Source organism: Zea mays, chromosome 5, assembly GCF_902167145.1.
Source record: "Zea mays cultivar B73 chromosome 5, Zm-B73-REFERENCE-NAM-5.0, whole genome shotgun sequence".
NCBI lineage: Eukaryota > Viridiplantae > Streptophyta > Magnoliopsida > Poales > Poaceae > Zea > Zea mays.
In genome coordinates, this window is record NC_050100.1 from 55,175,934 (window position 1) to 55,247,214 (window position 71,281).

Below are 71,281 nucleotides of genomic sequence, written 5' to 3' on the forward strand. Positions count from 1 at the left end.
GAGTTTGGTGCACAGGTACCATCTGTAGGGGATGAAAATTATGATGAAGATGAAGTAGCCCAAATCGAGCACTTCAACTCCCAAGCCACAACCATACTCCTCGCCTATCTAAGTAGAGAGGAATATAACAAGGTGCAAGGGTTGAAGAATGCGAAAGAGATTTGGGATCTACTCAAGACCGCGCACGAGGGTGATGAACTCACCAAGATCACCAAGCGGGAAACGATCGAGGGGGAGCTCGGTCGCTTCCGTCTTCGCCAAGGGGAGGAGCCACAAGATATGTACAACCGGCTCAAAACCTTGGTGAACCAAGTGCGCAACCTCGGGAGCAAGAAATGGGATGACCACGAGGTGGTTAAGGTTATTCTAAGATCTCTCATCTTCCTTAACCCCACTCAAGTTCAATTAATTCGTGGTAATCCTAGATATACACTAATGACCCCCAAGGAAGTTATCAGGAATTTTGTGAGTTTTGAATGTATGATCAAGGGCTCAAAGATCAATGAGCTTGATGATCCCTCCACATCCGAAGCACAACCGGTGGCATTCAAGGCGATGGAGGAGAAGAAGGAAGAGTCTACACCAAGTAGACAACCAATCGACGCTTCAAAGCTCGACAACGAGGAGACGACTTTAATCATCAAAAGCTTTCGCCAAATCCTCAAGCAACGGAAGGGGAAGGATTACAAATCCCGTTCCAAGAAGGTTTGCTACAAGTGTGGTAAGCCCGGTCACTTTATAGCTAAATGTCCATTATCAAGTGACAGTGACAGGGATAACGACAAGAAGGGCAAGAGGAGAGAAAAGAAGAGGTACCACAAGAAGAGGGGCGGCGATGCCCACGTGTGCCGCGAATGGGACTCCGACGAGAGCTCCACCGACTCCTCCGACGACGAGGACGCCGCCAACATCGCCGTCATCAAGGGACTTCTCTTCCCCAACGTCGGCCACAAGTGCCTCATGGCAAAGGACGGCAAAAGAAAAAAGGTTAAATCAAAATCCTCCACTAAATATGAATCTTCTAGTGATGATAATGCTAGTGATGAGGAAGATAATTTGCGTACCCTTTTTGCCAACCTTAACATGGAACAAAAGGAAAAATTAAATGAATTAATTAGTGCTATTCATGAAAAGGATGACCTTTTGGATTCCCAAGAGGACTTCCTAATTAAGGAAAATAAGAAACATGTTAAGGTTAAAAATGCTTATGCTCTAGAGGTAGAAAAATGTGAGAAATTAACTAGTGAGCTAAGCACATGCCATGACACTATTGCCAACCTTAGAAATGAAAATGATAATTTGTTAGCTAAGGTTGATTCTCATGTTTGCAATGTTTCAACTTCCAATTCTAGAGATAATAATGATGATTTACTTGCTAGGATTGAAGAATTGAACATTTCACTTGCTAGCCTTAGAAATGAAAATAAAAAATTGCTTGCTAAGGCTAAAGATTTTGATGTTTGCAATGCTACTATTTCAGACCTTAGAACTAAGAATGATATATTACATGCTAAGGTTATAGAATTAAAATCTTGCAAACCCTCTACATCTATCGTTGAGCATGTATCTATTTGTACTAGATGTAGAGACGTTGATATTAATGCTATTCATGATCACATGTCTTTAATTAAACAACAAAATGATCACATAGCAAAATTAGATGCTAAAATTGCCGAGCATAACTTAGAGAATGAAAAATTTAAATTTGCTCGTAGTATGCTTTACAATGGGAGACACCCTGGCATCAAGGATGGCATTGGCTTCCAAAGGGGAGACAATGTCAAACTTAATGCCCCTCCTAAAAGATTGTCCAATTTTGTAAAGGGCAAGGCTCCCATGCCTCAGGATAACGAGGGTTACATTTTGTACCCTGCCGGTTATCCTGAGAGCAAGATTAGGAGAATTCACTCTAGGAAGTCTCACTCTGGCCCAAATCATGCTTTTATGTGTAAGGGTGAGACATCTAGCTCTAGGCAACCAACCCGTGCTAAGTTGCCTAAGAAGAGAACTCATAATGCATCAAATGATCATGATATTTCATTCAAAACTTTTGATGCATCATATGTTTTAACTAACAAATCCGGCAAGGTAGTTGCCAAGTTTGTTGGGGGCAAACACAAGGGCTCCAAGACTTGTGTTTGGGTACCCAAAGTTCTTGTTTCTAATGCCAAAGGACCCAAAACCGTTTGGGTACCTAAAGTCAAGAACTAAACTTGTTTTGTAGGTTTATGCATCCGGGGGCTCAAGTTGGATACTCGACAGTGGGTGCACAAACCACATGACAGGGGAGAAGAAGATGTTCTCCTCCTACGAGAAAAACCAAGATCCCCAACGAGCTATTACATTCGGGGATGGAAATCAAGGTTTGGTCAAAGGTCTTGGTAAAATAGCTATATCTCCTGACCATTCTATTTCCAATGTTTTTCTTGTAGATTCTTTAGATTACAATTTGCTTTCTGTATCTCAATTATGCAAAATGGGCTACAACTATCTCTTTACTGATGTAGGTGTCACTGTCTTTAGAAGAAGTGATGATTCAATAGCATTTAAGGGTGTGTTAGAGGGTCAGCTATACTTAGTAGATTTTGATAGAGCTGAACTCGACACATGCTTAATTGCTAAGACTAACATGGGTTGGCTCTGGCACCGCCGACTAGCCCATGTTGGGATGAAGAATCTTCATAAGCTTCTAAAGGGAGAGCACATTTTAGGACTAACCAATGTTCATTTTGAGAAAGACAGGGTTTGTAGCGCATGCCAAGCAGGAAAGCAAGTTGGTGCCCATCATCCACACAAGAACATCATGACGACCGATAGGCCGCTTGAGCTACTCCACATGGATCTATTCGGCCCGATTGCTTACATAAGCATCGGCGGAAGTAAGTATTGTCTTGTAATAGTGGATGATTATTCTCGCTTCACTTGGGTATTCTTTTTGCAGGAAAAATCTCAAACCCAAGAGACCTTAAAGGGATTCTTGAGACGGGCTCAAAATGAGTTCGGCTTAAGGATCAAGAAAATAAGAAGCGACAACAGGACGAAGTTCAAGAACTCACAAATCGAAGGCTTCCTTGAGGAGGAGGGCATCAAGCATGAGTTCTCTTCTCCCTACACGCCACAACAAAATGGTGTAGTGGAGAGGAAGAATCGAACTTTATTGGACATGGCAAGGACCATGCTTGATGAGTACAAGACTTCGGATCGGTTTTGGGTCGAGGCGGTCAACACCGCCTGCTACGCCATCAACCGGTTGTATCTACACCGAATCCTCAAGAAGACATCCTATGAACTCCTAACCGGTAAAAAGCCCAATATTTCATATTTTAGAGTTTTTGGTAGCAAATGCTTTATTCTTATCAAAAGAGGTAGAAAATCTAAATTTGCTCCTAAAACTGTAGAAGGCTTTTTACTAGGATATGATTCAAACACAAGGGCATATAGAGTCTTTAACAAGTCCTCAGGACAAGTTGAAGTTTCTTGTGACGTTGTGTTTGATGAGACTAACGGCTCTCAAGTAGAGCAAGTTGATCTTGATGAGATAGGTATTGAAGAGGCTCTGTGCATCGCGCTAAGGAACATGTCCATTGGGGATGTGTGTCCTAAGGAATCCGAAGAGCCTCCAAATGCACAAGATCAACCATCCTCCTCCACGCAAGCATCTCCACCAACTCAAAATGAGGATGAGACTCAAAATGATGAAGAAGAAAGAGATGAGCCACCTCAAGATGACGACAATGATCAAGGGGGAGATGCAAATGATCAAGACAAGGAGGATGAAGAACCAAGACCGCCACACCCAAGAGTCCACCAAGCAATCCAATGAGATCACCCCGTCGACACCATCCTCGGCAACATTCATAAGGGGGTAACTACTAGATCTCGTGTTGCACATTTTTGTGAGCATTACTCTTTTGTTTCCTCTATTGAGCCACACAGGGTAGAGGAAGCACTCCAAGATTCGGATTGGGTGGTGGCGATGCAAGAGGAGCTCAACAACTTCACTAGGAATGAGGTATGGCATTTAGTTCCACGTCCTAACCAAAATGTTGTAGGAACCAAATGGGTCTTCCGCAACAAGCAATATGAGCATGGTGTGGTGACAAGGAACAAAGCTCGACTTGTGGCCAAGGGATACTCCCAAGTTGAAGGTTTGGATTTCGGTGAAACCTATGCACCCGTAGCTAGGCTTGAGTCAATTCGCATATTATTAGCCTATGCTACTTACCATGGCTTTAAGCTTTACCAAATGGACGTGAAGAGTGCCTTCCTCAATGGACCAATCAAGGAAGAGGTCTATGTTGAGCAACCTCCCGGCTTTGAAGACAGTGAGTATCCTAATCATGTCTATAAGCTCTCTAAGGCGCTTTATGGGCTCAAGCAAGCCCCAAGAGCATGGTATGAATGCCTTAGAGACTTCCTTATTGCAAATGGCTTCAAAGTCGGAAAAGCCGATCCTACTTTATTCACTAAAACTCTTAACAATGATTTGTTTGTATGCCAAATTTATGTTGATGATATTATATTTGGGTCTACTAACGAATCTACATGTGAAGAATTTAGTAGGATCATGACACATAAATTCGAGATGTCTATGATGGGGGAGTTGAAGTATTTTCTAGGATTCCAAGTCAAGCAACTCCAAGAAGGCACCTTCATTAGCCAAACGAAGTATACTCAAGACATTCTAACCATGTTTGGAATGAAGGATGCCAAGCCCATCAAGACACCCATGGGAACCAATGGGCATCTCGACCTCGACACGGGAGGTAAATCCGTCGATCAAAAGGTATACCGGTCGATGATAGGTTCATTACTCTATTTATGTGCCTCTCGACCGGACATTATGCTTTCCGTTTGCATGTGTGCAAGATTCCAATCTGACCCTAAGGAATCTCACCTTACGGTCGTAAAACGAATCTTGAGATATTTGGCTTATACTCCTAAGTTTGGGCTTTGGTACCCTCAGGGATCCACATTTGATTTGATTGGTTATTCGGATGCCGATTGGGCGGGGTGTAAGATTAATAGAAAGAGCACATCGGGGACTTGCCAGTTCTTGGGAAGATCCTTGGTGTCTTGGGCTTCGAAGAAGCAAAATTCCGTAGCTCTTTCTACCGCCGAAGCCGAGTACATTGCCGCAGGCCATTGTTGCGCGCAATTGCTTTGGATGAGGCAAACCCTGCGGGACTACGGTTACAAATTAACCAAAGTCCCTTTGCTATGTGATAATGAGAGTGCAATCAAGATGGCGGATAATCCCGTCGAGCATAGCCGCACTAAACACATAGCCATTCGGTATCATTTTTTAAGGGATCACCAACAAAAGGGAGATATCGAGATTTCTTACATTAATACTAAAGATCAATTAGCCGATATCTTTACCAAGCCTCTTGATGACCAAACTTTTAGCAAACTTAGGCATGAGCTCAATATTCTTGATTCGCGCAATTTCTTTTGCTAAATTGCACACATAGCTCATTTGTATACCTTTGATCATGTCTCTTTCATATGCTATGACTAATGTGTTTTTCAAGTCTATTTCAAACCAAGTCATAGGTATATTGAAAGGGAATTGGAGTCTTCGGTGAAGATAAAGGCTTCCACTCCGTAACTCATCCTTCGCCGTCACTCCAAGCAACTCTCCATTTCTGGGGGAGAAAGCATGAGCACCAAGCAAAAGGACTTCGTCTTTGGTACAATCTTCACTCATTTATTCATGACCAAAGGGGAAGAAAGTACTTCGAGAGCTCTAATGATTCCGTTTTTGGCGATTCATGCCAAAGGGGGAGGAAGTATGAGCCCAAAGCAAAAGGACCGCACCACCACCAATTTCAAAAACTTAGTTTTTCAAAGAGTACTTTCAATTGGTCTCCTATTGTGTTCAAAAGGGGGAGAAAGTAGCATTTCAAAAATGATATATCAAAACCCTCTTGAACACTAAGAGGAGGATCTCATTTAGGGGGAGTTTTGTTTAGTCAAAGGAAGAGCATTTGAAACAGGGGGAGAAAATTTCAAATCTTGAAAATGCTTTGCAAAATCCTATTCATTTACCTTTGACTATTTGCAAAAGAACTTTGAAAAGCATTTACAAAATAGTTTGCAAAAACAAAACATGGTGCAAGCGTGGTCCAAAATGTTAAAAATAAAGAAACAATCCATGCATATCTTGTAAGTATTTATATTGGCTCAATTCCAAGCAACCTTTGCACTTACCTTATGCAAACTAGTTCAATTATGCACTTCTATATTTGCTTTGGTTTGTGTTGGCATCAATCACCAAAAAGGGGGAGATTGAAAGGGAATTAGGCTTACACCTAGTCCCTAATTAATTTTGCTGGTTGAATTGGCCAACACAAATAATTGGACTAACTAGTTTGCTCTAGATTATATGTTCTACAGGTGCCAAAGGTTCATCTACAACTATACTAAATCGACTGTCCGGAATACCGTAGATTATTCCGGACAGGAGAAGCTTTTTGGAAAAACAGGCCAAGCGCGGACCGTCCGGGCCCTTGCGGCGGACCGTCCGCAACACCAGGATGACCCTCGGACAGAACCAATGCAAAAATCCAAGTCTGCACTACGGACCGTCCGGAGGAAAAGCAAGGACCATCCGTGACCTCGCGCGGACCGTCCGGGCTCAGGCGTGGACCGTCCGGTAGGTGAGGAACCGAAAAACCCGAAGGAGACGGGTTCGGAAAAATGAATTATAGCGTCCTCGCGAACCGTCCGGGGTGCACGACCGGACCATCCGCAACTGGCTTTATCTGACATCTGACGACGCATTAAATGCAATATAGCCGTTGATATAGCCGTTACTGCTGACCGTTGCGTTTTCAGCCGTTGATCTACAGGCGCGGACCGTCCGCGGTCGGCAGAATGGAGCAACGGCTAGGAAGTGGTTGGTGGCTATAAATACAACCCCAACCACCTCCATTCACAAAAAAAACCCAAGCAATCCAACCTTCAACATTCAATACAAGAGCTAGCAATCCATTCCAAGACACATTCAAAGCCTCCATCTCTCCAAGTTTCACAATTGAGAAAAGAGATCATTAGTGATTAGTGACTTGGGAGAGATAGTGATTCGTGTGTTATTTGTCGCTCTTGTCGCTTGGCTTTTGCAATCATGCTTTCTTTCTCATTCTTTCTTGCGATAAAACTCACTTGTAATTGAGGCAAGAGACACCAATCTTGTGGTGGTCCTTGTGGGAACTTTGTGTTCCAAGTGATTGAGAAGAAAAGCTCACTCGGTCCGAGGGACCGTTTGAGAGAGGGAAAGGGTTGAAAGAGACCTGGTCTTTGTGACCACCTCAACGGGGAGTAGGTTTGCGAGAACCGAACCTCGGTAAAACAAATCCACGTGTCACACTCCTTATTCGCCTGTGATTTGTTTTCCACCCTCTCTCGCGAACTCGTTTATATTTCTAACGCTAACCCGGCTTGTAGTTGTGATTATTTTTTAGAATTTTAGTTTCGCCCTATTCACCCCCCTCTAGGCGACTATCAGGAAGGATGACACCACAGTTACCGGATGAGACTCGAAGTAGTGTCGCAACTTCCGTCGTGTCAGGATCACCGTGTACAACAGCTTCTGAACTTGTGGGTAGCGGATCTTGGTTTCGGACAGTACCTCGCTGACGAAGTAGACAGGACTCTGAACGGGCAATGCATGCCCCTCTTCTTGCCTCTCGACCACAATCGCGGCGCTAACCACATGAGTGGTCGCGGCGACGTAGGCCAAGAGGGCTTCTCCGGCAGCTAGGGGCACCAAGATAGGCGCCTTCGTGAGGAGCGCCTTCAGGTTCCCGAGGGCTTCCTCCGCCTCAGGGGTCCAAGCGAAGCACTCGGCCTTCCTTAAGAGGCGGTACAGAGGTAGACCTCTTTCGCCGAGGCGTGAGATGAAGCGGCTTAGAGCCGCGAGACATCCCATGACCCTCTGTACGCCTTTCACGTCCTTGATGGGCCCCATGCTGGTGATGGCTGCGATCTTCTCCGGGTTGGCTTCGATGCCCCGCTCGGAGACGATGAACCCCAAGAGCATGCCTCGGGGCACCCCGAAGACACACTTCTCAGGATTGAGCTTGACGCCTTTCGCCTTGAGACATCGGAATGTCACTTCAAGGTCGGAAAGGAGGTCAGAGGCTTTCCTCGTCTTGACTACGATGTCATCGACGTAGGCCTCGACCGTGCGGCCAATGTGTTCGCCGAACACATGGTTCATGCACCGCTGGTACGTCGCGCCCGCATTCCTCAAGCCGAACAGCATGGTGACATAGCAGTACATGCCGAAGGGTGTGATGAAAGAAGTCGCGAGCTGGTCGGACTCTTTCATCCTGATTTGGTGATACCCTGAGTAGGCATCGAGGAAAGACAGGGTTTCGCACCCAGCAGTGGAATCCACGATTTGATCGATGCGAGGCAGAGGGTAGGGAACCTTCGGACATGCTTTGTTGAGACCAGTGTAGTCTACACACATCCACCATTTCCCCCCTTTCTTTCTCACAAGCACAGGGTTGGCAAGCCATTCGGGATGGAATACCTCTTTGATGAACCCTGCCGCCATTAGCTTGTGGATCTCCTCGCCTATGGATCTGCGCTTCTCCTCGTCGAATCGGCGCAGAGGCTGCTTGACGGGTCGGGCTCCGGCTCGGATGTCCAGCGAGTGCTCGGCGACATCCCTCGGTATGCCGGGCATGTCCGAGGGACTCCACGCGAAGACGTCGGCGTTCGCATGGAGAAAGTCGACGAGCACTGCATCCTATTTGGGATCGAGCTCGGAGCCGATCCGGACTTGCTTGGAGGCGTCACTGCTGGGATCGAGGGGGACGGACTTAACCGTCTCCGCCGGCTCGAAGTTGCCGGCATGACGCTTCACATCTGGCACCTCCTTAGAGAGGTTCTCCAGGTCGGCAATGAGGGCCTCGGACTCGGCGAGGGCCTCGGCGTACTCCACGCACTCCACGTCGCATTCGAACGCGTGTTTGTACGTGGGGCCGACGGTGATGACCCCGTTGGGGCCCGACATCTTGAGCTTCAGGTAGGTGTAGTTGGGGACGGCCATGAACTTCGCGTATCATGGCCTCCCCAGTACCGCGTGGTAGGTTCCTCGGAACCCGACCACCTCGAACGTCAGGGTCTCCCTTCGGAAGTTGGAGGGTGTTCCGAAGCAGACGGGAAGGTCGAGTTGTCCGAGGGGCTGGACGCGCTTCCCGGGGATGATCCCGTGGAAAGGCGCAGTGCCTGCCCGGACCGAGGACAGATCGACACGCAGGAGCCCGAGGGTCTCGGCGTAGATGATGTTGAGGCTGCTGCCTCCGTCCATGAGGACCTTGGTGAGCCTGACGTCGCCGATGACGGGGTCGACGACGAGTGGGTATTTCCCCGGGCTCGGCACGTGGTCGGGGTAGTCGGCTTGGTCGAAGGTGATGGGCTTGTCGGACCAGTCAAAGTAGACTGGTGCCGCCACCTTCACCGAACAGACCTCCCGACGCTCTTGCTTGCGGTGCTGAGCCGAGGCATTCGTCGCTTGCCCATCGTAGATCATGAAGCAGTCGCGGACCTCGGGGAACTCTCCTGCCTGGTGATCTTCCTTCTTGTCGTCGTCGTGGGCCCTGCCACCCTCCGCGGGTGGCCCGGCCCTGTGGAAGTGGCGCCGAAGCATGACGCACTCCTCAAGGGTGTGCTTGACGGGCCCCTGGTGATAGGGGCACGGCTCCTTGAGCATCTTGTCGAAGAGGTTGGCACCTCCGGGGGGTTTCCGAGGGTTCTTGTACTCGGCGGCGGCGACAAGGTCCGCGTCAGCGGCGTCGCGTTTCACTTGCGACTTCTTCTTGCCCTTCTTCTTGGCGCCACGCTGAGTTGACGCCTTGGGGGCATCTTCCGAAGGGCGGCCCTGGGGCTGCTTGTCCTTCTGGAAGATAGCCTCGACCGCCTCCTGGCCGGAGGCGAACTTGGTGGCGATGTCCATCAACTCGCTCGCCCTGGTGGGGGTCTTGCGACCCAGCTTGCTCACCAGGTCGCAGCAGGTGGTGCCGGCGAGGAACGCGCCGATGACATCCGAGTCGGTGATGTTGGGCAGCTCGTTGCGCTGCTTCGAGAATCGCCGGATGTAGTCTCGGAGAGACTCTCCCGGCTGCTGTCGGCAGCTTCGAAGGTCCCAGGAATTCCCGGGGCGCACGTACGTGCCCTGAAAATTTCCGGCGAAAGCTTGGACCAGGTCGTCCCAATTGGAGATCTGCCCCGGAGGCAGGTGCTCCAACCAGGCGCGAGCGGTGTCGGAGAGGAACAGGGGGAGGTTGCGGATGATGAGGTTGTCATCGTCCGTTCCACCCAGTTGGTAGGCCAGACGGTAGTCCGCGAGCCACAGTTCCGGTCTCGTCTCCCCCGAGTACTTCGTGATAGTAGTCGGGGGTCGGAACCGGGTCGGGAACGGCGCCCGTCGTATGGCCCGGCTGAAGGCCTGCGGACCGGGTGGTTCGGGCGAGGGACTCCGATCCTCCCCGCTGTCGTAGCGTCCCCCACGCCTGGGGTGGTAGCCTCGGCGCACCCCCTCGTCGAGGTGGGCTCGACGGTCACGGTGATGGTGCTCGTTGCCGAGGCGACCCGGGGCCGCAGGCGCTGTGTTGCGCGTGCGCCCGGTGTAGACCGAGGCTTCCCGCATGAATCGGGAAGTCGTGGCATGATGTTCCGAGGGGTACCCCTGCCTTCGGGAGGCGGAGCTCTCGGCCCGCCGGACCGCGGCGCCTTCCAGGAGATTCTTGAGCTCTCCCTGGATTCGCTGCCCCTCGGTGGTTGATGGCTCCGGCATCGCGCGGAGGAGCATTGCTGCTGCAGCCAGGTTTTGGCCGACCCCACTGGATGCGGGTGGCGGCCTGACCCTGACATCATCGGCGATGCGGTGCTGGAAGCCCTGGGGTAGATGACGTATTTCTCCGGCTGGAGGTTGGCCCGCCCATGCCTGCCCGACGTCCCGGCGGATTGGCTCAAGCGCTCCTGCTCCCTCGTCAAGCCTGGCCTGCACCCCGCGGATTTGCTCGAGCTGTGGGTCATGGCCCCCCGCCTGAACGGGGACCACAGCTAGCTCCCGTGGGATGTCAACGTGAGGCACTGGCCTAGGGAGATCACCGTCCTCCGGCATGCCGAGATGGTTGCCTTCGGAGGGACCCCATAGATCGACGTGGAAACATTCGTGGCTTGGGCCGCAGTCCTCGTCGCCGAGGCTATGGCTGCCGTCGGAACAGTCGGAAAGGCAGTAGTCGCATGCGGCCATGAAGTCCCGCATGGCACTGGGGTTGCCAAGTCCAGAGAAATCCCAACAGAAGCTGGGCTCGTCGTCTTCCTCGGACCTTGAGGGCCCGTAGGTCGAGACGTCCGCCAGCCGGTCCCAAGGTGACCGCATACGAAACCCCAGAGGGTTTGGACTTGCCTCTACGAGAGCGCCCGCCAAAGCGAAGCCGCTAGGCGGGTCGAGGCTGAATCCGAAAGACGTGGGTTGGGAATCGGTCGGTACCTCTTGGTCGACGGGCGGTGATGAAGTCACATCGGGGACTGACTGCACCATCGTCTCAGGCACGAGGGTGACGTCCAGCAAGCATTTCGCGAGCGCGCTGGCGTCGTCCGTTTGCCCGGAATCGGCGCGTTGCGGGGAGACGACGCTCGTCTTCATCTCAAGCGCGAGGTCGATGCCCGGTGCGCCCCCCGTTGGGGTGCTGGTGCTATCGACTCGCTCGACAGCCGGTGAGGCGCTGCCTCCTGCCTGGCCTTGGTTGCCCCGCCTCCCCCTCTGTCGGCGGGGAAGAGGGCGGGGTGAGCTCGAAGGTTGTTCTTCCACCACGCGGGGAAGACGTCGTCGATTCCGCCGCCGGCGGGCGGGCTGTCGGCCGCCATTGTCGCTGTCGCCCGGCGGTGGAATGAGTATCATGTCGTAGCTGCCGTCGAGGGACATGAACTCAAGACTCCCGAAACGGAGCACCGTCCCGGGTTGGAGAGGTTGCTGGAGACTACCCATCTGGAGCCTGACGGGAAGCTGTTCGTCAACACGCAGTAGGCCCTACCTGGCGCGCCAACTGTTGGCGTTTCGAGACCGGGGGGTCCCTAAGCCGACGAGTGAATGTCGCCGCGTGCCCCAGCCCAGATGGGTCAACGCGAGGCCGAGCGCGAAGGGGGGAAGTGAGGTGGCCGGAGACAGGCGTGAGAGAGGTGGAAATCCCGTGGCCTTCGTGTTCGTCCCGCGCCCAGGTCGGGTGCGCTTGCAGTAGGGGGTTACAAGCGTCCACGCGGGAGAGGGAGCGAGCGGCTTCAAGCGAGCGCCTGTCTCGTCCTCGTCCCCGCGCGGCCAACCTTCTCTAAGAGGGCCCTGGTCCTTCCTTTTATAGGCGTAAGGAGAGGATCCAGGTGTACAATGGGGGGTATAGCAGAGTGCTACGTGTCTAGCGGAGGAGAGCTAGCGCCCTAAGTACATGCCGTTGTGGCAGCCGGAGAGATTTTGGCACCCAGCTGGTGTGATGTCGCGGCCGTCGGAGGAGTGCTGGAGCCTGGCGGAGTGACAGCTGTCGGAGCTGTTGAGTCCTTGCTGACGTCCCCTTGCTTCCGTAAGGGGGCTGAGAGCCGCCGTCGTCACAGAGTATGCGGGGCGCCATCATTGCCTATCTGGCGGAGCGAGCCAGATGGGACGCCGGTCTTGTTCCCGTGGCCCGAGTCAGCTCGGGGTAGGGTGATGATGGCGCCTCCTGTTGACATGGCCGGTCTGCGCCCTAGGTTGGGCGGTGGGGAAGCTCCTCCGAGGTCGAGTCTGTCTCCCGTGGCTGAGGTCGAGTCCGAGCCCCTGGTTCGGGCGAGGCGGAGACCGTCGGCTGAGGCCAGGGTGGAGTCCGAGCCCTGGGTCGGGCGGAGCGGAGTTCGTCGTCTTCTGGGACTTAGCCCGAGTCCGAGCCCTGGGTCGGGCGGAGCGGAGTTCGCCGTCTTCCGAGGCTTAGCCCGAGTCCGAGCCCTGGGTCGGGCGGAGCGGAGTTCGCCGTCTTCCGGGGCTTAGCCCGAGTCCGAGCTCTGGGTCGGGCGAAGCGGAGTTCGTCGTCTTCTGGGACTTAGCCCGAGTCCGAGCCCTGGGTCGGGCGGAGCGGAGTTCGCCGTCTTCCGGGGCTTAGCCCGAGTCCGAGCCCTGGGTCGGGCGGAGCGAAGTTCGTCGTCTTCTGGGACTTAGCCCGAGTCCGAGCCCTGGGTCGGGCGGAGCGGAGTTCGCCGTCTTCCGGGGCTTAGCCCGAGTCCAAGCCCTGGGTCGGGCGGAGCGGAGTTCGCCGTCTTCCGGGGCTTAGCCCGAGTCTGAGCCCTGGGTCGGGTGGAGCGGACCTTCCTATGGTGCCTGCGGCCGGGCCTGACTGCCTGTCAGCCTCACTCTGTCAAGTGGCACCGCAGTCGGAGCGGCGCAGGCGGCACTGTCTTTTTGTCAGGCCAGCCAGTGGAGCGGCGAAGTGACGGCGGTCACTTCGGCTCTGTCGGCTGAAGGGCGCGCGTCAGGATAAAGGTGTCAGGTCACCTTTGCATTAAATGCTCCTGCGATTTGGTCGGTCGGTGCGGCGATTTGGTCAGGGTTGCTTCTTGGCGAAGACAGGGCCTCGGGCGAGCCGGAAATATGTTCGCCGCTGGAGGGGGGCCTCGGGCGAGACGGAGATCCTCCGGGGTCGGCTGCCCTTGTCCGAGGCTAGGCTCGGGCGAGGCGCGATCGAGTCCCTCGAATGGACTGATCCCTGATTTAATCGCACCCATCAGGCCTTTGCAGCTTTATGCTGATGGGGGTTACCAGCTGAGAATTAGGAGCCTTGAGGGTACCCCTAATTATGGTCCCCGACAAAAACTTAAACTTAAAACTTGGCTCGAAACATAGTAACTTAATTTCCAGCAAGCATTAACTTAAAACAATGCTCAAGATTCGTATACAAACATTTATATGATTATTACTCGTATTGAAATAATAAAGAAAATAAAAGGCATTGCACTTCACTGTTCTTTGATCCAAAGTTGAGGGTGAGCGTGTTGTCGTTGGTCAGCGTCACGGCGGTGACCTAAGGCCTCGCACATGCCTTTGTGTCCGAGACTGGTGCTCGTGCTGCCTCCTTCGGTGGCCTATCAACATATCCGATGGCCAGATAAGTTGTAAGACTCCTCTTTCCTCTATCTGCAGGATTTGGTCAAAGTTAGGGTTATGCTTTGGGAGTTTAGGGAAACCCAAGTTAGGGTTTGTATCTCTCCTTCTTCTGCTTGTTGTTCTAATGGAGTAGAAACACGAGGTTTGAGAGGGGGGTCGCTCAAATTTGTTCCAAAATCAAAGGTAATCTAGTACCTAGGGTTAGATTCTGAGCCCCCAAAAATCTCATTCTAGTATACTAGGACCACTGTTGTTATATTTGTATGACCTTAGCTCACGACCCTAGCAACAGGGGAAAAGACCTTTAGGGTTGAAAGATGACGCCATGGATTCAGAGTTTGGTGAGCTAGGTTCTATGGGCATGATAGCCATGATCTACCCTTCACTAATTCCATAGAGATAGATCAGATCTAATGAGAATGTAGGACAAAAGGGGTACGACGATTGTTAGATTGCGTACCTAGCTATGTGAAAGAGGGCCATAACCAAAGGTTGTTGTGGGCCCGGTCAGAACACAACCAAGTTGTCCGACTGGATGTAGTCATCGAGTCGGATGAGACCAACCCAACAAACACTAGACGATCCAAACGTGTCTTAAATGTTATTGCATTAGCTATAAAATGCATTTTAATAAATTAAGTCATAGACATGCATAAGGAGTGTTTACATATAGGCCCTGTTTGGGATAGCTCCAGCTCCAGGGATTTTTGTAGAGTTGGTGGAGCAGATCATTAGGTGCTCCAGAAAAATCATAGAGTTGGAGCTATAAGCCTTTAGAGGACATTTAGATAAGTCATTTTGTTTATTATTTAGATTAATTTTTAAACTAATTAAATTGATATTATAAACTACAGAGCCATCGTAAACATCCCCATAATCTCCTACGAGTTTAGTCAAACTCAAAAAAAATGATTGATCCAAAACCTAGAATTACCCGGGGGCGCGGGGTGGGAGGGTGTTTGTTATGTTTGGACGTGTACCACAAAGGAATAAGCAACTGATCCCGCGTTTCAACAGTGTAATACATCAGATAGGACACCTGGCTAGTAAGCAACTACATGTATATATGCTGTGCCCTGATGATGGTTAGCTAGCTAACCACTTTGTGTCCTGTACTGTACGTAACTACATGTATGCGTTTGTATCGAGCCCCGGCCCGTGGACTGCGACAGAAGGCCGACGGACCACTTCTGTTCAGGTCGCGTGAGAGAGTGTCCAGCCCCGTCGGCCCGGCAAGGAAAGCCTATCTATCTGCCAAGTTAGTTCCGGAATCGTATCGTATGCTGGGCCCCGTTACCGATGAGCTACTATTTGGACAGCTGGTGGGCCGGCGGTCGTTTTAAACGGCCAGCATCGTCACGCTGTGCTAGGTTGCGTTGCGTGCCATCGACAGCAGCATATCCGCTGAACGCCGCCGATGGAGCCAAAGAAGCCAATTTGAGTGCCGTGTGGCTGCGCGTGGTCACGGGCGCCTGGCACGCACATTCCCCGTTCCTGTAGGCACTAGACAACGAGTTGAGTTCCGGCCGTCACTGCGTTCAGAGAGGTCGCCGCCTGACTGTGGATGGACGGAAGGGCAGGCAGATGATTTCCAGAGCGCGACGACGGACGGACACGGCCGTTCCTGTGGGTTTGGCCGCCGCGGCAGGGAGCAAGGAGCTGGATTTGCTGGAGAAGGAGTGGCGTACACGGACCCGAAATCATCATCAGAAGATAGAGGCGATGACAGCAGCAGATGCATGGGCCTAAACTAAACTAAAAGAACGCCGACGACCGAAGCTCGCATAGCAGGCCAAGCAGTGCGCCCGTGCTGCTGCAACAGCCAACAGCTGCCTTGTCCCGACACCATCGAGTGCGCAAATCTCGGCAAAGATAAGAATGTGGGCGCGCGCGAATCCAGCAAAGCGTGACAGATACGGCCATCGGCAAGGTAGAAGGCACCTGCGGCGCGAAGGAATCCGCTCCCGCGCATCAGCCGAATCGTTCGCCGCCGCCTTCCTCCTCCTCCTCTGCATCCGGGCGCCGTTGTGGACCGGCCGAGGTCAGATACGTCAGTCGGTCAGGACGTGGCGCGGCGCGCGTAACCTAACATACCTCGTGCGGGAGCCGAAACCTTGGGCCGTGGCGTGCGTGCCAGTGCTGCGCCGGCTGGCCACGCCTTGTCTTTTACTGGCCTGGCCTGGCTAATCTTTGCGTGCACCACTGCTCAAGCTCGAGCTCGCCGCCGGGTGGCATAGGCTAGGCGTACGCGCACGCAGGCGCCAGCCGGACCCACGTTACGTGGAGAGCACCTACCTCCGTCCTAAATAAAATAAAAAATATAAGCAGATCAATATTATCAGCGAAAAAATTATGCACTCCCTCTATTTTTATTTTTGTGGTAATTGCACTTTTAGAATTTAAAATTCATTCTAAAATAGATACATCTCTAGTTGTATTTTTTCTAATTACAATCATATTCGTCTCGATCATGCCGGTCCCGAGCCCCGCCCTCAGTTGCTCCTGAGTAGCGTGATGGTGTAATTCAAGTAATTTTGGTCGGCTACGGATAGATAGATAGATAACCGATTTAGCTAAAATCCTATGTAAATTGTTTTTGGCATACGAATGCTTTTAGTTTTCCATGCCTGCTATGGTTTAGTTTTCCATCCGTCGGCAGGCACAGGCGGCCTTTTCTTTTCTCGCCACATGGCTGGATGGAGCGGAAGGATGGATCAGTCGGACGGCCCTGCACTGATGATGGGTCTCGGGCGCGGAGAGGGAGAGTGGAGAGGAGTCACAGCCGATGAGCCGACGCCGGGTCGCCATCCGCCAAAGCCGTTGTGGCGGCGCTGGGAGCGTAATCATCTTCGTCGTCGCCGTCGTCCACCGGCTCGGTCACTATTATCAATCATCATGATGGCTCCGCCGGCCGGACTTTGCCGTTGAAGCTACGTCAGTGCGGATTAATTAGGATTTACCATCACGGGGCGCCTTTTTTTTGTAATCTATCTATCTTTTGTACTGCCACACACGCTTATACCGATAAAGATGACCGCGGCCCGAACCAGAACCACCACCGGGATCGAGTTCCTGCTGGGCGACGCCGCTCTTGGGCGTCCCCGTGTCCTGGGACTAGGAGTTCCGGTTCCAGACGCGGGCGGGCGGGCGGCAATCCAGAGCACGCGTAGGACAGGACGGCAGGCGGCGACCAGCCTAAAATTCAAAGCCGACGCCGTAGGACACACACACACATACACAGCATGTGGAAGGGCATTCCAGTCCAGCACGCGTAGGGTAGGACCAATTAATTCTCCCACGCCCGACTACGATCTGGACTCAGAAACGTGAAAGAATAGGAAGATCGATCTGTGCGGACATTCGGCTACCAAGGACACCGAACGGCGACCAAAACCGAACCCGAAACCAAAGCTGCCGAGTTTGGCAGCGGCCGGTACGGGCGTTCCTGCCATAATCGTGCGGGATTCCCCAACGGAACACCGATACGCATCCAGCATCCATCCTATACTGAGGAACGGAAACCTCAGACCGGTTGGATAACAATGCCAGTCTCGGACATCGCCGCCGCTCCACGCTCCCCCGCTTTCGGCAGCGCCACGGACACCGATGCCTTGTGTGCGGCTTTCCTTTCCGTTGCCTTCGCCCAGGCCTGGAAGCCATCAGAGTCAGAGAACGGCGGCGGAAAGGAGCGGAAAAAAGGGGGAAAAAAGAAAAAAAAAGGCAAAAAAAACCCGTCGCTTTGCTTCGTCTTGAGTTGAGCCACGACGAGCGCTTTTCTGGTAGTGGTACCATGAAAGAAACCCGGGCAATCTTCTCCCCAGTCGCCATCCGTGACCTTGGGCGCTGGCCCCCTACCACGAGACGAGACTCTTCCTCTCCCGGCGCGGCGCCTCTCGTCGCGCCGCGCCGTACTTAGCAGACGCACGCGCGCGATGCGGCGTGGGTCTCTGTGGAGTGTGGACGACTGACTACTGTAGGCTTGCCCGCGCATGCAGCAAGCCAGCAGCATGGCAGCGGGGGAGGTGCCGAGCCCACATGCCATGCCATGTCCTTGTCCTGGGGGTTTCGAACACGGCGCGCGCGGCCTGCCCGCCGGATGTACAGTACTGTACTCCCGAGTCCCGTCTCGGACGGCGCTCCGAGGAACAGAGCGTGGCGAGCGCCTAGACGGGCTGGACGAGGTGAGCTGGATGGCGGAGGGCCGAGGACGACGCTTGCTGGGACAGTCTACACACTGCAGACCGTGCAAGCTGCCGAGACAGGAGTCAAGATTTTAACGCTTTCGAGGCTGGCCAGTGCGAGCGTGTATACTACCTCACCTCACCCTCTGAACGCTGTAAAATCTACTCGCATAAACAAACAACGACTCTAACTCTATCCTCACCCCTGAAGCAGAGCATTGCAAGAGAAAGGGCCAGCAGGACACGCGTCGTCCGCCTACGCAGCGGGAGCGGCGTGCGGCGCCGTTGGCCCGTTGCATAGAAGGATTTCTTTTTCCCGAAGGTGTTAGTCAGGCCCGGCCCTGCTCGGCCCAGCCCATCTATATAAGCGCCCGCCTCTCTCCCCACTTAAAGCAAGCAGCCAGTGTTAATCATAGTAGCTCCACACGCGCGGAGGTAGTATAGCCGGGAGGGGCACAGAGAGAGGAGCGAACGAGAGGAAGGAGCAGCGGCAACTACACGCCAGAGAGAGGGAAGGGGAGGTTGGCCAGAGAGCCGAGAGCAGCCCTGCAGTCGAGAGCATCCGACTGCTAGCTACTAGCAATAGCATAGGCAGATAAGCTCGGGCCGGGCCGGGGCACGCGCACAATGAGGTCGCGGCGGTGGCACAGCGTGGTCGCCGTAGCGCTGGCAGCGGCGGCGTGGTGGTGGTGCGCGGCGGCGCAGGCGCAGGCGCAGGCGCAGCTGAGCCAGAGCTACTACGCGTCGACGTGCCCCGACGTGGAGACGCTGGTCCGCGGCGCCGTCACCCAGAAGCTGCAGGAGACCTTCAACGCGGCGCCGGGCACGCTCCGCCTCTTCTTCCATGACTGCTTCGTCAGGGTACGTACCCCGTCCGTCGTCGTGCTCCACGCTCGCCCGACTCTTGAGAGATGGTCCTGAGTCAGCTGACCGATCGACCTACTCCCCTCCCCTCACAGGGCTGCGACGCGTCCGTGCTGCTGTCGGGCCCCGACGACGAGCACAGCGCGGGCGCCGACACCACGCTGTCCCCGGACGCGCTCGACCTGGTCACCCGCGCCAAGGCCGCCGTGGACGCCGACCCGCGCTGCGCCAACAGGGTGTCCTGCGCCGACATCCTCGCCCTCGCCGCCCGCGACGTCGTCTCCCAGGTACTGTGCTGTGCTGTGTGTTTCCTAGGCTAGGCCGGCCAGGCGGCGTGGCTTATTACGCTTAAACCTTACGCCATCAGCGCACCGTCGTGATAATAATAATCACCCATGCTTGCTACTAGTGCTTTGGAGTGGTTTACGGGGCATGTCAGGCGAGGCCCGGACGACAGCTATGATGAGGCTGCCCATGGCTGTCTGTCCCCTCCCGCATGGGCGAACGAGTGCCGCAGCTGGAGCGCCCGATCCACGCTGCCAGGCGCAGTCGCTGACCCTGAGGCCTGAGCTGTGCCGCAAGTCCGCAACCATGCATCCTAGTCCCGTCATGTCCAGCAACCAACCAGGCCTCTGACCGCAGAGGAGGGGGGAGGGAAGGGAAAAACAGGGGATTGGGTTTTTGTGTGTGTGTGTGTGTGTGTGTGGGCGGGGTGTGTGGTCGTGGTCCTTGCTTGCTGCCCGTCCTGTCGTAATTCTGCTGTCCCCGGCTCATTCACTCGGAGCAACAAACAACACATCACAGATTCACAGCAAAGCACAGCACGCGGGCCAGAGCCAGACTTCAGAGCTGGGTGTGGGTGCTGGCCGGCCGACGACGCCCGCCGTTTGTCACTGCTGCCTGCGTCCCCGCCCCCCCCCCCCCCCCCCCCCCCCCCCCCCCTTTGAATTCTTCTCTGACGACGGCTGGGACAGCGGACACGGTTTCGCGGCGTAAATGAGCCGGTACGGCGACGGGGATGGTCCGGCACCTAATCCGCCGGGCTGGTGCGGTACCGCGCTGCCATTGCCTGTGCTGTGCGGCTACCTCCGTGCTCGTAGAAGATTACTGAGCTAGACATACGGGCCACCATACGGATACGGGCTCTCATTAGTTATTGTGCTGAGCAAGCAAGAGCAACTCCGCCGGAGTTTTCTTCTCTGACTGCTCTGCGTGTAAAAAAGAAGAAGAAAAGAAAAGAGGATTTCACTGCATGAACGCAACTACTTATTACCGATGATGATGATGATGATGACGATGATGTGATGGTTGGGATTGGTGGTGCAGACGGGCGGGCCGTACTACCAGGTGGAGCTGGGGCGGCTGGACGGCAAGGTAGGCACGCGTGCCGCGGTGAAGCACAGCCTCCCGGGCGCCGGCTTCGACCTGGACCAGCTCAACAAGCTCTTCGCCGCCAACGGGCTCACGCAGACCGACATGATCGCGCTCTCAGGTACGGCCGGCCTGCCATGCGGTTGCGGTCGCGGAACGCCGGACGGACGCGCGCGCGCGGCTCATCTCATCATTCCGCGCCTCGCCTCTCCTCTCTGTCGCTGACGCGCTGCCGCTTGCACCTGACATGACATGACACGACACAGGTGGGCACACGATCGGGGTGACGCACTGCGACAAGTTCGTGCGGCGGCTGTACCCGTTCAAGGGCGCCGCCGCCGGCCCGCCGATGAACCTCTACTTCCTGCGGCAGATGCGGCGGACGTGCCCGCTGAACTACGGCCCGTCGGCGTTCGCGATGCTGGACGCCGTGACGCCCCGCGCGTTCGACAACGGCTACTACCGGACGCTGCAGCAGATGAAGGGCCTGCTGGCCTCCGACCAGGTGCTCTTCGCTGACCGCCGCTCCCGCGCCACCGTCAACCGCTTCGCCGCCAACCAGACCGCCTTCTTCGACGCCTTCGCCAACGCCATGGCCAAGCTCGGCCGCGTGGGCGTCAAGACCGCCGCCGACGGCGAGGTCCGCCGGGTATGCACCAGGGTCAACTAGCCCTGCCCAGCTCCAGATGCAATGCATGCGAGCCACGTCCACGTGCACATGAAATGAAGCTAGCTAGCTGCTAGCCTAGCTTTAGCTAGCTCGTTATTACTAGGGGCGCCGGGGGTTGGGAAAGAATGCTTCATGAGTCATGTCCGTCCATTCATCCATCCATCCATCCATCACACGGTTCACAGTCAGTCACAGTGTACTATTGATTCGTTGGTCCGCCGATTCTTTTCTTTCCTTGGTGATTGTTGTGTATGTAGCAGAAGTAATAATTAAAAAAACCATGTAACAAGAAGAGGGATGAGCTTTGAGCTCCACACTTGTACTGCATCCAATCCAATGTAAATGAATGCCACGGTTCGTCGTCGTCCTTGCTTGCTCTTTGACAGTTGCCGGTCAGTCAGTCAGTCACGAGAAACATGAATGGCGGCTCCAGGCTGATGACAGAACGAACATGTATGGTCCAAAGTCCTCCGTCATCATAAATACAGCCCCGGCATGAGAGCTGTGTGCGTGTGTGCTATGGCAGGTCGGAGAGACCATGTGATGTGACGCTTTCAGTGGACGAACAGTCCCGTCTCTGGCGCTGATGATGACGATGCCTGCCTGCCTCTGTGTTCAGAATCAGAGAGTCTTTTCACCCCCATTGACAGTCTCTGTCATGAGAAAGAAAGAAACGGGGAGCGAGAAAGGTGGCCGAGGAAAAACGTGATTCCGTGGCACGGAATGTGCAGAAACTCTGCTTTTCCCACGCGTAGTAGCTTGGTGCGTTGGAATGGCACGGTCGCGAGGTCCCTTTCGTGATTCCTGGGCAGCAAGAGCCGCCGCCGCCGAATTCGCTGCTTCCCAACCAACCCAAGTTATTCTTCTTCTCTCCCCCCCCCCCCCCCCCCCCCCCCCCCCCAAAGCAAGCAGACGAAAGATGCTCTCAGCTGGACGGAGAGCTTTACCATCACGGGGACTTCCCGCGTACCAGAAACCTGCAATTTTTTTTGCAGCATGGGTGGGTGACCTTGACCTGTGTCTCTCTCAGCTGCATCGACCTTAATAAGTAGTGTATATATATTGACCAGCATTGATCCCACAGCTCGCTGCTGGCCCGTCTCATCATCGTCCACTGAAGCTTATGCCTAATTAACCAGCAACCAGTGATTGTGCATCGCGTGGCAGTGTGGCGCTGGACCTCACAGTTAGGGATGGCAACGGGGAATTCCCCGTCGGGTTTTAGCTCTCCAAACCCGTCCCCGCGACGAAAAAATTTCCCCGCGGGGATCCCCACGAATGCTTGCGGGGGACATTTCTTCCCTATCCCCGTTCCCCGCGGGGATAAATCCCCGTCGGGTATCCCCATCCCCGTTTAAATTATAATTAAATCATACTTTATTTGTTATTAATGTAAAACATTGTCACTTATACACATTGTTAGATGTAAAAATCATTATGTGCGCATTAAAATCAATGTATTTGTACAACGGGTGATCTCTTGACAAGGTAATTCTTTATTTTTATCATTAACTATTACATGAAAACACTGTCACATGTAAGTTTAACGGGTCCCCGCGGGGAACGGGGATGGGGAATGCTTTCCCATCCCCATCCCCATTTACCCGTCGGGGGAGAGTTTTCCCCCGTTTACATCCCCGTGGGGGAAGAAACTCCCCCATCCCCATCCCCTAATAGAGGAATTCCCCGCGGGGAATCGGGGATCGGGTCCCCATTGCCATCTCTACTCACAGTCAAGTGCGTGTATCTGCAAAATGACACTGGAGAACTTCATGAACCAGTCACCTTTTATGACAGTGGAGAAGTGTGAAGCTAACGCGCCACACTCTGTAGTCTGTACAGAAGGTCCTGAAAACACAAGATTTAGATAGCTGGAATTTATTGCGCAATTTTCTTTTTTTTTCTTTTGGATGACAACATGTGTAGACAAGACAGACCAACCTGGACGGCAGCAAGCGTATCACTGCCATGAAATTGTTGTTGTGGGTTCCTCGGACTGTTCCTTGCTATAAAAGAAGAGAAGTACTATCTCGGTAGCTGCCCGTTGTCCTAAAGAAACTGTGTCCATTTATTTTGCTATTATGGTAGGGGAATACGGGGATCATATTTTTTCGAACTTTATCATGGAACATTGATGGGGAATAAACTGAAGACAAATCCGTCTCAAATTACACGAGCCTTTGGGCCTTTATTATTTGGAGAAACCACAGTGTTCACCATGCCGCACATCAAAATTCAAATGCAGAAAAAAGTATATATCACAGTCACAGCTGTTATAAATAAATGCGACACAAATAGGATCAATCACAGAGTAGACACGGATTTAACGTGGAAAACCCCTCCAAAGTGAAGGGGAAAAAACCACGGGCGCCGGCCGGCAACTTCTCACTATTTTTGGGTGGTTACAGATCGCAGGAGATTTACAATAGAGATAGATATCTCCTGCGGCTTACAAAGATATTTATAGAGGTGAAACCCTAAAACGATAGAGCCTCCCGGCGACGGGCCTCCGCTTCGCTCGCCAACTTGGCCGCCTTCTTCAGAATTTGGATCACAAACTCAACAACAGCCAAAACAAAAAAAATGGTTGAAAAAAAAACACTGTACTTCAACTAGAATGTACTTTATAATGCAATCGTGCGCCGTGGTGATGGCCAGTGGCCTGGGGGGGGGGGGGGGGGTTGTTAAGGCTTGGAGGCCTAAATGATGCAATGTACTATCAGCCCAAGAACCAACTTGCACAAACAAAGGGGATGAGCTAACCTGGAGGCATATTTTCCATTTTCCGTTGTCTTTCCAATTCATTTGTAGCCCACCAGTGAACCCTGAAAGGTGGTGGTGTTTGTGTATTCTTCTTATAGAGCTGTTGCGAGTCATCTTGTTATGGAAACAGAGTACAGCACGGGATGCGACAGCATTGGAAAAGGAAGTGTACAGCAAGCAGCAGATCACTTTATGTGCTGCAGTTTCATCTTCAAGTATAAATGACCTAGTACTCCGTTGTAGATATTCAAGTTTAGAACTGGAAATTGGAATCGATTTCTAAATTCTGTTGTTTAGTTGTCTAATGAATTCAGATATGAAATTAAAACTCAATTTCTTAGAATCGGACTTTAACTAAAAGGTGTCTCCGACTATTTAGAGCAAGACTCTAGGTATTGGATGGAATTGCAATTCCAGATACATCCAAACAATAAATTTGTATCGAAAATCATTTTCAATACTGGACAAATTTAATATTGAATCTATAATTCAATTCTAACATTTACAATATCTTCATCTAAACTGACCCTAATAGTTTGTGCAGTGCTTGATCATCAGATAGGACATATCTAGGTCCATGGTAAAAAAAAAATAGGGAGAGAAGAGGAGCTAGTCAGTCGTCAACAGTATCTATAGATTAGTCTGTGAGAACCAAAATGGTATCAACTCTTTTGCCATTCTTCTATTCATCGCAAGTTACAGCACATGTACACTCCATGAGAACATATTTCTCTATTAAAGCAGGAATATTTTATGTCAATATAGTTAGACTATCTCCAACAACTTATATATAACTATACCAATATTTAAACTACACTCTATAAACAGTGCAATCTACAATACAGAACGATACAAAACGATGTTTTTAGTGACCATATAAGGGCGTGTTCGGTTCTACCCCAATCTATATAGATTGAGGAGGATTGAGGGGGTTTCAATCCCTATTAAATCAAAATCCCCTCCAATCCGTATCAATCCTCTCCGATCCATATGGATTGAAATATGGATCGAAAATAACCGAACAAGCCCTAAGCATAATATATAATAGTTCACCTATATGGCCATAAAAACACCTTTTACACCGGTTTGCACTATAGATTATATTGTTTATAGATAGTATATATGGGTAAATTGCTGGAGATGGTCTTTAGATAAACCATGTAACCCAACATTTCAATCAAGGAGAACAATTTCATATTTAGAATCTGGAAAAATTTCTTGAGAACCACGGTTATTTTCGAGTTTCTGACCCGTACTGCTGTCAAGCAGCAAGGGTGTGCTAAGAAGATAAAAGATGCAGTAACAAAAGGTTCCAGGCGTTCGACCGTTCGGGAGAGACTATCGTATCCACATATTGGGGTGAACTGCGTCAGCATCTACAATGTCTAATAATAAATCCACGCTATTTACAAGTTTGGGCCAAGATTCATGCGTCTCCCTTGGTCATCTCTGAAGGTATAGCTGAAGCTTTGCATATTGGACACCAATTCTTCTGCTTAAGCCATTCGTGAATGCAGCGCACATGGTACTGATGTTCACATTGCATTGTACCAATCTCTTCACCATCAACGTATTCCTCCTGGAACATCAAGTCAGGGTCAGGCAGAATACAGGCGGCAGAACAATAATCTTCCAGTGTCCAGGAGATAGTTGTTTATTTAAACAAGTAATTGATAGGAATATGACATGTCAAATGGAAAACAACATGAGATACATTGTTGGAATAGGTACAGGTTTAAAAGTATATGTTTTTGGTTGAGGGTGTTGAAGACCTGAAGATATGAGTTCTTTGTGCAACCTTCCACAGCATCAGTATACTTTCTTTCCTTTGATTGTGTACACCCTTAAGGCTTTGTTCAGTTGCGTCTGGATCGAAGGGGATTAAATCCCCTTCTATTCAATTTTGACTAGGGAGTGATTTAATCCCCTCCTCCAATAGTCTTTGATCCAGACGCAACCGAACAAGGCTAGTAATTTCAATTCATCGATACTTAAACATTGAAATACTAGAGTGAAAAATACCTGACATACGCTACATTTCACATCATCTGCTGCGATCTTGCTTACATCTCTATAAGAATTTCTTGCTTCATACACACTTTGGTTTACACACTTGGTAAATTGCTCTTCAGTAAGGGCAGTAGTCACTGAGCCAATATGCTCTTCCAAAGCAAGCAGTTCCTGAAAAAGAAAATTAAAAGAGAGACTAAATATCAAAGAACTAAACATAAGCTTTTCCCAAGCCCCAAGGATATTTAATTCGAACAATAATGGAGCAAACATGTTGAAAGTAATACCTCATAAGACATATTGTCGATATCCAATCTCATATCTTCATGTTGATCGTGCAAATCAAGGCCACTTAAGAGCAGATTAGTTTCTAGCAGAAGCAGTTGCTGCCATTTTTTATTCAGAATATATTTCAGTGCAAAAGTTGGTAAAAGGAGAAAAAAATGGACATCAAGATAAAAGGACAAACCTCATAAGTCAATTCAACATCATGTTCAATCCTATCCAATGCTAGCAACGCCTACATACAGCAAACATGACAAACATCACAAATACTACTCCTTCATAAGACAAAAATCAGTATCCTTTATATTGTACTTGTACGTAGCTTTGATCAATTTCATCGCAAATGATTTTTTTTCAAAAAAAACTTGACCACTAGGGGAAAGACCTCTGCTGTGGCATTGCATTAAAAAGAGAATCTCAACACAGGATTGAGAAAAGGGTCTGAAGCCGGACCGCCCTGGAACACGCTGAAACCAGCATAACTCAGTTAGGTAGGACCCTTTTGTTGTGAGACCCAGGATTTGAACTCTGTTCCGCAACTGGGCAATTGGGCATCCTACCACCACATTACTATGTGACATCATAAATGAAAATTTAACAACTCAGAATATGTATTTAATGAGTTACAGAAACCAACCTGTGCAATTCCTTCCATGTTTATCCCCCTGTAGCCATCTCTCTCCCAAAACATACCATGAAACATCCGTTGAGGGCTTTCTTCAGTACGAGACGTAGATCTTCTCCTTGCTGTCTGACTACTTGATCCTTGACGATTAGATGAATAAATTGCATGAGGTAGTTCTGCATAAAAGGGTCTTCCTAATCTCTCTGGGGGAGTACCATCCATGTGAAAATGTCCGCATTCTGGATGAATGCTTGCAACAGTCTCATGCAGAGCAAATACACTGTCCTCCCTTTCACCTGGCATCATCCTCTCCCTGGCACGTAGAGTAAAAGGTCGTCTAGTCCTTATTGAATCTGTATGATCCGGAATATTTCGGCTATTGGTCCTTGCTGTTTGTTGAGAAGCTGATTGTTCAGCAGCTCTAGCTCTAGGACCAGTACTGCCAGGATAACTAGCACGTGGCTGACTGAAATTAGATTGTTCACTTATCCTTGATCTTGAAGAACTTCCTGCACCAGAAGTTCTCTTCTTTGTAACTTCGATTCTCCTATCACGAGCAGAATCAGATGAAGAGCATCCTGAAGGCAGAACATCAGATATTGAAGTGCAACCAAGATTTTTGAGGCCACGTCTCTGTGCTCCAGTGCCAGGGGCAGTTGGTGACTTGACACCAGTGGAAAAACTTTGAGGTAAAGTATGCCGACGAACAAAAGTGGGAGCACCTTGAGGTCTACCTGAACTCATTTCTTCTTTATCCTTTTGCATATGTGCCGAAGCATTCAATGCAGCATTCCTGGGATTAACTGGATGTGCAGAACTACCTGAAGAACCAGAAACATATAAAGCTCCAAGATCATGCTCTTCTGGCAAGCCTCCAGTAATTGTTGAGGATGATGAAGCTTCTGAGATACTCTTCTGTGTGTATGGATGCCCATCACCAAATACAGAAGCTTTCTTGCCACTTTGTAGGCGTCTAACCTCAGTTCTTCTGTTACTGCTTTCAGCAATGTCTGTCTCTGCCAAAAAGGGCTGTTTCTGTCTCTCGTCGCAGTATTTTCTAGCAGGAGCTTTTGAAGAGCTTACAGATGAGGCCCTGGAGCCTGATGAATGAAATGTCCCTTGAAAATACCTTGGTTTCTCTTTATTTTCAGTGAACCGTAATTTTACAGGATTGGGATTTGAACTCTTCCCTGGCTGCTTGTTGTACTGATTTGACCTATCCTCATTGCTTTGATTTCTCAAGGAAATGCCCGAACCTCTTCTAAGAAACCCAACTGGGGCAGTGGATCTACAGGCAGATTCGTCCATACCAAAATGCAGCAAAATAAACAGATGTGGATTATATTCTCCAGAAGACTTGCTAGAATTCTGCAACCCAAATTTGGTAATTGTTAGTTCCAAAGAATTGGAACAAAATGACATGAGTAGACATGTGCAAAACATACCCAAAAGAAATGAAGAAGAAGCACAGCTCAGTTCAGGGAAAAAAACGTAGAGAAGGCAATGTTAACAAGCTTCAATAGAAACAAACAATCAAGTATGGACCTACATTTAGTTCAGAGGAATCAACATCACCCTATGAGAGTTACATTTACCATTACATATTTAAATCACGTGACCGTACATACTTAGTGCATTGTAGCAATATATAGCAAGCTCAGTATCTACCCATATTTAATCTTCATTTCACCTTTAAGAGCGAAAAGTTAAATGGCGATAAAGTTGTGTCCACAGCAAAACGGACAAGGGAAGGTTACCCGGATGCTATAGTACTCCTGTGATCTTGTCTGATCTTGTCTGTTTCCTTCCATCTAATGGAAGGAAATTACCGCATCAGTATCAGACAAGGATCGAGAGGTCCATACAAACCACAGGTAGATTGTGATACAGTGTAAACAGAGCGAGAGCCATTTCCTGGGGACCATATCCTACCGAATAAAACACTAGGGCCATTGATCATGATAGCGTATCATTCACCTATCTAGCATCCGATGCCTTCAAGTTCCCGAAACAGTAATTACAAAACAAAAAAAAAATATAGTATGAGAATGAACACCCACGGATGCGTCGGATGAAAATACGTTGCGATATACTGTATAGCACTATCGAAATTCTTCAATCGCGGAATGAACGTGAGTGGTCTCTGAACAGTTTAAGAGGACGCCGACCACGAAACTTCATTCCGCAACTCTACCTCTGAACTCCGGCGCATGGGTATTACTTCCGATCTCCGGAGAGAAAACCTCCCTGCTACATCCATCCACTCACAAATCAAACAGGTGCAGCGGACTGATGACAGAAAGGGAGGGGAAAAAATCACAACCGAGTACGCCAATCCAAGGTGGTAAGGTCCCAACCCAACCGCAACAAAGAGCAGCAGTAGCAGCACCGAGCCCAGGTCAGTACGACCTCTTGATTCCAAAATCCCCAAATTCAAACGTACCGAACAAGGAAATGATCAGAGGATTACATCCGAACCTCCAGAACTCCTGTACTGCCTTCCCCTACCCCGACATCAAAATATGAAATCAAAGGCACCCTCCACCCATCATCGCCTCATCGCCACTCATGCTCCGTACCTCGTGGAAGCCGAAGCCGAGGTCGAGGTCGAAGCGGAAGCGGCGGCGGCGTCTCTGTCCACCTCGCCTCCTCGCGAAAATGGAAGCCAGAGAAGACGGCAATCGAAGAAGGGAGGGAGGATTTGGGCAGATCCCAGGCGGATTTATTTAGCGGCACCGGCCTTAGCGGGTCGGGTTCGCTGGGAGACGCGTGACCCACTGACCCCTCCCTCTCTCTCCGCGGGTTAACGGGGTGCTCCGCATCCACGTGCCGGCGCTGACTGGGTGCGGCGCGCACGCGTCGTCGTCGTGGACTCGCGTTGGGGCTGTGCTGCTGCTGGCCTGCTGCTGCTGCACCATTCGTGCCGTGCGGGAACTGTTCTCCGCAAGTCCGCATCAGCAAGGAACACGCCCGCACACGGGTTAAACTCCTGCCGCCGCCGCCGGCCGGTCTGAAAGTTCAGTGGCGCCACTGTCTCTCAGGTCTGAAGAAACGAATCAGCGGAGCTACCTGAAAGACACTCCCTCCCGTTCTAAAGTGTACTGTATTTTACTTTTAGGGCTTATTTGAGAGTGTGGATATCAGGAGAGATTAGAGGGATGATTTTAGTCCCTTCAATCTTGCTATTTAATTGAATAACAAAGAAATTTTAGCCCCTCTAATACCCTTTGATATCTTTCCTCTTAAACAAGCCATTAAGATTCATTTAGCAGCACCAACCGCAACGAGTATTCTTCGTACACTTCGATTTAGGAAGATCCATTGATCTCTGAGATAAGGATGGCTTCAGCTCCCTACATAAAAAATGAGCCTTGACTTACGGTTCTAATAAATAAGATATAATACTTAAATATATTAAATTGTACGAACTAGTTTCTAGATACATTTAATGCTTAGAGAATCACAATATAATATTTATATCGTACATTTCCCTTACCATCTTGCTTCTTAAGGCAATCATTGGTCCAAGTGTTAAGAACTTTAAGGATTTTCAATGTTTGCATGCTTAGCCTGCCCGTTGCTTTGGGGGTGGTGTGGTGAGGCAAATCAAAGCTTATGCCCGTATCATCGTTATTGTGGACTTGTTCTCAAATGCTATGAATTAAGAACAAGACAACATAAAATGTTAAATATTAATGTACTTCGTCCGTCAGAGCATTATTTTCACAAGGATTTAATGATCCTCGGACGAAGGTTACGGACATAATACTACGAAGGTTTTCACCTTCGTAAGTGAACTTATAAAAATAATACAAAGTAAAGTAAAGCATGAAATATTAAAGTTAAATACATTGAAAATAAACGACATCATTCACATATCTTATTAAACGAATTTTGAATATTTGAACACAATGTTTAGGTACATTTATACCTTTGCCTTGGCAAACAATAATTCCCGAATGATGCGTTAGCAATTACCGAAATGCGTGAACAGTAAAGGAATATTGTTCACTATTTATAGGCACGGGACACAGCTCATGAGGAATTACAATTATGCCCCTCATAAAAGTTTACAACAATGACTCAGACCCTTATGAGTTAAAAGGTCATTCTATCTTTAAGTTGGTTCGACCCTTCAGCTTCGGATATGCTGTAGTTTCCGAAGCTTTGTAAACGGTGTCTTCGGCATCATGTTCAAGCAGCTTCAGCCGAAGCTGTTTCTTTCCGCAGGACCTTCGGCGACGAAGCATGGTCCCAACAGTAGCCCCTTCGCGGTACTAGATCGTTTTTCGTAACGAGCTTGATCCGTGAAAAAAGTCTCTTAGGCTTCAGTAAGCCGAAGGTCCGAAAAACACCTTCCCTGAGCTCGTTGTCGAGAAACGATACAGTTTCCGAGCGCAGAGCGGTCCCACCGTGCAGGTTCACTATTCTGGTTTTTGCGGCCCACCGTTCAGCGGGTGCGAGCAATTGTTTGCCTGGTGTAAAAATCCTGACGATTCACCTTCTTACCTGCAGCACTATATAAACAGACGGGTAGGTGTGAAGTTACCACAACATTCATTGTTATTGCACTGTTTTGCTGCCAAAATTTTTAACCATAGCCGAAGCTTGACTTTCGCATTCAAACGAAGCTCCAGTTTGGTGTTTGCTTCGTTAGAAGAAGAGCTTCGGAAGAAAAGGTTATTAATCTCTAAGAAATTTTTCAAGAAATCTAAAATTAAATGGCCAGAGTGCGCTCTACTGCTAGAGTTGAACGCGAGGGAGACGAAGCCGAAGGTGCCACAGCCGAAGCCACCAGAGTGGAAACTACTAAAGCTGAAACCGGCGAAGCGGAAGCTACCGGGGCCGAAGCCGGGACCATGGAAGGTTCAAATCTGGAAACCACTCTTGAAGTTATTGACAATATACTCCTGAAAATGGCTGAAGAAGCTGTTGTGGCTGCGGTAAACACGGCAACTGAAAAGGGAAAAGAGCAGATCGACAACATTTTGGAAGAAGAAAATTTTAACTTTCAAGATTTGCTTGGACAAGAGCTAACAGGCGCCGAAAAAGAAGAGTTGAAAAAATATGCCATATCTTGTGGGTATAAGCGAGGGGCTACGCTATTTGGTGGGGTCAACGAAGGGAAGCTAAGATGCCTTCGGAACCGCACCGAGGCCAAAGTTGTTAGAACCCTCTCCAAAAGCGTTGGCCTGCCGAAACTAGAAGCGGACCTCTGCAGGTACCAGTGACACCATATCGCCGGAAGCCTGCTCTATGCTAATTTTAAGGTAACAAATTTTATTATTATTATTATTATATTTATTTATTTTTAGGTCGTTTTCTGACGAAGATTGTTTTGGCAGAGTATACTATTGAGTAAGGTTCTAAAAATGCAACAAGATCTCGAAGAGGAGAAGAACAAAACTATCATCAAAGATTTAGAAGAAAAAGTTGAAAATTACGAAGCTGTTTTGAAAAAGAAGGACTTCACCATCCAGGACCTTGAAATCATGGCTAAAGAACACGAAGGTGCATTAGAAAAGAAAGACTTTGTTATTCAGTCTATGGAAGGCTCCTTGGCTGAGGTCCAAGCCGAGAATAACAGTTTAAAGAATGAATTGCTCAAACAATCAGAAAAATCTGAGCAGGAAAAGAAACACCTTGAAGCAAGTCTTAAAACTGAGATGGAGAAGAATTCAAATTTGCAAAATCCTTGAAGGAGCTTGAAGAGAAATGCCTAAGCTTCGGCAGCCGATGCGTGCAGCGGCTGAAGGATGTGTTTCATTCTATCGGAGCCAGCTCTGAAAAATTTACACCTTCAGCTGAAAACCTGCCCAGCACATTAGAATATATTGAAGGCGAGGTTGATGCTCTTGACGAAGTTATTGGTGGCCATGCTGACTTCTGCGCCCTGGTAGCTTCTCGGGGCACAGCTACCGATTTTCTGAAGGCTGGCTACACGCATGGAAAAATTGTGAATAGGCCAAACTTCAGCTTATCATCATTAGATCTAATAGATATTCCAAGCCTAGCCCGAAGCATCGGAAATAGATTTATGACCCAGATTTGGGTAAATGGCGGGCGGAAAATGGCGGGTGACGAAGCTCGAAGTCATCTTAAGCCGGTAAGAAACTTATATTTGTTACTTTTACCTTCTCCTTGAAATTTGCACATTTCTTATTCTGTTCTTTAATATACGTAGGATGACGAAGCTGAAGTATAACGAAGCTGAAGTATGACAAAGCTGAAGTATGACGAAGCTGAAGTATGACGACCTGAAGCTTGATAGTTGCTACAATATTCTTTCCTGCAAAAATTCTGGAGAGACTTTTGTAATATCATTATGGAAAAACTCATGTAAATTTGTACATACCTTGTAATATATTTTGTTTCCGCTATCTGTGTACAATCTGCTTTGTTGTGGACGAAACTTCTTTTTTGAGCCGAAGGCGAAAAACACCTTCCCTTCTTTTCGTACACAACGAAGCATAAAAAATTTCTCCTTTTTCGAAGTCTTTCCTCATTGCCGAAGCACCTATCTTTTTTGTGTGGTATGATGATGATTCTATATATGTCTAAATGAATGTTTATGAATGCAAATGACATGATGAAATATATTGTGGAGATGAATATTGGGAATGATTCAAATCTTTTTACTTTTCAGCTTCATCGTTTACTTTTCGGTGTATCAGCGTTGACTTTTCGCTGTAAGCCTCCCTTAGGAGCTTCTTCGCCTTTTACTTTCAGCGGAATCAGCGTTGACTTTTCGCTGTAAGCCTCCCTTAGGAGCTTCTTCGCCTTTTACTTTCAGCGGAATCAGCGTTGACTTTTCGCTATAAGCTCTGCATTCCCTTAGGAACGACTTTTGAGCTTCTCCCTGTTTTCTTTTCTTTTCCCTTGGCATTTACATTTACATTTTCTGGGGGATATCACTTTTATAGGATTGAAATAAGGAAAAGAAAAATTACATGTTGTGGCCCCATTAAAAACCTTTCTCCCCCTTTGGAAAGGAAAAGGGTGCCACAAAAAAGAATAGAAAAAATTACATCAAATTAAACATAATATCGCCGAAGCTCATCCGCATTCCATGACCTAGGAATGTCGTTGTCGTCCATATCCTTCAATCTATAGGAACCGGGTCTTGACGAAGATACTACCAAAAAAGGTCCTTCCCACTTCAGCTGTAATTTGCCCACTGTCTCAGGGTTGGCTACTCTTCGAAGCACCAGATGTCCTGGTTCAATGTTCTTCAGCTTAACCTTTCTGTCACGCCATTTTATTGTTTCGGCTTGATATTTATTGATGTTTTCCACAGCTTGAAGTCTGATCCCTTCTATAGCATCTTTTTCCATAGAGCAATCAGCTTCGTCTTCACCTTCTGCCGAAGCTACCGTTCTTATTGATCCTGCTTTGGCCTCTTCCGGGGTTATTGCTTCATCCCCAAACAATAGTTTGAAAGGCGTAAAGCCTGTTGATCTTGACATGGTTGTGTTATGGCTCCACACCACTTTGATTAACTCGTCTGGCCACTTTCCCCTGGGCTGATTGAAGATTGACTTCATTATTCCTGTCATTATGATCCCGTTAGCTCGTTCGATAAGTCCATTTGACTCCGGATGTTGAACTGATGCAAAATGGATCTTCGTGCCAATTTGATTACAAAATTCTTTGAAAGCTTCAGAATCAAACTGTGTTCCATTATCCACAGTAATGGCCTTCGGCACTCCGAAGCGACAAACAATATTTTGCCAAAAAAACTTTTGAATGGTAACCGAAGTTATTGTGGCTAGAGGCTTTGCCTCAATCCACTTAGAGAAATATTCCACTGCCACTACAACATATCTTAAGTTTCCCTGTGCTGGTGGTAATGGACCTAGTAAATCAAGGCCCCACCTTTGCAACGGCCAAGTGGGTTGTATTAATTGAGTTAAAGACGAAGGTTGTTTTTGATCTCTTGCACATTTCTGACAACCTTCGCACTTTTGGACTAAATCCGCTGCATCCGAAGCTGCCTTTGGCCAATAAAATCCTTGACGAAAGACTTTCCCGAGCAAAGGCCTAGATCCAATGTGAGATCCACACAGGCCTGCGTGTATTTCCTTCATTAATTCTATACCTTCGGATCTGGATAAACACTTGAGCAACGGGGAACAGACCCCACGCTTGTATAGCTCCCCTTCTATTATGACATATGGTCGAGCTCTTGCTTCTATCCTTCTGTTATAAGCTTCGTCGTCTGAAAGAAAATTACCCTGAAGGAAAGAGATAATTTTAGTTCTCCAATCTTCACTATACACAGGGGATATGTTGAGGACCGCCCTTTCAAGAAGCTCGACCGAAGGTGCTTTTATTGTTTCGAAAAATACTTCCGAAGGTAAAGGCAGCCCCTGTGCTGCTGACTTGGCCAATAAATCAGCATATTCATTTTCTCCACGAGGAATATTTTTAACAGAGAATCCTTCAAAGGAAGCCTCAATCCTTCGGACTGTATTTAGATATTTTTCAAGCTTCGGATCTCTTGCTTTATAGCTCTTGTCAATATGACCAGAAATAACTTGGGAATCAGTTTTAAGAATGGCCCTTCTGATCCCCATTGCCTTTAACTTCCGAAGACCCAAGAGCAGAGCTTCGTATTCAGCAATATTGTTTGTACAACTGAAATCAAGCCTTACCGCATAACAAGTTTTAACTTTGCAAGGTGAAACCAACACAACAGCTGCTCCTGCTCCGAAGGTTCCCCAAGACCCATCACAAAACACCGTCCATGTTTCGGCATCTTTATTCGTTTCTTCCTCCTGAGCCCCTGGCGTCCAGTCAGCAATGAAGTCTGCCAACGCTTGGGATTGAATCGAAGATCTATGGACATAATCAATACAAAATTCATTGAGCTCTGCAGCCCATTTTCCGATCCTTCCAGTAGCTTCTCGATTTCTCATAATATCCTTCAACGGTTGCGAAGAAGGAACAATTATGTTGTAAGCTTGAAAATAATGCTGAAGCTTCCTGGAGGCCATCAAAACAGCATACAGTACTTTCTCCAATTCTGTATAATTTTTCTTTGATAAACTAAGAACTTCGGATACAAAATATATTGGGGCCTGCTTCTTGACTTGACCTTCAAGCTTCTCCTGGACAAGTGCTGCACTTACCGCTGAGTGCGAAGCTGCCACATATAATAACAAAGGAGCCCCTGGCGTTGGTGGAGTTAGTGTTGTTAGATCTATCAAATATTGCTTCAGTTCTTCGAAGGCTCTCTGCTGGACTGGTCCCCATTGAAAAACTTCGGCTGACTTCAGCACTTCGAAAAATGGTAAATTTCTCTCTGCTGATCTAGATATGAATCTGTTGAGAGATGCCAGCCTTCCTGTCAATCTTTGGGCCCCCTTCTTTGTACTTGGTGGTTCCATTCGAAGTATAGCTTCGATTTTGCTTGGATTAGCCTCAATTCCCTTTGTTGAAACTAGGCAACCAAGAAATTTCCCCTTCTTCACTCCGAAGACACATTTTTCTGGATTCAGCTTTAAACCAGCCTGTCTAAAATTAGCGAAGGTCTCCTGCAGATCAGCAATGTGATTATCTTGCTTCGTGCTTTTTACAATGATATCATCAACATAAGTTAGCACATTCATGCCTATCTGAGAATGGAAGACCTTCGCTGTCATTCTGCTGAAGCTTCCTCCAGCATTCTTAAGCCCTCAGGCATCCGAAGGTAACAATATGTTCCACTAGGGGTTACGAAGCTGGTTTTCGGTTCATCCTCCTTCTTCATCCAGATTTGGTGATAGCCTGAATAGCAATCCAGCAGACTCATAAGCTCTGATGAAGTTGCTGCATCGACTAAGGAATCTATCCTTGGCAATGGAAACTCGTCCTTCGGACAGGCCTTATTGAGATCAGTAAAATCGATACACATTCTCCATTTACCATTGACCTTCTTCACCATAACAGTGTTAGCCAACCATTCTGGGTATTTTACCTCTCTGATAACTCCGGCACTGAGGAGTCTCTTCACTTCATTCCGAGCACCTTCGCCCTTGTCATCAGACATCTTCCGAAGCCTCTGCTTTCTGGGTCTGAAGGATGGATCAACATTGAGAGAGTGCTCAATAACATCCCTGTTAACTCCGCAAAGATCATTAGCTGACCAAGCAAAAACATCTTTATTGTTGAACAAAAACCTTATCAAGGTTTTTTCCTGTTCTTCGGACAGTTGAGATCCCAATAGCACCTTCTGCTCTGCTATGTCCTCACATAAGAGCATGGGCTTCGGCTGATCAGCCGAAGCAACTTTTTCCCTTCTGAACTTGTATTGCTCACAAGCTTCAGCTCCATCTATATTATGGATTGCTTTTGAGTCTGTCCAATTTCCTTCGGCCCTTCTGGCAGCTTCCTGACTTCCATGAATAGTAATGGGCCCTTGGTCCGAAGGTATCTTCATGCAAAGATAAGCTGGATGAAGAATTGCTTCGAAGGCATTGAGAGTACCACGGCCAATGATTGCATTATAAGGGTATTCCATGTCAACAATATCAAACACAACTTGTTCAGTCCTTGTGTTGTTGATAAATCCGAAGGTCACTGGCATTGTGATTTTGCCAAGTGCTACAATCTGCCTTCCTCCGAAGCCGCAAAGGGGATGTGTGGCATCATGAATTTTGTCTTCGGGCTCTTGCATCTGTCTGAAGGCCTTAGCAAATATGATATCAGCTACGCTGCCTGTATCAACCAAAACATTATGGACCAGAAATCCTTTGATCACACAAGAGATAACCATAACATCGTTGTGTGGGTAATCCTTGAGTTGAAGATCCTCTTGGGAGAAGGTAATTGGAATGTGAGACCATCTTGACTTGATGAAGGGTCCTTGCACCCCGACATGTTGTACCCTTCTCTGTGCCTCCTTCTGCTTCTTGTTGGCTGGCTCTGAGCATAAACCGCCTGTTATCGGGAGTACCAACTTCGGAGCCGAAGCAGCTCCAGCTTGAATGTTGGACGAAGCCATCAGCTCAAAAAAGTGGAAGTGAGTTCACCGAAGGTGGGCGCCAATGTTGGGGACTTGTTCTCAAATGCTATGAATTAAGAACAAGGCAACATAAAATGTTAAATATTAATGCCCTTCGTCCGTCGGAGCATTATTTTCACAAGGATTTAATGATCCTCGAACGAAGGTCACGGGCATAATACTACGAAGGTTTTCACCTTCGTAAGTGAACTTATAAAAATAATACAAAGTAAAGTAAAGCATGAAATATTAAAGTTAAATACATTGAAAATAAACGACATCATTCACATATCTTATTAAACGAATTTTGAATATCTGAACACAATGTTTAGGTACATTTATACCTTTGCCTTGGCAAACAATAATTCCCGAATGATGCGTTAGCAATTACCGGAATGCGTGAACAGTAAAGGAATATTGTTCACTATTTATAGGCATGGGACACAACTCATGAGGAATTACAATTATGCCCCTCATAAAAGTTTACAACAATGACTCAGACCCTTATGGGTTAAAAGGTCATTCTATCTTTAAGTCGGTTCGACCCTTCAGCTTCGGATATGCTGTAGTTTCCGAAGCTTTGTAAACGGTGTCTTCGGCATCATGTTCAAGCAGCTTCAGCCGAAGCTGTTTCTTTCCGCAGGACCTTCGGCGACGAAGCATGGTCCCAACAATCGTATATTCACTAAATAGTGCATTGGTAAATTAAGTACTATTGTTAGTGATGGCCCTATTTGGGACCTAAAGGGAAAGACGATGCCATAAGGAACTTGACAACAAAGTGCTTTGTCAACCTTGATGGTAGTGATGACTTCTAGCTAGTTGATGAACCTATCGAGCCATCAAAATATATCATCTAATATCAGTGTTTATATCCCGACTGCGTACCCCTGGGCATCCCACGCAGTGTTTTGGGAAGGACAGCGTCGTTGATCACGACTCGATGGTACATGCAGAAGCACGTCGGAACACAGGAGAGGACCGCCTGAACGCGTAATACCCTACGTCATGTTGGTGGTGAGTATTAAGTTTACTGGTGATGCATAGGTTATAGATGAGTTGCGGTTGGCGATGGATGAGATCTCCTATCAATCTAATGGTGGCATGGTTGCTATGAGAGGGATGATGAAAGAGTTTTGTAGGGCCCCTCTGCCTTATATAGGTGACTAGAGGGATATCCCTTTACAAGTCATAAAGCCTATCTAACTCTATCTGAGTCTATCTCCAACGTCGTAGGCGCTCCTGTTCATCCAGAGTTTGTTTGCTTCCTTCAGAGTTATCTTCCGAGTATCTAGCTATTCATGTATGTGCGCACTGTGCACGCGAAGCGTCAACGAACCTTCTGTGACAGGTGCGTACAAATAGCATCCTTGTGCCGCATTTTCTAGGACCATCCCCTGTTCCGGTCATCATCCCTCTTGGTCGATCTCATTTTTCCTGGCTAAGGTCCAACGATACGCCCTGCTAGGCGAACTGTCGGAGGGCCATCAGGCAGCTCATGGAGCGTATATATGCTTATAAAGATCCATGGGATATCTATCTCCCACAAGCCCCCGAGGTTCAAGCCAATTTTTGAGAGTAATTGGCTCGAGACTCCAAGACTGGATCTTATCGTTTGATAATTTCATGCTTTTGAGTGCAGCTTTTTCCCGTGTTTTAGGTGCACCCAATGGATGTAGTCCTGGTGCTTTGAGCTGATTTGAGTATCAATCAACTCAAAGGTCCCCATGATCTTGTCTACGTGGGGTTTTATTTTGCTGTCCTAATTGCGAATAGATCGTGCTTATGGTGTGCGCTGTCAAGTTGATTGACCTTGGCTTGAATGTGATTCGTCCGACTGAAACCTGGTTGACTGAAATTCGGCCATGGCGCGTTCGGTAGGGGCTTGTTAAAGCACCCGACGGAACTCAATTGATAGAGGTCCGATTGACTCTGGTTTGACCGACTTGAGTTTGTTAATTTGTAGGAGTTCTAGGTATCTCACAGATCAGTTTTTTCAGAAAATCCTATCTATGCACCCAATGGGTGTGCCTAATGGGTGTGTGTGTCGTCTTGTCCATAGAATAGTTGCATGAAGTGATAGGGAATAATAATGCGCCTGAGCGTTTGGTTTTCTGACCTCCCGTGTCGTGTTACACCAAGGGATGATTGAAAGGGAATTAGGCTTACACCTAGTTCCTATATAATTTTGGTGGTTGAATTACCCAACACAAATTATTGGACTAACTAGTTTGCCCAAGTGTATAGATTATACAGGTGTAAAAGGTTCACACTCAGCCAATAAAAGACCAAGTTTTGGATTCAACAAAGGAGCAAAGGAGCAACCGAAGGCACCCCTGGTCTGGCGCACCGGACTGTCCGGTGTGCCACCGGACATGTCCGGTGCACCAGGGGGACTCAGACTCAAACTCGCCACCTTCGGGAATTTCCGGAGGCGACTCGGCTATAATTCACCGGACTGTCCGGTGTACACCGGACAGTGTCCGGTGCGCCAAGGGAGGTCGGCCTCATGAACTCGCCAGCTTCGGGAAAAGCCAACGGCTCGTCCACTATAATTCACCGGACTGTCCGGTGTGCACCGGACTGTCCGGTGCGACTCCGGAGCAACGGCTATCTCTGCGCCAACGGCTCCCTGCGGCGCAATAAATGCGCGCACAGCGCGCGCAGTTGTCAGGCGCGCCCATGCTAGCACACCGGACAGCAAACAGTACCTGTCCGGTGTGCACCGGACACCTAGGCGGGCCCACAAGTCAGAAGCTCCAACGGTCAGAATCCAACGGCAGTGATGACGTGGCAGGGGGCACCGGACTGTCCGGTGTGCACCGGACTGTCCGGTGCGCCATCGAGCAGACAGCCTCCCAACGGCCACATTTGGTGGTTGGGGCTATAAATACCCCAACCACCCCACCATTCATTGCATCCAAGTTTTCCACTTCTCAACCACTTACAAGAGCTAGGCATTCAATTCTAGACACATATAAAGAGATCAAATCCTCTCCAATTCCACTCAAGGCTTAAGTGATTAGCGAGAGAGATTTGCCGTGTTCTTTTGAGCTCTTGCGCTTGGATTGCTTCTTTTCTTTCTCACTTGTTCTTGAGATCAAAACTCCATTGTAATCAAGGCGAGAGGCACCAATTGTGTGGTGGCCCTTGCGGGGAAGTTTTGTTCCCGACTTTGATTTGAGAAGAGAAGCTCACTCGGTCGGAAGGACCGTTTGAGAGAGGGAAGGGTTGAAAGAGACCCGGCCTTGGTGGCCTCCTCAACGGGGAGTAGGTTTGCGAGAACCGAACCTCGGTAAAACAAATCCGCGTGTCACACTTTTCATTTGCTTGCGATTTGTGTTGCGCCCTCTCTCGCGGACTCGTTTATATTTCTAACGCTAACCCGGCTTGTAGTTGTGTTTATATTTGTAAATTTCAGTTTCGCCCTATTCACCCCCCCTCTAGGCGACTTTCAATTGGTATCAAAGCCCGGTGCTTCATTAGAGCCTAACCGCTCGAAGTGATGTCGGGAGATCACGCCAAGAAGGAGATGGAGACCGGCGAAAAGCCCACTACAAGCCACGGGAGCACTTCATCGGAAGAGTCCCGCACCAAGAGGAAGGAGAAGAAGAAGACCTCCTCCAACAAAGGGAAGGAGAAGAAATCTTCTTCACACCACAAAGAGAAGAAGGAGAGATCTTCCTCCCACAAGCCGCATCGGAGGGGGGATAAGCACAAAAGGATGAGGAAATTGGTCTACTACGAGACCGACACTTCATCAACTTCGACCTCCGACTCCGATGCGCCCTCCGTAACTTCTAAACGCCAAGAGCGTAAGAAGTTTAGTAAGATCCCCCTACATTACCCTCGCATTTCTAAAAATGCACCTTTACTTTCCGTCCCATTAGGCAAACCACCAACTTTTGATGGTGAAGATTATGCTAGGTGGAGTGATTTAATGCGATTTCATCTAACCTCACTCCACAAAAGTATATGGGATGTTGTTGAGTTTGGTGCACAGGTACCATCCGTAGGGGACAAAGATTATGATGAGGATGAGGTGGCCCAAATCGAGCACTTCAATTCTCAAGCGACAACAATACTCCTCGCCTCTTTAAGTAGAGAGGAGTATAACAAAGTTCAAGGATTGAAGAGCGCCAAGGAGGTTTGGGATGTGCTCAAAACCGCGCACGAAGGAGATGAGCTCACAAAGATCACCAAGCGGGAGACGATCGAGGGGGAGCTCGGTCGGTTCCGGCTTCGCAAAGGGGAAGAGCCACAACACATGTACAACCGGCTCAAGACCTTGGTGAACCAAGTGCGCAACCTCGGGAGCGTAAAATGGGACGACCACGAAATGGTTAAGGTTATTCTAAGATCTCTTATTTTCCTTAACCCCACTCAAGTTCAATTAATTCGTGGTAATCCTAGATACACTAAAATGACCCCCGAGGAAGTTATCGGGAATTTTGTAAGTTTTGAGTGCATGATCGAAGGCTCGAGGAAGATCAACGAGCTTGATGATTCCACCACATCCGAAGCTCAACCCGTCGCATTCAAGGCGACGGAGGAAAAGAAGGAGGAGGCTACACCAAGTCGACAACCAATAGACGCCTCCAAGCTCGACAATGAGGAAATGGCGCTCGTCATCAAGAGCTTCCGCCAAATCCTCAAGCAAAGGAGAGGGAAAGACTACAAGTCCCGCTCCAAGAAGGTTTGCTACAAGTGTGGTAAGCCCGGTCACTTTATTGCTAAATGTCCATTATCAAGTGATAGTGACAGGGGCGACGACAAGAAGGGGAGAAGAAAGGAGAAAAAGAGGTACTACAAGAAGGGCGGCGATGCCCATGTTTGTCGGGAGTGGGACTCCGACGAAAGCTCTAGCGACTCCTCCGACGACGAGGACGCCGCCAACATCGCCGTCACCAAGGGACTCCTCTTCCCCAACGTCGGCCACAAGTGCCTCATGGCAAAGGACGGCAAACGGAAGAAGGTTAAATCTAACTCCTCCACTAAATATGAGTCTTCTAGTGATGATAATGATAGTGATGAGGAGGACAATTTGCGTGTTCTCTTTGCTAATCTTAACATGGAGCAAAAAGAAAAATTAAATGAATTGATTAGTGCTATTCATGAAAAGGATGATCTTTTGGACTCCCAAGAGGATTGTCTAATTAAAGAAAACAAGAAACATGTTAAGGTTAAAAAGGCTTATGCTCTAGAAGTAGAAAAATGTGAAAAATTATCTAGTGAGCTAAGCACTTGCCGTGAGATGATTGACAACCTTAGAAATGAAAATGCTAGTTTAAATGCTAAGGTTGATTCTCATATTTGCATTGTTTCAACTTCCAATCCTAAAGATAATAATGATGATTTGCTTGCTAGGATTGAAGAATTGAATATTTCTCTTGCTAGCCTTAGAGTAGAAAATAATAATTTGATTGCTAAGGCTAAAGATTTTGATGTTTGCAATGTCACTATTTCCGATCTTAGAGATAAAAATGATATATTACATGCTAAGATCGTTGAACTTAATTCTTGCAAACCCTCTACATCTACCATTGAGCATGTTACTATTTGTACTAGATGTAGAGATATTGATGTTGATGCTATTCATGATCACATGATTCTAATTAAGCAACAAAATGATCATATAGCTCAACTAGATGCTAAAATTGCCGAGCACAACTTAGAAAATGAGAAATTTAAATTTGCTCGTAGCATGTTTTATAATGGGAGACGCCCTGGCATTAAGGATGGCATTGGCTTCCAAAGGGGAGACAATGTCAAAATTAATGCCCCTCCTAAGAACTTGTCTAACTTTGTTAAGGGCAAGGCTCCCATGCCTCAGGATAACGAGGGCTACATTTTGTACCCTGCCGGCTATCCTGAGAGCAAAATTAGGAAAATTCATTCTAGGAAGTCTCACTCTGGCCCTAATCATGCTTTTATGTATAAGGGTGAGACATCTAGCTCTAGGCAACCAACCCGTGCCAAGTTACCTAGAAAGAAAACTTCTAATGCATCAAATGATCATGCCATTTCATTTAAAACTTTTGATGCTTCTTATGTGCTTACTAACAAATCCGGCAAGGTAGTTGCCAAGTTTGTTGGGGGCAAACACAAGGGTTCCAAGACTTGTGTTTGGGTACCCAAAGTTCTTGTTTCTAATGCCAAAGGACCCAAAACAGTTTGGGTACCTAAAATCAAGAACTAAATTTGTTTTGTAGGTTTATGCATCCGGGGGCTCAAGTTGGATACTCGACAGCGGGTGCACAAACCACATGACCGGGGAGAAAAGGATGTTCTCCTCATATGAGAAAAACCAAGATCCCCAACGAGCTATCACATTCGGGGATGGAAATCAAGGTTTGGTCAAAGGTCTTGGTAAAATTGCTATATCTTCTGACCATTCTATTTCCAATGTTTTTCTTGTAGATTCTCTAGATTACAACTTGCTTTCTGTTTCCCAATTATGTCAAATGGGCTACAACTGTCTATTCACTGATGTAGGTGTCACTGTCTTTAGAAGAAGTGATGATTCAATAGCATTTAAGGGAGTGTTAGAGGGTCAGCTATACTTGGTAGATTTTGATAGAGCTGAACTCGACACTTGCTTAATTGCTAAGACTAACATGGGTTTGCTCTGGCACCGCCGACTAGCCCATGTTGGGATGAAGAATCTTCACAAGCTTCTAAAGGGAGAACACATTTTAGGATTAACAAATGTTCATTTTGAGAAAGACAGAGTTTGTAGCGCATGCCAAGCGGGAAAGCAAGTTGGAGCCCATCATCCACACAAGAACATCATGACGACCGACAGGCCGCTTGAGCTACTCCACATGGATCTATTCGGCCCGATTGCCTACATAAGCATCGGCGGGAGTAAGTATTGTCTTGTAATAGTGGATGATTATTCTCGCTTCACTTGGGTATTCTTTTTACAGGAAAAATCTCAAACCCAAGAGACCTTAAAGGGATTCTTGAGACGGGCTCAAAATGAGTTCGGCTTAAGGATCAAGAAAATTAGAAGCGACAACGGGACGGAGTTCAAGAACTCTCAAATCGAAGGTTTCCTTGAGGAGGAGGGCATCAAGCATGAGTTCTCTTCTCCCTACACGCCACAACAAAATGGTGTAGTGGAGAGGAAGAATCGAACTCTATTGGACATGGCTAGGACCATGCTTGATGAGTACAAGACTTCGGATCGGTTTTGGGCCGAGGCGGTCAACACCGCTTGCTATGCCATCAACCGGTTATATCTCCACCGAATTCTCAAGAAGACATCCTATGAACTCCTAACCGGTAAAAAGCCAAATATTTCATATTTTAGAGTTTTTGGTAGCAAATGTTTTATTCTTGTTAAAAGAGGTAGAAAATCTAAATTTGCTCCTAAAACTGTAGAAGGCTTTTTACTAGGATATGACTCAAACACAAGGGCATATAGAGTCTTTAACAAGTCCTCAGGACAAGTTGAAGTTTCTTGTGACGTTGTGTTTGATGAGACTAACGGCTCTCAAGTAGAGCAAGTTGATCTTGATGAGATAGGTGAAGAACAGGCTCCGTGCATCGCGCTAAGGAACATGTCCATTGGGGACGTGTGTCCTAAGGAATCCGAAGGGCCTCCACATGCACAAGATCAACCATCCTCCTCCATGCAAGCATCTCCACCGACTCAAAATGAGGTTGAAGCTCAAGTTGATGAAGTAGAAGATCAAGCAAATGAGCCACCTCAAGATGATGGCAATAATCAAGGGGGAGATGCAAATGATCAAGAAAAGGAGGATGAGCAAGAACCAAGGCCGCCACACCCAAGAGTCCACCAAGCAATACAACGAGATCACCCCGTCGACGCCATCCTCGGCGACATTCATAAGGGGGTAACCACTCGATCTCGTGTTGCACATTTTTGTGAACATTACTCTTTTGTTTCCTCTATTGAGCCACACAGGGTAGAGGAAGCACTACAAGATACGGATTGGGTGGTGGCGATGCAAGAGGAGCTCAACAACTTCACTAGAAATGAGGTATGGCATTTGGTTCCACGTCCTAACCAAAATGTTGTAGGAACCAAATGGGTCTTCCGCAACAAGCAAGATGAGCATGGTGTGGTGACAAGGAACAAAGCACGACTTGTGGCCAAGGGATACTCCCAAGTCGAAGGTTTGGATTTCGGTGAAACCTATGCACCCGTAGCTAGGCTTGAGTCAATTCGCATATTATTGGCCTATGCTACTTACCATGGCTTTAAGCTTTATCAAATGGACGTGAAAAGTGCCTTCCTCAACGGACCAATCAAGGAAGAGGTCTATGTTGAGCAACCTCCCGGCTTTGAAGACAGTGAGTACCCTAACCATGTCTACAGGCTCTCTAAGGCGCTTTATGGGCTCAAGCAAGCCCCAAGAGCATGGTATGAATGCCTAAGAGATTTCCTTATTGCTAATAGCTTCAAAGTCGGCAAGGCCGATCCTACTCTATTCACTAAAACTCTTGACAATGATTTGTTTGTATGCCAAATTTATGTTGATGATATCATATTTGGGTCTACTAACGAATCTACTTGTGAGGAATTTAGTAGGATCATGACACAAAAATTCGAGATGTCTATGATGGGGGAGTTGAAGTATTTTCTAGGATTTCAAGTCAAGCAACTCCAAGAGGGTACCTTCATTAGCCAAACGAAGTACACTCAAGACATTCTAACCAAGTTTGGAATGAAGGATGCCAAGCCCATCAAGACACCCATGGGAACCAATGGGCATCTCGACCTCGACACGGGAGGTAAGTCCGTGGATCAAAAGGTATACCGGTCGATGATTGGTTCATTGCTTTATTTATGTGCATCTCGACCGGACATTATGCTTTCCGTTTGCATGTGTGCAAGATTCCAATCCGACCCTAAGGAATCCCACCTTACGGCCGTAAAACGAATCTTGAGATATTTGGCTTATACTCCTAAGTTTGGGCTTTGGTACCCTCGGGGATCCACATTTGATTTGATTGGTTATTCGGATGCCGATTGGGCGGGGTGCAAAATTAATAGGAAGAGCACATCGGGGACTTGCCAGTTCTTGGGAAGATCCTTGGTGTCTTGGGCTTCAAAGAAGCAAAACTCGGTCGCTCTTTCCACCGTCGAAGCCGAGTACATTGCCGCAGGTCATTGTTGCGCGCAATTGCTTTGGATGAGGCAAACCCTGCGGGACTACGGTTACAAATTAACCAAAGTCCCTTTGCTATGTGATAATGAGAGTGCAATCAAAATGGCCGACAATCCCGTCGAGCATAGCCGCACTAAGCACATAGCCATTCGGTATCATTTTCTTAGGGATCACCAACAAAAGGGGGATATCGAGATTTCTTACATTAACACTAAAGATCAATTAGCCGATATCTTTACCAAGCCTCTTGATGAACAAACTTATACCAAACTTAGGCATGAGCTCAATATTCTTGATTCGCGCAATTTCTTTTGCTAGATCGCACAAGTAGCTCATTTATATACCTTTGATCATATCTCTTTCATATGCTATGACTAATGTGTTTTTCAAGTCTATTTCACACCAAGTCATAGGGGTATTGAAAGGGAATTGGAGTCTTCGGCGAAGACAAAGGCTTCCACTCCGTAACTCATCCTTCGTCATCACTCCAAGAAAAGGACCTTGTCTTTGGGGAGAGAGTAAAAGCCCAAAGCATAAGGACCGGACTTCGTCTTTGGTATAATCTTAACTTATTTACTTATGACCAAAGGGGAAGATAGTACTTCGAAGGGCTCTAATGATTCCGTTTTTTGGCGATTCATGCCAAAGGGGGAGAAATTATGAGCCCAAAGCAAAAGGACCGCACCACCACCAAATTCAAAAACTTAATGCTTTCCAAGAGTATTTATCAATTGGTATCCTATTATGTTCAAGAAGGGGGAGAATGTAGTATTTCAAACTGATATATCAAAACCCTCTTGAATACTAAGAGGTGGATCTCATTTAGGGGGAGTTTTGTTAAGTCAAAGGAAAAGCATTTTGAAACAGGGGGAGAAAATTTCAAATCTTGAAAATGCTTTGCAAACTCTTATTCATTTATCTTTGACTAGTTGCAAAAGAACTTTGAAAAGGATTTACAAAAGAATTTGCAAAAACAAAACTCGTGGTGCAAACGTGGTCCAAAATGTTATATAAGAAAGAAACAGTCCATGCATATCTTGTAAGTAGTTATATTGGCTCAATTCCAAGCAACCGTTACACTTACATTATGCAAACTAGTTCAATTATGCACTTCTATATCTGCTTTGGTTTGTGTTGGCATCAATCACCAAAAAGGGGGAGATTGAAAGGGAATTAGGCTTACACCTAGTTCCTATATAATTTTGGTGGTTGAATTACCCAACACAAATTATTGGACTAACTAGTTTGCCCAAGTGTATAGATTATACAGGTGTAAAAGGTTCACACTCAGCCAATAAAAAGACCAAGTTTTGGATTCAACAAAGGAGCAAAGGAGCAACCGAAGGCACCCCTGGTCTGGCGCACCGGACTGTCCGGTGTGCCACCGGACATGTCCGGTGCACCAGGGGGACTCAGACTCGAACTCGCCACCTTCGGGAATTTCCGGAGGCGACTCGGCTATAATTCACCGGACTGTCCGGTGTACACCGGACAGTGTCCGGTGCGCCAAGGGAGGTCGGCCTCATGAACTCGCCAGCTTCGGGAAAAGCCAACGGCTCGTCCACTATAATTCACCGGACTGTCCGGTGTGCACCGGACTGTTCGGTGCGACTCCGGAGCAACGGCTATCTCTGCGCCAACGGCTCCCTGCGGCGCAATAAATGCGCGCACAGCGCGCGCAGTTGTCAGGCGCGCCCATGCTGGCACACCGGACAGCAAACAGTACCTGTCCGGTGTGCACCGGACACCCAGGCGGGCCCACAAGTCAGAAGCTCCAACGGTCAGAATCCAACGGTAGTGATGACGTGGCAGGGGGCACCGGACTATCCGGTGTGCACCGGACTGTCCGGTGCGCCATCGAGCAGACAGCCTCCCAACGGCCACATTTGGTGGTTGGGGCTATAAATACCCCAACCACCCCACCATTCATTGCATCCAAGTTTTCCACTTCTCAACCACTTACAAGAGCTAGGCATTCAATTCTAGACACATATAAAGAGATCAAATCCTCTCCAATTCCACTCAAGGCTTAAGTGATTAGCGAGAGAGATTTGCCGTGTTCTTTTGAGCTCGGATTGCTTCTTTTCTTTCTCACTTGTTCTTGAGATCAAAACTCCATTGTAATCAAGGCGAGAGGCACCAATTGTGTGGTGGCCCTTGCGGGGAAGTTTTGTTCCCGACTTTGATTTGAGAAGAGAAGCTCACTCGGTCGGAAGGACCGTTTGAGAGAGGGAAGGGTTGAAAGAGACCCGGCCTTGGTGGCCTCCTCAACGGGGAGTAGGTTTGCGAGAACCGAACCTCGGTAAAACAAATCCGCGTGTCACACTTTTCATTTGCTTGCGATTTGTGTTGCGCCCTCTCTCGCGGACTCGTTTATATTTCTAACGCTAACCCGGCTTGTAGTTGTGTTTATATTTGTAAATTTCAGTTTCGCCCTATTCACCCCCCCTTCTAGGCGACTTTCAATGATAGAGGCACGCAATTTCTTGAACATTTAAATGGCTCTTGAAGGCTTGCAACTGTTCGTCGTACGAATGGGAGCCAAAGGGCGCCCCCTAGCTTCTTTAAATAAGTCATCCGTTTGTAGTGTTCTTCTTCACTCATCTTCAGTTTTCTTTCTCACTCTCCCTCTCTCCACCCCAAGAGCTCCAATGGCGAAAGGGGAGAACAACAAGGGCAAGCACGACAAGAGTAGCAAGCGGAGGCGTCCTCCAATTCCGCCGTCGGAGGAGTTCGAAGACTCCAAGTTCTCAGATGAACAACTTTCTTCCATGGACGAGAAGTCTCCACCGCCCATTCCTCGACCATCCTTGTCCGAGGATTCAGAGGACTCCATGGGCCTCTCTCCTGTCGAGAGGGTCTGCATCTAATTTGTTGAACGGGTCGGACTGGAGGGCTCTAATGACTTGGATGATGACTCTGACGAGGAGTACCAAGACGACGACGACAACGAGGATGGCGGCAAGGGCGGTGACGGCGAGGACGGCAGTGACGACTACAATAAAGGCGTGGCAGCAACAGTGGCGATGGCGGCAGCAAGGTTAGCAACAACGGCGACGACAACGACGACCAAGGTGATAGCGACAACGGGGGCGGTAACGCCGGTGGCAAGGCGCCATCGTCTTAGGTAGTAGTAGTAGTAGGGGTAGGTGTATTTTGCCAGGATTGGTTCATAACGAACTAGTTTTGCTCTTGGTGATGACCCCCTCTTATAATAAAGCTTTCATCTTGCATCCCATGAGCACTAAGTTCTTTGTTCTACTTACTTATCGTCCCTGAGTTTTAACTCTAACGACTGATCTCTCCTGACTGACTCTGTGTGGAAGCACGTTTTTAGTCCGACTTAACGTTTCTTCCATTCGATCTAAAAAATTGTTTCCCTCATGTTGGTGTTGTGATATGTCTGGGGCATATATATATTAGAAGCCCTGGGCTTCCAATAACTAAAGGAAGCCCTGGCTCAACGGTGCCATCCCGTTCAGCCGCACCAGGTTCGGGCGGCTATAAAAACACCCTAGGACGCTAGGGATTAGATTTTAGCAGTGGCGGTGGTTCCTTCGGGTGAGCAAGTGTCATCGCTCTCGAGGGCCAGCGGCGGTGGCGCCTCTAGGCAGGCGACCGCTGGCGGCGCTCCTCTAGGATCGAGCGATGACGACGCTCCCGAGGTGGACGGGCAAGCGCTGACGGTGCTCCCGAAGCGGACGAGCGGCAGCGATGCACCCTAAGTCTGGATAGAGCTTACATACCTAGATAGTGACCGATGTAACTAATGGAATTGAGAAACTATACACTCTAAACTTAGGTGTCAAGATCTGAATGCAAGTGGCAGTTGTTAAGCATTGGAAGCAGCACTAACCCAAACATAGTTGGCTTCAGACACTAAACACTGGTGACTGTGGCGGCCCATTTTTCTGTTGCTCTACACCTTTCTTAATAGCACAAGGGAGAAGAGATAATTACATCTCTAGATAGTGGTTCGTGTCCAATAGAGGTCAAACTACTCCTATATTATCATAGTTATTGTGACATACAATGTATGCTTCTGATGTGTCATGGTGGAGAGTGTGACATGCCATAAAGGTAGATACAAGAGCCCATGACATCAAGTATGGCACAGTTCGTAGTTGAAAGGATCACAATGCCCAAGAGGGGGGGTGAATTGGGCTTTTCTAAAAATCAACACTAATTAAAACCTAAGCAAGAGCTAAGCAAGAGCCCAACTTCACCCCAACAACTAGCACTAAGATAATAATACTAGAAATACAACAATGCTAAGACAATACTTCAAATACTTGCTAAACAAATACACAATGTAAAGTGCTTGAATCAAGTGTGGAATGTAAATCAAGGTTTAGAAGACTCCTCTAATTTTTCCCGAGGTATCGAAGAGTCGGCACTCTCCACTAGTCCTCGTTGGAGCACCCGCGCAAGGGTATCGCTCCCCCTTGATCCTCGCAAGAACCAAGTGCTCACTACGAGATGATCCTTTGCCACTCCGGCACGGTGGATCCCTCGAGACCGCTTACAAACTTGAGTCGGGTCACCAACAAGATCTTCACGGTGATCACCGAGCTCCTAACGCCACCAAGTCGTCTAGGTGATGCCGATCACCAAGAGTAACAAGCCGTAGACTTTCGCTTGACCAAGAGAAGCCTAATGCAAGTGGTGTGTGCTCTAGGTGGCTCTCGCTAGCGCTAATGAGGAACAAATGAGGGATTAAGATTCTCTAATCTCCTCACTAGGCTTTTGGTGCTTGCAATGCTTTAGCAATGTGCTGGAATTAATGTGGGCAGCAAGACATTGAATATGGTGGGTGGAGGGGTATAAATAGCACTCACCCACCAACTAGCTGTTACCAGCACTTTTCTGCGCATGGGCGCACCGGACAGTCCGGTGCGCCACCGGTGCGCTAACGGTCGACTCCAACGGCTAGTTCTGACAGCTAGCCGTTGGGCTGATGGCACACCGGACAATGAACAGTCACTGTCCGGTGCAGACCAGACAGTCCGGCGCACTGTCCGGTGCGCCACTAAAATTCATTTCTGAAACTGGCGCTCTCGGGTTTCCTTCGGGGTAAAACTCTTCCCTAGGGACAGCTTGGCCCCACCTGGCAGAGGGTGCACCGGACAGTCCGGTGCACACCAGACAGTCCGGTGCCCCAAGGCCAGAAACCCTATTTCCTGTTTTCAGCTGTTTTTCAAATCGGTTTTTGTTCTAACTTGTGAGTGAGTTCTAGAGTGACACCTAGCACTATATGAGTGTGAATGTGCACCAACGCTATACTAGAACTCTCTTGGTCAAACTACTCATCGACAACCCCTCTTTATAGTACGGCTAAAAGAGAATAAAGACCTAACTAAATCACGAGTGTCCACATCTCCTTGACACTTGGACTCCGTAGTCCTTCACCTTTTGTTTCGTCGTTTTAGCCGTCGCTTCGAGTTCTTATCTCCGGGATTGTTTTCACCGTTGTAGTACTTCTACCTGTAATGCGACCTAAATTACCATTTGTCTCTGCAAAACACACGTTAGTCACATATAACATTATGTTGTCATTAATCACTAAAACCAACCAGGGGCCTAGATGCTTTCAATCTCCCCCTTTTTGGTGATTGATGACAACCCTACAAGATTTGTGAGAGTAGTTTGTTTTGAAATTTCTGTCAATAGAGAAGATGGTTAGTTATACTCAGTAATCTTTGACAGAAAGAATGTGTACCATAATAATAAGAATGAGCGCATACACATCGTAAGTTTCTTGTTCATATAAAAGTGAAATCAAATCGATGAACAAAAACTAAAAGACTGGTGATAACATATAAGGTGAAAACATAATACACACACAGTCAACATAAGCACCGAGAGTATATATAGAGTTTGTGAGCCAAAAGCACCAAGCTAGTTGATAGTCGCCTAGAGGGGGGGGGGGGTGAATAGGGCGAAACTGAAATTTACAAATATCGACACAACTACAAGCCGGGTTAGCGTTAGAAATATAAAAGAGTCCGCGAGAGAGGGCGCAAAACAAATCGCAAGCGAATGATGAAGTGAGACACACGGATTTGTTTTACCGAGGTTCGGTTCTCGCAAACCTACTCCCCGTTGAGGAGGCCACAAAGGCCGGGTCTCTTTCAACCCTTCCCTCTCTCAAATGGTCCCTCGGACCGAGTGAGCTTCTCTTCTCAAATCAAAGCCGGGGACAAAACTTCCCCGCAAGGGTCACCACACAATTGGTGCCTCTTGCCTTGATTACAATGGAGTTTTGATCACAAGAACAAGTGAGAAAGAAAAGAAGCAATCCAAGCGCAAGAGCTCAAATGAACACGGCAAATCACTCTCACTAGTCACTAAGGCTTTGTGTGGAATTGGAGAGGATTTGATCTCTTTGGTGTGTCTAGAATTGAATGCTAGAGCTCTTGTAGTAGTTGAGAAGTGGAAAACTTGGATGCAATGAATGGTGGGGTGGTTGGGGTATTTATAGCCCCAACCACCAAAAGTGGCCGTTGGGAGGCTGTCTGTTCGATGGCGCACCGGACAGTCCGGTGCACACCGGACAGTCCGGTGCCCCCTGCCACGTCATCACTGCCGTTGGATTCTGACCGTTGGAGCTTCTGTCTTGTGGGCCCGCCTGGGTGTCCGGTGCACACCGGACAGGTACTGTTGGCTGTCCGGTGTGCCAGCATGGGCGAGCCTGCCATCTGCGCGCGCAGAGCGCGCATTAAATGCGCGGCAGAGAGCCGTTGGCTCGGAGATAGCTGTTGCTCCGGAGTCGCACCGGACAGTCCGGTGCACACCGGACAGTCCGGTGAATTTTAGCGGACAAGCCGTTGGCGTTTCCCGAAGCTGGCGAGTTCCTGAGGCCGACCTCCCTTGGCGCACCGGACACTGTCCGGTGTACACCGGACAGTCCGGTGAATTATAGCCGAGTCGCCCTTGGAAATTCCCGAAGGTGGCAAGTTTGAGTCTGAGTCCCCCTGGTGCACCGGACATGTCCGGTGGTGCACCAGACAGTCCGGTGCGCCAGACCAGGGGTGCCTTCGGTTGCCCCTTTGCTCCTTTGTTGAATCCAAAACTTGGTCTTTTTATTGGCTGAGTGTGAACCTTTTACACCTGTATAATCTATACACTTGGGCAAACTAGTTAGTCCAATTATTTGTGTTGGGCAATTCAACCACCAAAATTATATAGGAACTAGGTGTAAGCCTAATTCCCTTTCAATCTCCCCCTTTTTGGTGATTGATGCCAACACAAACCAAAGCAAATATAGAAGTGCACAATTTGAACTAGTTTGCATAATGTAAGTGTAAAGGTTGCTTGAAATTGAGCCAATATAAATACTTACAAGATATGCATGGATTGTTTCTTTCATTTTTAACATTTTGGACCACTTTTGCACCACATGTTTTGTTTTTGCAAATTCTTTTGTAAATCCATTTCAGAGGTCTTTTGCAAATAGTCAAAGGTAAATGAATAAGAGTTTGCAAAGCATTTTCAAGATTTGAAATTTTCTTCCCCTGTTTCAAATGCTTTTCCTTTGACTTAACAAAACTCCCCCTAAATTGAGATCCACCTCTTAGTGTTCAAGAGGGTTTTGATATATCATTTTTGAAATACTACTTTCTCTCCCTTTTGAACACAATAGGAAACCAATTGATAAATACTTCTTGGAAAACACTAAGTTTTTGAAATTGGTGGTGGTGCGGTCGGTCCTTTTGCTTTGGGCTCATTTCTCCCCCTTTTTGGCATGAATCGCCAAAAACGAAATCATTAGAGCCCTCGAAGTGTGACCTTCCCCTTTGGTCATAAATAAATGAGTTAAGATTATACCAAAGACGAAGTCCGGTCCTTTTACTTTGGGCTCTTACTCTCTCCCCCAAAGACAAGGTCCTTTTCTTGGAGCGATGGCGAAGGATGAGTTACGGAGTGGAAGCCTTTGTCTTCGCCGAAGACTCCAATTTCCTTTCAATACACCTATGACTTGGTTTGAGATACACTTGAAAAACACATTAGTCATAGCATATGAAAGAGATATGATCAAAGGTATATAAATGAGCTATGTGTGCAAGTTTAGCAAAAGAAATTTCTAGAATCAAGAATATTGAGCTCATGCCTGAGTTTGGTAAAAGATTGTTCATCAAGTGGCTTGGTAAAGATATCGGCTAATTGATCTTTAGTATTAATGTAAGAAATCTCGATATCTCCCTTTTGTTGGTGATCCCTAAGAAAATGATACCGAATGGCTATGTGCTTAGTGCGGCTATGCTCGACGGGATTGTCGGCCATTTTGATTGCACTCTCATTATCACATAGCAAAGAGACTTTGGTTAATTTGTAACCGTAGTCCCGCAGGGTTTGCCTCATCCAAAGCAATTGCGCGCAACAATGACCTGCGGCAATGTACTCGGCTTCGGCGGTGGAAAGAGCGACCGAATTTTGCTTCTTTGAAGCCCATGACACCAAGGATCTTCCCAAGAACTGGCAAGTCCCCGATGTGCTCTTCCTATTAATCTTACACCCCGCCCAATCGGCATCCGAATAACCAATCAAATCAAAAGTGGATCCACGAGGGTACCAAAGCCCAAACTTAGGTGTATAAGCCAAATATCTCAAGATTCGTTTTACGGTCGTAAGGTGAGATTCCTTAGGGTCAGATTGGAATCTTGCACACATGCAAACGGAAAGCATAATGTCCGGTCGAGATGCACATAAATAAAGCAATGAACCAATCATTGACCGGTATACCTTTTGATCCACGGACTTACCTCCCGTGTCGAGGTCGAGATGCCCATTGGTTCCCATGGGTGTCTTGATGGGCTTGGCATCCTTCATTCCAAACTTGGTTAGAATGTCTTGAGTGTACTTCGTTTGGCTAATGAAGGTGCCCTCTTGGAGTTGCTTGACTTGAAATCCTAGAAAATACTTCAACTCCCCCATCATAGACATCTCGAATTTCTTTGTCATGATCCTACTAAATTCTTCACATGTAGATTCGTTAGTAGACCCAAATATAATATCATCAACATAAATTTGGCATACAAACAAATCATTGTCAAGAGTTTTAGTGAATAAAGTAGGATCGGCCTTGCCGACTTTGAAGCCATTAGCAATAAGGAAATCTCTTAGGCATTCATACCATGCTCTTGGAGCTTGCTTGAGCCCATAAAGCGCCTTAGAGAGCCTATAGACATGGTTAGGATACTCACTGTCTTCAAAGCCGGGAGGTTGCTCAACATAGACCTCCTCCTTGATTGGTCCATTTAGGAAGGCACTCTTCACGTCCATTTGATAAAGCTTAAAGCCATGGTAAGTAGCATAGGCCAATAATATGCGAATTGACTCAAGCCTAGCTACGGGTGCATAGGTTTCACCGAAATCCAAACCTTCGACTTGGGAGTATCCTTTGGCCACGAGTCGAGCTTTGTTCCTCGTCACCACACCATGCTCGTCTTGCTTGTTGCGGAAGACCCACTTGGTACCTACAACATTTTGATTAGGACGTGGAACTAAATGCCATACCTCATTCCTTGTGAAATTGTTGAGCTCCTCTTGCATCGCCATCACCCAATCCGAATCTTGAAGTGCTTCCTCCACCCTGTGTGGCTCAATAGAGGAAACAAAAGAGTAATGCTCACAAAAATGTGCAACCCGAGATCGAGTAGTTACCCCCTTATGAATGTCGCCGAGGATGGTGTCGACGGGGTGATCTCGTTGGATTGCTTGGTGGACTCTTGGGTGTGGCGGCCTTGGTTCTTGCTCATCCTCCTTTTCTTGATCATTTGTATCTCCCCCTTGATTATTGCCATCATCTTGAGGTGGCTCATTTGCTTGATCTTCTACTTCATCAACTTGAGCTTCAACCTCATTTTGAGTCGGTGGAGATGCTTGCTTGGAGGAGGATGGTTGATCTTGTGCATGTGGAGGCCCTTCGGATTCCTTAGGACATACGTCCCCAAGGGACATGTTCCTTAGTGCGATGCACGGAGCCAGTTCTTCACCTATCTCATCAAGATCAACTTGCTCTACTTGAGAGCCGTTAGTCTCATCAAACACAACGTCACAAGAAACTTCAACTTGTCCTGAGGACTTGTTAAAGACTCTATATGCCCTTGTGTTTGAGTCATATCCTAGTAAAAAGCCTTCTACAGTTTTAGGAGCAAATTTAGATTTTCTACCTCTTTTAACAAGAATAAAACATTTGCTACCAAAAACTCTAAAATATGAAATATTTGGCTTTTTACCGGTTAGGAGTTCATAGGATGTCTTTTTGAGGATTCGGTGGAGATATAACCGGTTGATGGCGTAGCAAGCGGTGTTGACCGCCTCGGCCCAAAACCGGTCCGGTGTCTTGTACTCATCAAGCATGGTTCTTGCCATGTCCAATAGAGTTCGATTCTTCCTCTCCACTACACCATTTTGTTGAGGTGTGTAGGGAGAAGAGAACTCATGCTTGATGCCCTCCTCCTCAAGGAAGCCTTCAATTTGAGAGTTCTTGAACTCCGTCCCGTTGTCGCTTCTAATTTTCTTGATCCTTAAGCCGAACTCATTTTGAGCCCGTCTCAAGAATCCCTTTAAGGTCTCTTGGGTTTGAGATTTTTCCTGTAAAAAGAATACCCAAGTGAAGCGAGAATAATCATCCACTATTACAAGACAATACTTACTCCCGCCGATGCTTATGTAGGCAATCGGGCCGAATAGATCCATGTGGAGTAGCTCAAGCGGCCTGTCGGTCGTCATGATGTTCTTGTGTGGATGATGGGCTCCAACTTGCTTTCCCGCCTGGCATGCGCTACAAACCCTGTCTTTCTCAAAATGAACATTTGTTAATCCTAAAATGTGTTCTCCCTTTAGAAGCTTGTGAAGATTCTTCATCCCAACATGGGCTAGTCGGCGGTGCCAGAGCCAACCCATGTTAGTCTTAGCAACTAAGCAAGTGTCGAGTTCAGCTCTATCAAAATCTACTAAGTATAGCTGACCCTCTAACACTCCCTTAAATGCTATTGAATCATCACTTCTTCTAAAGACAGTGACACCTTCATCAGTGAATAGACAGTTGTAGCCCATTTGACATAATTGGGAAACAGAAAACAAGTTGTAATCTAGAGAATCTACAAGAAAAACATTGGAAATAGAATGGTCAGAAGATATAGCAATTTTACCAAGACCTTTGACCAAACCTTGATTTCCATCCCCGAATGTGATAGCTCGTTGGGGATCTTGGTTTTTCTCATATGAGGAGAACATCTTTTTCTCCCCAGTCATGTGGTTCGTGCACCCGCTGTCGAGTATCCAACTTGATCCCCCGGATGCATAAACCTACAAAACAATTTTAGTTCTTGACTTTAGGTACCCAAATGGTTTTGGGTCCTTTGGCATTAGACACAAGAACTTTGGGTACCCAAACACAAGTCTTGGAGCCCTTGTGCTTGCCCCCAACATATTTGGCAACTATCTTGCCGGATTTGTTAGTCAATACATAAGATGCATCAAAAGTCTTAAATGAAATGTTATGCTCATTTGATGCAATAGGAGTTTTCTTAGGCAACTTAGCACGGGTTGGTTGCCTAGAGCTAGATGTCTCACCCTTATACATAAAAGCATGATTAGAGCCAGAGTGAGACTTCCTAGAATGAATTCTCCTAATTTTGCTCTCAGGATAACCGGCAGGGTATAAAATGTAACCCTCGTTATCCTGAGGCATGGGAGCCTTGCCCTTAACAAAATTAGACAAGTTCTTAGGAGGGGCATTAAGTTTGACATTGTCTCCCCTTTGGTAGCCAATGCCATCCTTAATGCCAGGGCGTCTCCCATTATAGAGCATACTTCTAGCAAATTTAAATTTTTCATTTTCCAAGTTATGCTCGGCAATTTTAGCATTTAATTTAGCTATATGATCATTTTGTTGTTTAATTAAAGACATGTGATCATAAATAGCATTAATATCAACATCTCTACATCTAACACAAATAGAAGTGTGCTCAACGGTAGATGCAGAGGGTTTGCAAGATTTTAGTTCTACAACCTTAGCATGCAATATTTCATTCTTACTTCTAAGGTCGGAAATAGTGGCATTGCAAACATCAAAATCTTTAGTCTTAGCAATCAAATTTTCATTTTCTAATCTAAGACTAGCAAGAGAAATGTTCAATTTTTCAATCCTAGCAAGCAAATCATCATTATTATTTCTAGGGTTGGGAATTGAAACATTGCAAACATGAGAATCAACCTTAGCTAACAAATTAGCATTTTCATTTCTAAGGTTGTCTATTGTTTCATGGCAAGTACTTAGCTCACTAGATAATTTTTGACATTTCTCAATTTCAAGAGCATAAGCATTTTTAACCTTAACATGTTTCTTGTTTTCTTTAATTAGACAATCCTCTTGGGAGTCCAAAAGGTCATCCTTTTCATGAATAGCACTAATCAATTCATTTAATTTTCCTTTTTGCTCCATGTTAAGATTAGCAAAGAGAACACGCAAATTATCCTCCTCATCACTATCATTATCATCACTAGAAGACTCATATTTAGTGGAGGAGTTAGATTTAACCTTCTTCCGTTTGCCGTCCTTTGCCATGAGGCACTTGTGGCCGACGTTGGGGAAGAGGAGTCCCTTGGTGACGGCGATGTTGGCGGCGTCCTCGTCGTCGGAGTCCCACTCCCGACCAACATGGGCATCGCCGCCCTTCTTCTTGTAGTACCTCTTTTTCTCCTTTCTTCTCCCCTTCTTGTCGTCGCCCCTGTCACTATCACTTGATAATGGACATTTAGCAATAAAGTGACCGGGCTTACCACACTTGTAGCAAACCTTCTTGGAGCGGGACTTGTAGTCTTTCCCTCTCCTTTGCTTGAGGATTTGGCGGAAGCTCTTGATGACGAGCGCCATTTCCTCATTGTCGAGCTTGGAGGCGTCTATTGGTTGTCGACTTGGTGTAGCCTCCTCCTTCTTTTCTTCCGTCGCCTTGAATGCGACGGGTTGAGCTTCGGATGTGGATGGTTCGTCAAGCTCGTTGATTTTCTTGGAGCCTTTGATCATGCATTCAAAGCTCACAAAATTCCCGATAACTTCCTCGGGGGTCATTTTAGTGTATCTAGGATTACCACGAATCAATTGAACTTGAGTGGGGTTAAGGAAAATGAGAGATCTTAGAATAACCTTAACTACCTCGTGGTCGTCCCACTTTATGCTCCCGAGGTTGCGCACTTGGTTCACCAAGGTTTTGAGCCGGTTGTACATGTCTTGTGGCTCTTCCCCTTGGCGAAGACGAAAACGACCGAGCTCCCCCTCGATCGTTTCCCGCTTGGTGATCTTGGTGAGTTCATCACCCTTGTGCGCCGTCTTGAGTAGGTCCCAAATCTCCTTTGCATTTTTCAACCCTTGCACTTTGTTGTATTCCTCCTTGCTTAGAGAGGCAAGGAGTATGGTTGTGGCTTGGGAGTTGAAGTGCTCGATTTGGGCCACCTCATCCTCATCATAGTCCTCATCCCCTACTGACGGTACCTGTGCACCAAACTCAACAACATCCCATATGCTTTTGTGGAGCGAGGTTAGATGAAATCGCATTAAATCGCTCCACCTAGCGTAATCTTCACCATCAAAAGTTGGTGGTTTGCCTAATGGGACGGAAAGTAAAGGTGTATGTTTGGAAATGCGAGGGTAGTGTAGGGGGATCTTACTATACTTCTTGCGCTCTTGGCGCTTAGAAGTGACGGAGGGCACATCGGAGTCGGAGGTCGATGTTGATGAAGTGTCGGTCTCGTAGTAGACTACTTTCCTCATCCTCTTGTGCTTGTCGCCTTTCCGATGCGGCTTGTGGGAAGAAGATTTTTCCTTCTTCTCTTTGTGGTGAGAAGAGGAAGACTTTTTCTCCTTCCGTTTGGAGGAGTCCTTCTTCTTCTCCTTCCTCTTGGTGCGGGACTCTTCCGATGAAGTGCTCCCGTGGCTTGTAGTGGGCTTTTCGCCGGTCTCCATCTCCTTCTTGGCGTGATCTCCCGACATCACTTCGAGCGGTTAGGCTCTAATGAAGCACCGGGCTCTGATACCAATTGATAGTCGCCTAGAGGGGGGGTGAATAGGGCGAAAATGAAATTTACAAATATCGACACAACTACAAGCCGGGTTAGCGTTAGAAATATAAAAGAGTCCGCGAGAGAGGGCGCAAAACAAATCGCAAGCGAATGATGAAGTGAGACACACGGATTTGTTTTACCGAGGTTCGGTTCTCGCAAACCTACTCCCCGTTGAGGAGGCCACAAAGGCCGGGTCTCTTTCAACCCTTCCCTCTCTCAAATGGTCCCTCGGACCGAGTGAGCTTCTCTTCTCAAATCAAAGCCGGGAACAAAACTTCCCCGCAAGGGTCACCACACAATTGGTGCCTCTTGCCTTGATTACAATGGAGTTTTGATCACAAGAACAAGTGAGAAAGAAAAGAAGCAATCCAAGCGCAAGAGCTCAAATGAACACGGCAAATCACTCTCACTAGTCACTAAGGCTTTGTGTGGAATTGGAGAGGATTTGATCTCTTTGGTGTGTCTAGAATTGAATGCTAGAGCTCTTGTAGTAGTTGAGAAGTGGAAAACTTGGATGCAATGAATGGTGGGGTGGTTGGGGTATTTATAGCCCCAACCACCAAAAGTGGCCGTTGGGAGGCTGTCTGTTCGATGGCGCACCGGACAGTCCGGTGCACACCGGACAGTCTGGTGCCCCCTGCCACGTCATCACTGCCGTTGGATTCTGACCGTTGGAGCTTCTGTCTTGTGGGCCCGCCTGGGTGTCCGGTGCACACCGGACAGGTACTGTTGGCTGTCCGGTGTGCCAGCATGGGCGAGCCTGCCATCTGCGCGCGCAGAGCGCGCATTAAATGCGCGGCAGAGAGCCGTTGGCTCGGAGATAGCCGTTGCTCCGAAGTCGCACCGGACAGTCCGGTGCACACCGGACAGTCCGATGAATTTTAGCGGACAAGCCGTTGGCGTTTCCCGAAGCTGGCGAGTTCCTGAGGCCGACCTCCCTTGGCGCACCGGACACTGTCCGGTGTACACCGGACAGTCCGGTGAATTATAGCCGAGTCGCCCTTGGAAATTCCCGAAGGTGGCGAGTTTGAGTCTGAGTCCCCCTGGTGCACCGGACATGTTCGGTGGTGCACCGGACAGTCCGGTGCGCCAGACCAGGGGTGCCTTCGGTTGCCCCTTTGCTCCTTTGTTGAATCCAAAACTTGGTCTTTTTATTGGCTGAGTGTGAACCTTTTACACCTGTATAATCTATACACTTGGGCAAACTAGTTAGTCCAATTATTTGTGTTGGGCAATTCAACCACCAAAATTATATAGGAACTAGGTGTAAGCCTAATTCCCTTTCACTAGTACAGAGAGTAACAAGCACATATATTACATCAAAATGACTCTCTACTAACTCCCTAACTCCCCCTAGCTCTCACAACTCATATCTCTCCCCCTTTGGCGTCAAACACCAAAAGGGAACCCGAACCTACACAGCAGAAGAGGGAGGAGGTGGCGGGGGCGCATCCGATCGCGGTCGTGGCAGTAGAGCGAACGCCAGCTGGGGGTAAGAGTCAGTCTCGGATCCAAGATCTGCTGTAGAAGCTGGAGCTGGTACTGACTCGGACTGAGGCTGTGCTGCAGGAGGTGCCGGATCTGAAGTGGTCACAGACACCGCCACAACAATAGTGGTAGCAACAGAAGCTGGTGGCACTGGCGGCTGAGGATAGACGGAGCTGAAGACCGGTGACGTGAAAGCCAGGGTGACCGGCCGGAGCGGAGAGGAAGAAGGACCAACTGTAGGAAGAAGGGGTCCTGGCTGAATCCTTGGGACAACAGGAGCCTGAAGAGGTGGAGGCGGTGCTGACTGAACTGGGGGAATCGGCACACTGGTGTTCTGAAGCATAAGAGTCATGAATGCCCGGTTCTCAGCCCGGTCTTGAAGAAGCTGCTACTGCAAAGAATCCTGCCTGTCCTAAATCGTCTGAAACATCGAGAGCATTCTCTCGGACATCTGCTGCTGGACCGCTGCCAAGTGAGCCTGCTGCTGAGTGAGAGTCTGGAGAATCGCCGCAAGAGCAGGGTCAATGGCAAGAGGGGCAGCAGAGGCAGCACCACTGGAACTCCCAGCCTCATGATCATGAGAGCGTGGAGGCATAGGAGGCGGAGGCGGAGGTGGAATCCCAAAATCATCATCATCATCATCAACTGCTGCGTCCTGAGCTTCGAACTGATGAAGAGCAGTATCCTCGGCCTGAGTGTCAAATACTGGAGCAGGTGCTGGCACAGGATCCTCAGGCGCTGGACGGTAGGACCTAAGAGGAGGGGTGAGGCCTCAAGTGTGCCCTGGAACTGTGGAGGCCGAATCAGCTGAGCAAAAATGTGACACAGATGGTGAGCATATGGCAGCTATCGATGAGCACGCAGACCATCCAATACGGTGTCCTCGATCTCACAAATAAGGAAATCCACAACATCAAACTCTGAGTGAGAGACCAGGGCACCAAGGAGCCAGAGCTGGATATGAGTGGCAGCCTCCCTATACCCCATCCGCGGCAGAAGTGTCCGTCTCATAAGTTGATATAAAAACTTTGTTGTTGTGGTGAAGTCTGCTGGAGAGCGTCGCGACCCATCTGAGAAGGGCGGTCGGAACAGAGCCGCGACGTGAGCTGTACCAGGAGCAACACCGTCGTGAGGGCGACGAGGAGGGTCAGAGGTGCCATAGCATAAGCTGTGAAGACGAGTCGATGACTCGTGAAATCCAAATAGCTGGCGAATCTGGCTGGCAAGTGACATCCTCTCGCTCAAACTGGAATCTCATCCAGTGGTGATCAGGGTCGATCCATACAGTAGCGTCGAAAACTCGGACCCATTCCTCAACATATCTGTCGCTGGTAGTCAAAAGAGTGAGAAGTCCAGGCAGATAGGAGAGGTGAACCTCAGAGTCAGCACCGGCGGCTAACAGAAAAGCGGGAAGGTCCAAAAGCCGGTGCACTCGCAGAGCAATTTATGCAGACATCTGTGCCCTAAAGAAGGACTCCTAAATCCTGGTCCTGAAGAGATCGACTGCAGCAGGGTCTCTCTGAGCCGGTAGCCAGGTCTCCATGGGTACGTGTCTGAACCGACGTACCCGTGCCGTTGTAGCACGCTGAAGATCAAATAACCTAGGATCCGCAACAAGTGGTCGTACCTCAGTCTCATCGCGCTCCCGGAAACGAGCAGGTGGGATAGGAGGAGCGGAAGCGGGAGCGGGATGAGGAGCAGTGGAAGCTGGTGTAGTGGAGGTGGTGGATGGCGCAGCAGGGGTGACGGGAGCAGGCAAAGCGAGGCCGGGAGGCGAGGCGATGAACTCGGTACGTAATCCAATCTGAAGGAGTATGTGGCTGATCTCCTAGCTCGGCCTGCTCAGCGGCTGCTGCTGCTACTGCCGCTGCTCGGGCTGCTCTGTCCATACGCCGCTTCTTGCGGCCTTCCTGCTGCTCCAAGTACACGGTCTTTCCCTTAACCTGCCTGAAGGGGCGACGAGGATCCTCATCATCGCCTCCCCCTGGCGCCGACACATTCTTCGTGCGCGGCATCCTGACCTGATGACTGCAAATGAGAGAGAGAAGCTAAGCACAAGCCGATAATAGCCGATAGAATATCACAAGAGGAGATGTCTACCTGGAAAGCTCACACGAGAGGTGAAAATCCAGGCAGGACAGGAGACGGCTCACGGGCAGGCAATGTCACTAAAATGACAGAAGAGGTGAGCACGTATTAGTCACATAGTCATAAGTATATGAAATGTGAATAAATACATACACAAAGAAATATGGCACAGAAAACGAGAGATATGGCGATCAAGAGGTCAAACGACGTGAAAACGACGTTTGAACGAGAAATAGTGCCATAGAAGGTTTGGAATTCGAATTGAGGTATGAAATGACGTGAAATTGAGCCGATACTTCACGAATAGGTTTATATGGGTGAATATGAGTGTGTGCTTGATTTGAATTTAGGCGAAGAAAATGGAATTTGGGCACTCGGCTCGGAAACGATCGCTCGAAACGGGGAATTGTGTGAAATTGAAGCCTGGTATATCGGATTGGCGTGAAATTTGGTGAATATGTTACTGGAGGTGTTGTGAAGGTGCCTGAAAAATTTGGGTTCAATCGAAGCGTTTTTGGCTGGTTTGGGCATTTCACCGAACACGTGATGTGCGAGGATTTAGGGTTTCAGTGAAACGGCTATTTGAGGTGGTGAAACCCTCCCGAAGGAGCTAAGAACCTGCAGGGATATTCAAGGGACATATAGAAACACATTCCACCACTTGGAGTCACTGGAATTCATAAGAATTTGAAATGGGCACAAAAGGGTGGATTGGAGAACCTTTGCACAACAGAATAGAGAGGGAGGAAAGACAGAGGGAGAAGGGGCTGCTCACCGAGAGGAGGGCAGGAGAGGAGCAATGGGTCGCCGGAGCACGGTGGTCGCCAGTGAGGGGAGGTTGCCGGCGAGGGAGAGCAAATCGCCAGAGAGGGCAGAGAGCCAGAGAAAGAGGTTGGCCTCTGGCTCGGGCGCGGGCTGGAGGCCTTTTTTTTAAAACGCGATATGGGCGCACCAGACAGTATACTGTTGTGGGGGACAGATATCCCTCGGGTCCACTGGAAGAATAAAAGACCTCACGAAAGGCCCAAGGGCCCAATAAATCGTAAGGTCATTCTTTCGTGGGCTTGGGGAGGGACAATCAGCAAAGCAGGTTGACATGAGGCCGGATTGGTGCAAGCCCAGACGGCCCACAACGTTGAGCGAGCGACCACAACAGAGATCCGGCTTTCCCGCGCTGGAGCCCCCATGCAACGGAGCCGTGCGAGGATAGGTCGGCAGAACTATAGAGAGATAAACTCAAACAGTTCACTATTTTTTAGGTGCACATAGTTATCATATCCACGTGTATTGCCCCACGGTCGAATATATAAGGCCTAGGGGGCACCCCTTCAAATCGATCGACCCTATTACTCAGCCACCCACCTCAACTCTCTGCATTCTCAATTCGGAGAGCTCCCCTGTAACCTCGTTCACCAAGCATACTCACCAGGACGTAGGGTGTTACGCATCTCTAAGCGACCCGAACCTGTAAACATTGTCCACTGTCCCTCGTGCATCTGGCACGAACCATTTTTCTACAGTCGGCGACACCGTCCTACTCCTAAAAACACCTTGAGGGGCAACCCGGGTGTGCGGTCGGACCCAAAACACCGACAGCTGGCGCGCCAGGTAGGGGGTGTGTCGACGATCCAAGCTAGCTCAATGGCCATCACCTTCCACAGCAAGATCACCCTCCGTCCCGGATTTGTACTTGCTTCAGAACAATATCATTCGTAGCAGATGAAGAGGGAACTCTACACCGCATTGCAGATCTGCCGAAAAAGAAGTCTCCTCCAACAAACTCCGAAAATGTCGGAGAAGCGCAACCTCCAGCTCTTCGGAAAAAGATCGCCTTCAGAAAGTCAGGGGCCGAGAGCCCGCTGACCCGGAGAACTCCACTGTCTACTTCCCCGACAAAAGAATGGACACAGGTCGCGAGGAAGAAGGAGACCAAGGGGAAGCAAGTTGTTCTTTCCGTTCCTCCGCCCTCAAAGGAGAACGGAAAGAAGGTCGCCACGACAGCGGCACCATTCTATCCCGACATCCTCTTCATCGGGAGAGCGGAGTCGCCTCCCGTCTCCGATGACGAGCCGACCGCACCCGGAGAAGAACCACCTCAACGAGAATCCCACCGACGGAGAAACCGGCGTCGGAACGTTCGGCGACATCACGAGGCCGGAGAACGGAATCCGGAGCAACCTGTCTTGCGGGACGAGGTCTCGGAGATAGGAGAAACCCCGGAGGAGCGCGTCTTCAGGGAACGAAGGAACTCCCGACGATGAGATCACCGCCGAGCTCAAGAACAAGCTGAGCAAGACGCAAGGCAACGCCGGGAGAATCCACTCTTCGGGCGCAACCTGAATCCCGACTTCGCCCGAGCCATGAACACGCCAAGCGAAGTTGGGGGAGTACTAGCTCGGATAGCTGATGGGCTCCCTCGGACTCCCGACGCCGAGGGCTATCGACGACTGTTCACTCAGGCAGCCAACCATCTTCTGCCGCTCGCTCACCCGTCGAATGATCTACGACACACTATCAACAGCCGTCGGGACGCGCGAAGCTCCATCAATGCTTCGCGTGAACGACGGCACGAAAACGAGATTCGCCGCCGGGAGGAGTACGACAGGGATCATGGCATCCCAGCTCGGAGCCAGGCCACCAGAACTGAGTCGGCAACAGCCTCAACTGGCGGTACTACCCGGGGACGGTCGAGGAACCACAACAATTACTCCCCTCCCTGGGACAGACATCATCCCCGACGACAGGAGGACACATGTGGAGTGTCTGCTCTTACTCCACGCCTTAGGGCCATCCAATGACCTCCTAACTTCAAGGTATCCAATGTCGATAAATATGAAACTAAGTAGGATCCAGGGGCTGGTTAGCCGTCTACACCACCGCTGCTCGAGCTGCCGGGGCGTCCGAAGACGTGATGACCGCGTACTTGCCCATTGTCCTCGGGCAAGACGCGCTGCAATGGCTGCGACATATACCCCGACACTGCATCGACGACTGGGGCGACTTCAGTCGACGCTTCACCGCCAATTTCCAGTCCCTCTCCGACAAACCGGCGCAACCATGGGACCTCAAATCCATCAAGCGCCGAGGGGACGAAACTCTCCGGTCATACCTCAAAAGGTTCCAGACCATGAGAAATCGTATCCCTGAGGTCACGGAGGCGGCCGTGATCGAGGACTTCTATAGAGGTTCCAACGACCCGGCTTTCGTCCGAGCCATATTACAGAAGGCGCCGACCAACTCCGAGGAGCTGTTCCGGGAAGCCGACCTCTACATCACCGCCGACGAGCGAGCCCAGGACCTCATCGGAGGAGCGAAGCCCGCGCCGGCGGCACCACGACGCGACGTGAACCAACAGCCCAACAAACGCTGGGAGAAGAGACCTCGCGAAGAAGTACACGCCGCCGGACCACCAGCCTCTCGCGCCCGGGGAGGACCTCGCGGAGGCGAGCACACGCTGGACGACATCCTCGACGCCCAGTGCCCGTACCACAAGGACATGCGCCACACCCTTCGGAACTACCGGGACTTCAAGCACTCCGTCGGGCACGACCGACCCTTCCAACCTCTACCTCCTCCTCCGCCGAGGGGAGGACCAGAAGAACCACGACCACCCCATCAGCAGGAGGAGGGAGGAGGAGGAGCTTTCCCGCGCGTTGACAGGGAGGTCAACGTCATCTTCGGCGGACACGGGTCGCAGGAGAACAAAAGACAACAAAAGCTCAACGATCGCCAGATACTGGTGGCGACCATCGGTCCTCCCGCCCCATACCGGTGGTCGGAGCACCCGATCACTTTCACTCGGGCGGATCAATGGCTCAACTTCGACCACCCAGGCAAATACCCGCTCCTCGTCGATCCGGTGATCCGAGAGAGCCGGGTGAAGAAGGTGCTAGTGGACGGGGGGAGCAGTATCAACGTCACCTTCCCCTGGACACTCCAAGGCTTGGGAGTTCACCTCAAAGAGCTCCGCGAGTCGGACACTCCCTTCTTCGGCATCGTGCCGACTGAAGGGGAATACCCGCTGGGCCACATCTACATGCCCGTCACCTTCGGAACTCCGGAGAATTACAGAACCGAGTTCCTGAGGTTCGAAGTGGCGAACTTCGACTGCGGGTACAACGCCATCATCGGGAGGCCGGGATTGGCCAAATTCATGGCCATTCCTCATTACACGTACATGATACTGAAGATGCCAGGACCACAAGGAATCATAACTGTGCGCGCCGACTTCCAAGGCGCCGCAGAATGTTTCCGAGTTGCCATCCAAGCGACCCTCACCACCAAGCCGTCGACGATTTCTTCAACACAGGCGAACTCTAAGCCTGAGGAGGACCTTGCAGTACCGGCAAACGAAGCTCAGGCCGGGACCTCTATGCGGCCGACTAAAGAAACTAAAAGGATCAACCTGGGGTTCGCTGATGAACGCAAGACTGCCATCATCAGCTCCAGCCTGGACGACAAATAGGAAAGCGCGCTCGTCTAGTTTCTGCAAGATAACCGAGATGTATTCGCATGGCAACCTGCGGATATGCCGGGAGTCCCAAGAGAACTGGCCGAGCACAAACTGAAGGTCTATCCCCAGGCAAGGCCGATTCGGCAGAAACTACGTCGTTTCACGCCCGACAAGAGAGAGGCCATTCGCGCCGAGCTAGCTCGCTTGGTCGCAGCTGGATTCATTAGAGAGGTGTTACACCCCGAGTGGTTAGCCAACCCTGTTCTTGTACTAAAAAAGAATAAAGTGGATTGGCGCATGTGCGTCGACTATACTGATCTCAACAAACACTGTCCAAAGGATCCCTTCGGGCTCCCGAGGATAGATCAGGTGGTGGACTCCACCGCTGGATGTTCTATGCTGTCTTTCCTGGATTGCTATTCCGGATACCACCAGATTAGTTTGGCAAAGGAAGACGAGGAAAAAACAACGTTCATCACTCCGTTTGGCGCTTTCTGTTATACCTCCATGCCGTTCGGCCTCAAAAACGCTGGAGCAACTTATCAGAGAGCCATTCAAACATGCTTAGCCGATCACTAGGGCAAGCGTGTGGAGGCCTACGTAGATGATGTGGTAATCAAAACGGAGAACTCGGAAAACTTCATCGAAGACTTACAGCTGGTTTTCAACAGCCTGAGGCGGTATCGATGGAAGCTTAACCCCGAAAAATGTGTTTTTGGGGTACCAGCAGGAAAGTTACTCGGGTTTATTGTCAGCCACCGGGGAATTGAGGCTAATCCGGATAAGATCGAAGCTATCATGAAGATGGAAGCACCTCGATCACAGAAGAAGGTTCAGCGACTTACTGGATGTATGGCAGCTCTGAGCAGATTCATATCCAGGTTGGGAGAAAAAGGTTTACCATTTTACAAGCTACTCAAGAAAGTGGATAAGTTTCAGTGGACTTCGGAAGCATAGGAAGCTCTAGATGCACTGAAGAAATTCTTGACGACGCCACCAGTGCTGAAGCCGCCACGGCGAGCCACATCAACTCAACCAGCTGAAGATCTGCTACTGTATATCTCTTGCACGACTCACGTGGTAAGCACCACATTGGTAGTCGAGCGAGCAGAAGAAGGACATATCTACCCAGTGCAACATCCTGTTTACTTCATCAGTGAAGTTCTAGGTCCCTCGAAGAAAAAGTATCCTCAAGTTCAGAAGCTATTGTATGCAGTACTTCTAACTGCCCGCAAGCTACGTCACTACTTTGACGACCACAAAGTCATAGTGGTTACTGGTTTTCCAATAGGGGATATTCTTCATAACAAGGAAGCCATTGGCCGAATAGCCAAGTGGGCTTGTGAGCTGGGATCTCATGACATCGAATTTCGACCTCGCACTGCCATCAAAACTCAAGCATTGGTTGATTTCGTATCAGAGTGGACTGAACAGCAAGTACCAGACAACCCGGAGACTGCAGAAGTATGGCGAATGTATTTTGATGGCTCGCTGAAGCTGCAGGGAGCAGGAGCAGGAATTCTCTTCACCGCGCCTGGAGGCGAGCACCTCAAATATGCCCTCCAGTTGCTGTTTCCGGCCTCCAACAATGCAGTCGAGTATGAAGCTCTGATCCATGGATTGAACATCGCCATATCATTGAGCATCAAGAGACCGATGGTGTACGGAGACTCTCTGGTAGTCATTAGCCAAATAAACAAAGAGTGGGATTGTTCAAGCGATTCAATGGGAAAGTACTGCACTGCCGTCCGAAAGCTGGAAGATAAATTTGAGGGTCTGGAATTTCATCATGTAGAAAGAGATCGGAACACGGCAGCCGATGTATTGTCCAAGCTAGGATCCAGTCGAACTCAGGTCCCACCTGGAGTCTTTGTACAAGAAATACTACAGCCGAGCATCTCAATGGATCAAGCAGAAGAGTGTAATATTGTGAATCAACTAGAGTCAGACTCTGATGACTGGAGAAGGCCAATCATCAGGTATATAAAGAATGAAGAGGAACCAGATGACAAAAATGCAGCCGAGCGCATTGAGAGATAGTCGGCTCACTACACACTCATTGGGGAGACATTGTACAGAAGGGGTGCATTAGGCGTCCTCATGAAGTGCATTCTCTCATCTACGGGGAAGCGACTTCTGGAGGAGGTCC

The 71,281-nt window shown here is 48.6% G+C and overlaps 3 protein-coding genes across 5 annotated transcripts; 1 reads left to right on the forward strand and 2 right to left on the reverse strand.

Moving 5' to 3' along the window:
* Nucleotides 1-16,510: 16,510 nt before the first annotated feature.
* LOC111589307 (uncharacterized) lies at nt 16,511-18,294 on the reverse strand. Its single transcript, XM_023300124.2, has 2 exons — nt 17,875-18,294; nt 16,511-17,792 (listed from the first exon to the last, which is right to left on the reverse strand). Exons 1-2 carry the CDS (start codon nt 18,183-18,185, stop codon nt 17,462-17,464), a joined length of 642 nt encoding a protein of 213 aa, XP_023155892.1. The 5' UTR covers nt 18,186-18,294; the 3' UTR covers nt 16,511-17,461.
* Nucleotides 18,295-18,736: 442 nt separating this feature from the next.
* Nucleotides 18,737-21,592, forward strand: LOC100286338 (uncharacterized). Its single transcript, NM_001159225.1, is given in 4 exon segments — nt 18,737-19,185; nt 19,284-19,475; nt 20,515-20,680; nt 20,826-21,592. Coding segments are annotated over 4 exon segments (996 nt in total). The 5' UTR covers nt 18,737-18,951; the 3' UTR covers nt 21,230-21,592.
* A 3,571-nt stretch (nt 21,593-25,163) lies between these two features.
* Nucleotides 25,164-29,688, reverse strand: LOC100381944 (RING/U-box superfamily protein). Of its 3 annotated transcripts, XM_020553470.2 has the most exons (7): nt 29,492-29,688; nt 28,973-29,159; nt 26,925-28,280; nt 26,472-26,522; nt 26,290-26,388; nt 26,015-26,173; nt 25,164-25,571 (listed from the first exon to the last, which is right to left on the reverse strand). In XM_020553470.2, the coding sequence occupies exons 3-7, from the start codon at nt 28,218-28,220 to the stop codon at nt 25,419-25,421; spliced, it is 1,758 nt and encodes a 585-aa protein (XP_020409059.1). In that variant the 5' UTR covers nt 28,221-28,280; nt 28,973-29,159; nt 29,492-29,688; the 3' UTR covers nt 25,164-25,418. The 3 variants fall into 3 exon arrangements, 2 of the variants coding, with proteins under 2 accessions (XP_020409059.1, NP_001353691.1); XR_004849231.1 differs by lacking the exon at nt 28,973-29,159 and having other exon boundaries at nt 25,172-25,571; nt 26,015-26,198; nt 29,492-29,600; NM_001366762.1 differs by lacking the exon at nt 28,973-29,159 and having other exon boundaries at nt 25,194-25,571; nt 29,492-29,593.
* Between the last annotated feature and the right edge of the window lie 41,593 nt (nt 29,689-71,281).

Bases quoted from the DNA above. Each gene is read 5' to 3' on its own strand.
- LOC111589307 (XM_023300124.2), bottom strand. From the start codon at position 18,185: ATGGCATGTGGGCTCGGCACCTCCCCCGCTGCCATGCTGCTGGCTTGC. The intron at 17,793-17,874 runs GTTTTTTTTGCC...GATGGCTTCCAG, and splicing joins AAGACGAAGCAAAGCGACGG to GCCTGGGCGAAGGCAACGGA.
- LOC100381944 (XM_020553470.2), bottom strand. From the start codon at position 28,220: ATGGACGAATCTGCCTGTAGATCCACTGCCCCAGTTGGGTTTCTTAGA. The intron at 26,523-26,924 runs GTTGGTTTCTGT...TGCTGTATGTAG, and splicing joins ACATGGAAGGAATTGCACAG to GCGTTGCTAGCATTGGATAG. The intron at 26,174-26,289 runs GTATTACTTTCA...TTTCTTTTTCAG, and splicing joins TCGACAATATGTCTTATGAG to GAACTGCTTGCTTTGGAAGA.